Genomic DNA, 63,919 nt, shown 5'->3' on the forward strand with positions numbered 1-63,919 from the left:
AAGCAACAGCAGCAGCAGCAGCAGCAGCAGCAGCAGCAACAACAACAACAATGACAACAACAACAACGACGACAACATCTACACCAAAAACCAACCGAATGAGACCAAATGTTAGATTGGATTGCAGCCAGTTTACTCATTAACTCAAAGCATCCGTGAAACCTAGGCACACCATGGGCTATGGTGTGCTCTACACATCCTGATCTTAAGTTCCTATACTTAAAGTAACACTTCTGTCATTAAAGAGGGATAGGCTGAGCTGGTGCCTAACAAGTTGATAGGGGGTAGGATCTGGAGGAATAAAGAGTACCTTCTAATGGCCACAGAGTTTTCTCAAACTTAAAATATTTTTAAAACCAATAGTATAAGGGATGCATAATTTTAATGACATAGTAAGAATGCACTCCTAGATTATATACTTGAAAAAGATGAATTTGCTGCATAAGTGTATTACATACCTGTAAACATGTTATTATTGAAAGATTATGCTTCTTTCACATGTATGAATGTTTTGCCTACGTGTCTGTGTGTGCACTATATGTATGTCTGGGCCTGTGAAGATATGAGGGTTCTAGATCGCCTATAATTAGATTTGAAGATGCCTTTGAGCTTCTTTGTAGGTGTTACTGTAGGTTTCAGGGTTTGAAGCTGACTGATGTTGAGGATTACCTTTGCCCTCCAGTAGCAGACAGGTTACCTTCCAGTATTATGAACTCTGGTTAGTAGTGTGAAGAGTCTAGTTAGACCCCGGCTCAACCTATCCCCCCCCCCCCCCTGTGATGACAGAAATGTTATCTTCAGAAGTCAGTCCTGAACATCAGATTGTGTAGAGCAACCAATAGTCTTGGCACTGGCTTGTGATGGTCAAGGTTTTCTATAGGACCCTTTGGATAATGACTCAACAGGTTGTCACCCATTCCTGTTGCTGGATTTGTAACTTGGTGGCACAAGATGTCTAAGTGGAGCCTCGTGTCATGTTAGTTTTTGGCTCCATATGTATTCCATACATATAGGAAGCTAATAGAGTAGCAGATTTCCATTTAATTTTTTCAAAGGGACTTTAGTGTTTGTTGTCCCTCCCCTTATTTCCTACTTTACCTAGGCTTGCATGCCAGGGCTGTGGGTGCCTGGTTAAGAAAAAGAAACTGACCCTCTTCCTTATCAAGTATGAATCTGTGTGCCCATTCCAACATGCAGCCAGCAGGTGACCAGGATACACTGGAGAGAGTGATCAACTCCAGTCAACATCATGTTGATGAATATGAAAGGAGGGTAATGGGGCTTGAAAAATGCGAGGGAGGTAGAAGTGTGTACCCTTTGCCTCTACCCATTTCTCCTGGTTCCCTCTCATTAACCCCTCCTATTCTAGCTTTTATCTCTTCCCAACACTATACACTCCTTCCTCTTCCTGGGGCGATATTCTTCTGCCCCCTAGTTCCCTAGTAGATAGTCAGGAATCCTGTGTGGTTATCCAGATTGTAGTTCTCATATCAGATACTTAAAACCTAACATCCTTAACAGCAGACACATGAAATGTTTGTTGTTTTGGGTCTGGGTTTGCTAAATCAGGATGATTTTTTTAGGTCCCTCAGGCCAGTCTTAGGGTTACAGATTGCAATGGCTTCCCTTACTGCCCTCAGTATTCCCTTTGAAGGCCATGCAAATAGATCTACTTCAGCGTCAACATTGACAGAGCTTTGAACAAGCACTGAGGGGGCTGGGCTCCTAACAGTGGAGTCTGAGGGGGGCACACATGGAGCATAAGCATAGGGTACAGTCCGTAAGCCAGCTCCATTGTGAGCTCAGAGCATGTCACTATGGTGGTGCCAGTGCAGCTGTGTTACTAGGTGATGAAGTATAGTTCAGTTAACCCTGAACGAGCAGGTCTTGCCTACACTTCTTTGGCAAGAATTGGTGATTTTAGCAAACTCTTATCGTATAATTTGGGAGGTGGAGAGTAGCTAAATGGGAGGGAAGAGAGGGTAAGAAGGTCCTGGGTGGCCCTAGAGCTCCATAATGGAGGAAGATTTTGAATATGATGCTCTGGCATTGAAGTTCCCCAGAAGGGGACGCTGGTACACCCGTCTGTGGCGCTCCTGTCCTGGTTTTGGATGCCTGCGTCAAAAGAAAACGACGAAATTTCCCCTCTATCTGATCGGGTATGATCCCGTGGGTCGATTACAAAGAGCGGCCTGTGTTGGGGACGTGGAGAAAATTGAAAGTATGATCCATGAGTGTCATCATCATGTGGATGAATCTGATTGGAGGGGCAGGTAATGGGGCTTCTAATTGATGAGGGGAGTGAAAGGAGGAGGGTAGGAACTGTTAGGGACACTCAGGGCTAAGGAGGAAGACAAATCAACTTCCAGGGCTACAATCTGAGGGTAGAGAGTGGTCATACATAGGCTCATTTTCACTGGGGACCCCTGGGTTTTATACCTGCTAAATGCTCTTAGTCGTATGAGACCTCCACACTGTGGAACAGCAGCTCCTAGGCCTTAATGAAACTACATAATTTTATTCTTATGTTAACCCTTACATTTTGTAAACATACAAAAAGACACACACATTCACACACATAAATACCGTTGATTTGCCTCTGTGTATTTTCTGTGTACCATTGTGATAGAACCTGGTGCAGGATCCCCTGGAACTGCAGCTATAGACAGTTGTGAGCTGCCCTGTGTGTCTTAGCAATCAAACTGAGTTCTCTACTAAACAAAACTAGAGCTGTTATTGCCAAGACCCCTATCTAGATTTTCTTTCTTCTTTGTTGTTGTTGTTGTTTTCTGTTTTTTCATTTTTATTAGATAGTTCATACATTTACATTTCAATGTTATGTCCTGTCCTGCCTCTTCCATCCCACTTCCCACTCCCCCTGTTTCTATGACGACTTTCTTAATACATAATATGATGCAATATAATAATGTATAATATAATATAATGTATATGATACAATATAATAATATAGTATAAAATAATAATGGATCAAAGACATTTAGAACTGGAACTGTGACCATGCTCCCATGTAATCACCTTCTGTACTGTTGTTTTTACATCGATACACATGTGAAGGACAGAGATTGTCCTCATCTCACTTCCTGTGCCCCACACGTGTGGAGCTTAGGGTGTGGTGGTCAGAGACAATGTCGACTGCTAGTTATGTTGTACCACCATGGGGTTCTAAGGCCTGAGCTCAGGCAAGCAGGCCTCCCTGTGGGTTCCAGCCCATCGTCCCTCTGTTCTGGAGACTCCACTCAAGCAAGTCCATGGTGTGCTTTATTTACTGTCTTGGAGCACACTGATCCTCACACTTGTAGGCAAGTGAGCTTTGCGGATCCCCTTATCCCAAGATCAGCAGTCAGGTTTTCAGGACAAATGCTTTACCAATTGAGTTTTAACAACTACCCCAGCCCCTCATTCCTTTTTCTCTGTGTGTGTGTGGGTTCTTACCATGAACCCCCTTGCTCATCGTCCCTCCTCCTCTTATATGAGGGTTCACCCCCACCCGTTTGCCCACTCCTTCCGGATTCCCCGCCTTAGCATTCCGTTCCACTGGGGCTAGAGCCTTGGCAGGACCACGGGCTTCTCCTCTTATTGGTGCCCAACAAGGCCATCCTCTGCTACATATGCAGTTGAAGCCAGGGGTCTTTCCATGTGAACTCTTTAGATGAACGGACATCTGGGTTCTCTCCAGCTCCTGGCTATTGTAAATAAGGCTGTTGTGAATGTAATGGAATATTTTTCTTTGTTTTATGTTGGAGCCCTTTTTGTGTATATGCACAGGAGTGTGTAAAGCTGGGTCCTCCAAACAGATTTCCAGAGTTGTCCCAGCTTGCTCTCCCACCTACAAAGGAGGAGTGTTCCTCCTTCTCCAAATCCTCGCCTACCTCTGTTGCCTGAGTTTTGATCTTAGCCACTCTGACTGGTGTGGCGTTGAATCACAGGGTGGTACTGATTTGCATTTTCTCTGATGACTAAAGATGTTGACCAGTCATTTAGGTTCTTTTTGGCCATTTGATATTCCTCAATTGAGAATTCTTTGTTTAGCTCTGCTCCCCATTTTGTAATAGAGTAATTTGATTCTCCGGAGTCTTAACTACTTGAATTCTATGTGTATATTGGATGTAAGCCTTCTATCAGATGTAGGAATCATAAAAATCTTTTCCAATCTGTTAGTAGCCATTTTCTTCTAATGACAGTACTCTTTGCCTTACAGAAGCTTTGCAATTTGATGAGGTCCCATTTGTTGATTCTTGATCTTGGAGAATAAACTATTGCTGTTCTGTTCAGGAAATTTTCCCAAGTATTCCAGGCTCATGTATTCTAGGCTCTTCCCCATGTTTTCTTCTTTTAAGTTGAGTATATCTGGTTTTATGTGGAGATCCTTGATTTGCTTGGATTTTAACTGTGTACAGGGTGATAAGAAAGGTTTGATTTGCAGTCTACATGCTGAGTGCCAGTTGATTCAGCACCAGTTGTTGAAAAAGCTATCTTTTTCCCACTAGATGGTTTTAGTTCTTTTGTTAAAAATCAAGTGACCATAGGTAGGTGTATGGGTTCATTTCTGGGTCTCCCATTCTATTCCATTGATCTACTTGCCTATCGCTGTACCAGTATCATAACATTTTTATCACTATTGCTCTGTAATACAGCTTAAGGTTAGGGAGGGTGATTCCCCCAGAATTTTTTTTCTTGTTGAGTATAGTTCTCAGGATCCTGTTTTTTTGTTAATGCAAGTGAATTTCCAAATCGCTCTTTCTACCTCCATGGGGAATGGAGTTAGAATTTTGATGGAGATTGCGTCGAATCAGTAGATTGCTTTTGGACAGATGGCCAATTTTATAATGTTAATCCTGCCAATCTGTGAGAATGGGAGATCTTTCCATCTTATGAGATCTTCTATTCTTTCTTCAGAGACTTGAAGTTCTTACCGAACAGGAATTTCACTTGCTTGGTTAGAGTCACACTGGGTTATTTTATTTTATTTGTGATTATTCTGAAGGTGTTGTTTCCCTAATTCCTTTCTTAGCCTATTCATCCTTTGAATAGAGAAAGGCTACTGATTTGTTTGAGTTAATTTTGTATCCAGCCACTTTGCTGAATTTGTTTAAGGGGGCATCCTTGACTACTCCCTGATTTTAGTGGTATTCCTTCAACTTTCTCTCGATTTAGTTGGATGTAGGCTATTGGTTTGCTGTATATTGCTTTTCCTATGTTTATAGTAAGCTTTGAATTCCTGATTTTTCCAAGACTTTTAAAGGTTAGCACCTCATTCTTATATCCTGTCTTTATGGTTGAAGGGGAATCGATGACACACCAGCATATTTTCCCTAGTTCACATGCTTCTTGATCATTTTGTTATTCTAAGATGTTAATTAGTCTTTAAGGTGGAGCTTCATATAAAGAATACAAGAATGAAGTTTAGTTTTAAAATATTCTTCTGTTCATTGAATATTTTCTTTAAAAACACTGAATTGTCCAATGGTAATTTTTCATTCTGTCAGTCCATTTATTCCCCACATGTAACTTAGATATCCCCTGTGTAGAATACACATTCTAATATCTCTCAAGATCTTCCCATTTGTAAAACTTTATTTCTCTGCCCAGTCAAGCTTCCTTACATTTTATAAATTTAAATATAACATGAAATGAACATTACTCTTTGGAACCCTCCTTTCATTTTACTGAAACTCTATGAATCTCAAGCAAGGCAGCTATGCCACCATAGGTTATTACCTTGTAACAATATTTACCTGATTTTGGTGTGAGTCCATGGGCACATTGATCAATATACGGCAAAGCATGAGGTCCTGGTTTCTATACCGAGTATAGAAGTGTTACATATGGGCATAAAAAATGAAATGTGAAAATAAAAATAAAAGAAAGTATTGAGGACTGAGGGCTTACATTTTTGTTCACTGTTAAAAATGTACATAGATGCAAGTGACCGGTAAAATTGCCACTTACCTGTCGATTGTGACATATTTTGTTTAATGTAGGCCACAATGGGTTGCATGATAATTACCTTTAATTTTGTAAAGTGCTAAAAGTATTGCTAATTATAGTTGTAAAATAATAAAAAGGATAAATGACCTTCCATTCTTAGAGAGGGTAAAATGTGAATGAAAATGAAGGTAACCACAATGGATAAGATAGGAGGATTAAGAAATGTAAACTTCTTTTATATGAATTTTTTTATGTGTACTGCTGATAAAATCCTGTTTTTCTCTCACAGAATAGTTCTGTTTGTTATCACTAGGAAGAGAAATCATTACCATGATCAGGAAATGCTGAGCTCTCAGGAGCTGGAAATGCTTGTAGTGTTGTAGCAGATTTCTTCCCCATTCGAACTGAAACATCAGAGTAGCCCCTATTAAGATATGTTTAATGTTCATCCCTTGGATGGGGACATGGAGTCATGGAGCTCCTGAAAATACCGAGGAGTAACTAGTAAGTTCCAGATATTAGAGTATGACTTAAAATCAAGCTGAGATCAATTTGGGAACTTTTCTAGGATTCAGACAGGCTGCTTTGAGCAGCGAAGAAGGTCAGGATAGAACACCTGCCTTAAATAGGAAGAGTCATGTACCATATCCCTAGCACAGTAAATGAACATTCGAGTAGACCTCAATAAATAAGAACATTGTAGTTACTTTCTTCCATCAGATAGAAATCACCTTCATATTATGTAGTACTTACAGGTGATGATAGTCTTACTGGGAATTCAGAGATGTTGCTAAATGTGTTTTCAATTTGCAGGACATCGCTGCATTATGCGAGTGCCCACAACCATCCAGATGTAGTGACACTGTTATTAGAAAATAAGTCCAACATTAACATCCAGGATGATGAAGGCTGCACACCGTTGATTAAGGTAGCTATTGGCCATCTGTTTTGGTATGAAATGGATTAGAGGTGTCCTTGTTTGGTTTCTGTTGTTGTGAGAAAACACAGACCAAAACTTACTCAGGAGAGGAAAAAGTTATTTAGCTTACATTTATTCATCCCAGTTGATCCTCATGGGAAACCTGGTCAGGAACTCAAATCAGGAACTGGGGGGAAGAACTAAACTAGAGATCAGGGGAGAATGCAGCTTTCCATGGCTTTTACCCAGGTTTGCTCAGCTTTTTTTTTATACAACTTTGAACTCAGGCATGCCCCTACCACAAGACTTTGGGCTTTCCTACTTCTGTCTAAATAAAAAAAAAATAGTTCCACACAGTGCCCCAGAGGCCAGTCCAATTCCTCAAGTGAGGATCTTTCCAGGAGTATTAAGCATGTATCACATTGGCAAAAAGAACAAAATCTAAGCAAACAAGCAATCTCTGCATTGTGACAGCCAACCACACAGACCTGAGTGCTTAGGACATCTAGGTGGGTTGGTAGAACCCCTTAATTCTACCACTTGGAAAAAGATGTGGTGGGGAGATCATTAAATGAGTCAAGCCTGGAGTATTTAAGAAGACCTTGTGTCAAAATGGAGGGAAAATATGAATAACTAAAACTCTGTCTGATTTCAGAGAAACTATTCAGTGCCATTGTAGAAATGTTTCCCTTGGATTCCTTGAAGTGAAGATGTATTTCTTTGTACAATTTCCACAGACTGCGCAGCGGGACAATACACATTGTGTTTGTGTATTGCTCAGGCACAATGCTAATCCAAATTTGATGGATTACAGTGGGAATACAGCCTTTCACCATGCCATTTCCAGGGGCAGCATAGCAATTGTAAAGATGCTCCTGGAGTACAACGTAGATATTGAAGCCAAAACAGAGGTAAAGGTCATTCAACTTCATTCCCAATGCACTTCTAGCTACTTCTAGCTGGGACACTCAGACCTATTTTCTACATGCAGAACCTCAAGCATTCTCACTGAATGTGTTCAGAGGAACGCTTTTTCTCTTTAAATATATATATATGTGTGTGTGTGTGTGTGTGTGTGTGTGTGTGTATTTATAATTAGTGCCAAAAAACCCACAGAATAGCATATTTTGTCTCAGCGTTGACTTTAAGTTTGAAATTCAAGATTATAGGCTTTAGGATTACACACACACACACACACACACACACAGACACACACAGACACACACACACACATACACACATACACACACACATCACATCACATCACATCTACACCAACAAGGAAAAGAAATACATTTCAAGTTTAATGATTGTAGAATATATAGAACTGGGTTGCTGCTAAGAAGGTATTGATGTGTGTTTGGCTCAGGGATGAGGGCAGACTGGGAAAGGAGAGAGGTGTCAGGCAAATTAGAAAATCTGATCATTGAGAAAATATACAAAACATTTTTATGATTTTCAAAAGTTTTGGTATTCATAGAAGATGCTATTGCCCTTGGGAGATAATTCTTACTTTAGAAAAGAAATATATTTGGAGTGCAGATTGAGAAACTCTGCTCCAGATACCTCTTGAGCACACTCCTTCAACAGGGGCATACCAAACTTTATATTTTGGGGGTGTGTCCATGGAGGTCCTAGTTTTTGGAGCTAAGAAGATTGGAACCATTGAGTGTTTGGGGAAAATTCTGGAAGGGATTGGTGTTCATATGCAGTGTTGTGTAGACAAAAGATGTGTCAAAGGGAAGAAGAGAGCTGTGTGTGGAAAGCACAGCAGGTGTTGTAGGAAAAATGATGCCTTGTGACTCAGTACAGTGTGTGTTTATGTTCACAAAATCTGTGATGAACTTTCAGTTGAGAAACAAGTTGTTTTATAAAATGTAATATTGTTTTCTTTACAGTATGGCTTGACACCACTGCAACTTGCAACATATGAAAATCAGACTGAAATGATAAACTTCTTAGAATCAATGAGTGCAGATGCACAGGCCGTGCAAGTGTCAAACAGGTACAGTTTCTTCTCTTCTACAATCTTAGTGTTGTTCTTGATGGTGAGAATTGCTTAAGTCAGGAATATTAATATGATATTAAATGATTTGAAAAACTCTGAGAGAAATATTTAGAAAGCTTATTACACACGAAATATGAGCTAGAAAAGAGACTGTTCCAACACAACAAAAGAACAGCAGTACCAGGAGTACTACATAGCTCAGTAGTTCAGTTCGTGAGTCATGAACCAATACAAAGAATAAGCTAGATCAGCTGTTGGTCCACTTCAGTATTTTTTATTTTGACACAGTTTGCCACTGAATTAAAGGTCATGTGTGTCATTGGCAAATGTTCTACCATGAATAAACACCCCCAGTCCCTGAGTCTGAAATTTTATAATTTCTGACCTTAAAAATGACAGTATAAGCCATATCTTTAGAATTATATGTTACATAATCACAGGTAATAAATAGTGTTTCCTAATGATCTGTTTGAAATGTCCAATGCAGTAGAAAACTACCTTTTGCTAGGAGGTGTTCGGTAAACTTTCATCCTGTAATTAACTAGCAATGTTGGTGATATTGCAGTCCAAGACATTTTTGTGTCACATTTCAGATGGAGCTTTTAATGTGGATATATAAATAGTTCATTTCCTTCCACATATTCTGGTATTTTAGAATTATAAATCTTCTCCTAGATTTTGTGAATGTTTAGCTCTAAAAAAATTGATCTTACAAAGCTATATTCCCTTCCATATGAAATAAAATTATTATGCTGAAATTCCCTGTTTAGTACACATGTTTACCTAATGTTTATGTTGAGCCATTATTTCCAGACAACAGATCTGTGCTTTAAGGTGAGCCTTTCTAGAGAGAGCTCACTCTCCTTTCAAAACTTAATGCTCTTTGAAATATTTAATTTTATTTTTTCTTATTCATTTTACATCAAACTCACTGACCCTGTCTCAGTCTCCCTATTCCACAGTCCTTTCTGGTTCCCCTTCCCCTTCACCTCTGAGCAGTCATGGATCCCCTATGCATCCCCACACCCTGGCACTTCAAGTCTCTGCAAGGGTAGACACTTCCTCTCTCTCCAAGGTCAGACAAGGCAGCTCAGCTAGAAGGAGGTATCCCATGTATAAGGAACAGCTTTTTGATAGGACCCATCCCAGTTGACTGGGACCTATATGAAAATCCAGCTGCTCTTCTGCTACATGTGAGTGGGAAGGTGTGAGTCCAGCCCGTGTATTTTCTGTGGTTGGTGGTTCAGTCTCTGAGAGCCCCAGGCGTCCAGGTTATTTCACTCTGTTGTTTGTCCTCTGGAGTTCTTATCTCCTTGCAGACCTGGAATCTTTCCTCCTAGTGTTCCCTAAGAGTCTACTGCCATACATCCCTGAGCAAGGCAAATATTCTCTTTAGAGTTTTTAAGAGGGAGGGAGGAGAGAGAGAGAGAGAGAGAGAGAGAGAGAGAGAGAGAGAGAGAGAGAGAGAGAGAGAGAGACAGAGAGAGACAGAGAGAGACAGAGAGAGACAGAGAGAGAGACAGAAAGAGAGAGACACAGAGAGAGAGACAGAGAGAGAGAGAGTCAGAGAGAGAGAGATTGATTGATTGATTGTGTGTATGCATGCTTGAGCTTTTTAGTTTGTGTTCTATTTAAAAGCTAACCATGCCTCATGTTTTCTCTTGAGAAAGTCGCAAGGATACCAGTCAACAGTCATAGTGAATTGCTGAAAAATAAATTCAAAATTGTTTGACTAGACCTGTAGTTCCATGAATTACATCCCAGACTGTGGGAGGTAGGAGACACACAGACCTTTGTGAGTTAAGTACAACATGGTCTATGGCGTGGGTTTCAGACCAGCATGGCTACATAGTGAGATCCGGTTTCAAAAAACATTGTTTGTGAACATCTAAACTAAGATACTGGGGACTGAAATATAAAGGTCTTCAAATGCTCGCTAAATGTTTTTCTTATGAATAGTACAATAACCATAACTTATAAATCTATGCCACAGTGCAAGAACACCAGCACATAAAAAAGAAGTGAAGCATGTAAGATTTTTGGAAGGTAAGATTTTTTATATCATATATAAATTTACTATATTGTAGCTGGTCTTATTCACCCTAGATAAAATAGTGCGGACATTTTAGCTCCTCTCCTACTGTGACCACACAAGGCAGCCCAGCTAGCAGAAAGGAATCCAAATGCAGGCAACAGAATGAGAACCTGCCCTCACTTCAGTAAACCAGGAGTCCACATGAAGAGCACGTGAAGCTGCACGTCTGCTACCTCTGAATATGGGGTCTATGTGCAGCCCTGACGTGCTCTTTGATAGGTGGTTCAGTCCCTGTGAGCCCTCATGGGCCCCTGTTGGTTAATCTGTACGTTTTCTTGTTGTGTTTCTGAACCTTCAATGGCACTGTCCTCCTTTGAATTCAATATCCTTCCCCCAACTCTTTCACAAGACGCCCCAACCCCCACCTGATATTTATTTGGCTGTGGGTGTGTACATCTGTTTCTATCCAGGGCTTGATGAAGACTCTCAGAAGAATTATCCAAAGCTTCTGTCTGCAAGCATAGCAAAATATCATTAATGGAGTCAAAGACTGGCTCTCTCCCACAGGGTGGGTCTCAAGTTGGTCCAGTTATTGGTTTGGTATCTCCTTAATGTCTGTTCCATTTTAACCTGCATATCTTGGTGGTAGGATAAATTTTGGGTTGATGTTTTTCTGAGTGCTTTGGTGTTCTCCTCCTTCTCCTGGAAGTCTCCCCTGTGTACAGAAGATGACCACTGAAAGCTGCATATCACCTGCTGCTAGTAGGCTCTGCAAGTCTCAGCTCCATAGATAGACTGCTAAGAGCCCCCATGGTTCCTGGTCTTTGTTTCACCACAGAGATGCCTCTCCACTGGTATCTTCTGTCCCAGCTCCCACACCACACCTGCTCTGCACCTTAGTTCCCCTCCCCATCCTACAAATTTCCCTCCCTCAATCGAATCCTGATATCTATTTCATTTTCCCTCCTGAGTGAGATTCACGCATCTTCCCTTGGGCCCTCATTACTTAGCTTCTTTAGGTCTGTGCACTGTGGCCTGGTTATTCTGTAATTTATGGCTGCTAAGGTCCTCACCTTTAAGTGAGTACATACCATGCCTGTCCTTCTCGGTTTCAGTTACCTCATCCAATATGATGTTTGCCAATCCCATCCATTTGCCTGCAATTTTCTCAAATTCCATGGTTTTCATAGCCGAGTATTATTTCATTGTGCAAATATACCACATTTCCTTAATCAGTTTTTCAGTTGTCTCCTGTCCATGGCTATTACAAGGAAAGGTTTTATGAACATAGTTAAGCAAGTGTGCTTGGGTGGTATGGTGGAGCAAGTTTGGGGTATATGCCCATGATTGACATAGTTGTGTCTTAAGGTAAAAACTATTTCAAAATTTTTGGAAAAAAAAACCCGCCAAATTGCTTTTCAAAAGGGATTTTAGGGGTTGGAGATTTAGCTCAGCGGTAGAGCACTTGCCTAGCAAGCGCAAGGCCCTGGGTTTGGTCCCCAGCTCTGAAAAAAAGAAAAAGAAAAAAAAAAAAGAAAAGGGATTTTAATGTCTCTCCCACCAACAATGGAGGAATGTTCCCTTTGCTCAATATCCTTGTCAGCATGGCTGTCACTTGAGGTTTTGATTCTGGCTGCTCTGACTGGTGTAGGATGGACTCAGCGTCCTTCTGATCTGCATTCAGTGATGACTGAAGATGAGCATTTGATGTCTCACGGCCTCCTGAGCATCCTCGGCTGGGAATGCTTCGTTTACCACTGTACACCATATTCAGAATGGTTTATTGCTGTCTAACTTTTTGGGCTTTTTATATATTTTAACCATTATTTCTCTGTGAAGTGTAAGACTGATGACGATCTTTTCCCAAAATGTAGGCTTCTCTTTTGTCCTTTTGATGGTGTCCTTTGCTTTACAGAGGTTTTTAAGTTTTGTGAGTCCCCATTTATCAATCATTGATCTCAGAGGCTGGGACAGTGGTGTGCTGTTCAGGAAATTGTCTACTGTACCGATGTCCTCAGTATATTGAAGTTTCTGTTTCAATGTCAAGGTCTTTCATCCACATGAACTTGAGTTTTGTGCAGGTTGAGAAATACAGATCTATTTGCATTCTTCTTCATGCAGACATACAGTTACACCTGCACCATTTGTTGAAGAAACTTTCCTATTTTCCCCATTGTGTGGTTTTGCCTTTGTCAAAATCATGTGTTGGTAGGTATGTGTGTTTTTTCTTTGATTTGATTCCATTGGTCAACTTTTTGTTTCTATACTAATTCTATACAGCTTTTGTTATGATTGCTCTGTGATATGTCTTGATATCAGGGATGATGATACCTCCAAAAATTATTTAATTATTCAAGATATCTATCTATCTATCATCTATCTATCTATCTATGTATCTATCATCTATCTATCTATCATCTATGTATCTATCAGCTATCATGGGTTTTTTGTTTTTTAAAGAATTGCTCTTTCAAGGTCTGTAAATAATGGTCTTGCAATTTTGAAGAGAAATGCATTGACTGTGAAGATGCTTTTTGTAAGATGGCCATTTTCACCTTGTTAATCCTATCCATCTGTAGTATAGGAGACCTTTCCATCTTCAGATGTCCTGTTAATTCCTTTTTCAGAGACATAAAGTTTTTGACAGGCAGGTCTTTAAGTAGCTTGATTAGAGTTGTACTGGGCTATTTAATGTTATCTGTGGTTACTGTAAAGGGTTTTGCTTGACTAAATTTTTCTTATCCCTTTTAACTGTTGCATGAGGAAGGGCTGCTGGTTTTTTGAGTTAATCTTGCATTCAGACACTTTTCTGTAAGGGTTTATCACCTTTGGTGTAGGAGTTCTTTGGTAGATTTTGTGAGGTCTCTTTTGTATGTGGGCAGCTTTGCTTACTCTCTGGTTTTAAGTTTCTCTGCATATAAGTTGTTAGTGTTTATTGGCTGGTTCAGGTATGCAAATTTGATCACTGAGGTCTCTAAGACTTTTAACATGAAGGGGTGCTTGATTTTATCAACGGCTTTATCAGCATCTAATGTGATGACCAAGTGAATTTTTTTGACATCTCCACCCTTGCCAGCTGCAGCTATCCATTCATTTTCATGGCTGTCAAGCCATCTCCCCTGTATCTCCCCAGACCCGATCCTGAAACACTCAGTTGTCTCAAATTTACCCACTCCCACCTAGTTCCTTCCTTCCTCTGCCTCCTCTGAGTATTTTCCGGTATGTTCTAAGTTAGATTCAAAATCCTCTCTTGGTCCTTTCTTCTTCATCTTCTTTTGGTCCTGAGTATAGTATTGATATCCTGTAATTTATTGCTAATATCCACTTAGAAGTGAGTATACGTCATCCATGTCTTTTGGGTCTGGGTTATGTCACTCAGGAAGATATTCTCAAGTTCTATTCATTCACCTGCAAAGGTCATTATGTCTTTGTCTTTAGTAGGTGAATAGTATCCCACATTGTCTTTTTTCATTAAAAAAAAACTTCACCCTTGTCAGTTGCAGATTTCCATTCACTTTCAGGACCATCCATCCATCTCTCCTCTTCCTTAGCCACACCTGATTCCGAACCCATCCCATAGCCCTCCGTATCTCTTCTCTATTCAGTTCACTCCCTCCGTCTTCCTCTTAGGACTGCTTTATGCACTCCTTTAAGTGAGATTCAGGCATCCTCACTTGTGCATTCCTTCTTGTGTAGCTTTTCTGAGTCTGTGGATAATAGCATGGTGTCTGTATTTTTGGCCAATAACCATCTATAAGTGAGTACATAACACACATGTCCTGTTTGGACTCTGGAGGATATTCTCAAGTTCCATTGATTTACCTGCAAAATTCATTCTGCCTTTGTTTGTAATAGTGGGATAATATGCCATTTTGAAAGTATACATCAGGCCTGATCAGGTGGGCACTCCTGAGGCTGCAGAGCGGAGGAGACCACCGACACTGCCCACCCCTGCCCCCATCCCTGGCCCAAGAGGCAACTGTATAAGGCCTCTGGGTTCCCATAGGGGTGGGCCCAGGAGCGGCAGGACCCCTGCGCCTGAGACACCGCCGGAACCTGAAGGAAACAGACCGGATAAACAGTTCTCTGCACCCAAATCCCGTGGGAGGGAGAGCTAAAACTTCAGAGAGGTGGACACGCCTGGGAAACCAGAAGAGACTGCACTCTGTGCACATCCAGATGCCAGAGGAAAACACCAAACGCCATCTGGAACCCTGGTGCACGGAGGCTCCCGGAAAGAGTGGCGCAGATGTTCCCGGTTGCTGCCGCCTCGGAGAGGACTTAGGCAGTACCCCACGAGCAAACTTGAGCCTTGGAACCGCAGGTAGGACCAACTTTTCCCCTGCAAGAAACCTGCCTGGTGAACTCAAGACACAGGCCCACAGGAACAGCTGAAGACCTGTAGAGAGGAAAAACTACACGCCCGAAAGCAGAACACTCTGTCCCCATAACTGGCTGAAAGAAAACAGGAAAACAGGTCTACAGCACTCCTGACACACACGCTTATAGGACAGTCTAGCCACGGTCAGAAATAGCAGAACAAAGTAACACTAGAGATAATCTGATGGCGAGAGGCAAGCGCAGGAACCCAAGCAACAGAAACCAAGACTACATGGCATCATCGGAGCCCAATTCTCCCACCAAAGCAAACACGGAATATCCAAACACACCAGAAAAGCAAGATCTAGTTTCAAAATCATATTTGATCATGATGCTGGAGGACTTCAAGAAAGACATAAAGAACTCCCTTAGAGAACAAGTAGAAGCCTACAGAGAGGAATCGCAAAAATCCCTGAAAGCATTCCAGGAAAACACAATCAAACAGTTGACGGAATTAAAAATGGAAATAGAAGCAATCAAGAAAGAACACATGGAAACAACCCTGGACATAGAAAATGAAAAGAAAAGACAAGGAGCTGTAGATACAAGCTTCACCAACAGAATACAAGAGATGGAAGAGAGAATCTCGGGAGCAGAAGATTCCATAGAAATCATTGACTCAACTGTCAAAGATAATGTAAAGCGGAAAAAGCTACTGGTCCAAAACATACAGGAAATCCAGGACTCAATGAGAAGATCAAACCTAAGGATAATAGGTATAGAAGAGATTGAAGACTCCCAGCTCAAAGGACGAGTAAATATCTTCAACAAAATCATAGAAGAAAACTTCCCTAACCTAAAACAAGAGATACCCATAGGCATACAAGAAGCCTACAGAACTCCAAATAGATTGGACCAGAAAAGAAACACCTCCCGTCACATAATTGTCAAAACACCAAACGCACAAAATAAAGAAAGAATATTAAAAGCAGTAAGGGAAAAAGGTCAAGTAACATATAAAGGCAGACCTATCAGAATCACACCAGACTTTTCGCCAGAAACTATGAAGGCCAGAAGATCCTGGACAGATGTCATACAGACCCTAAGAGAACACCAATGCCAGCCCAGGTTACTGTATCCTCCAAAACTCTCAATTAACATAGATGGAGAAACCAAGATATTCCATGACAAAACCAAATTTACACAATATCTTTCTACAAATCCAGCAATACAAAGGATAATAAAGGGTAAAGCCCAACATAAGGAGGCAAGCTATACCCTAGAAGAAGCAAGAAACTAATCGTCTTGGCAACAAAACAAAGAGAATGAAAGCACACAAACATAACCTCACATCCAAATATGAACATAACAGGAAGCAATAATCACTATTCCTGAATATCTCTCAACATCAATGGCCTCAACTCCCCAATAAAAAGACATAGATTAACAAACTGGATACGCAACGAGGACCCTGCATTCTGCTGCCTACAGGAAACACACCTCAGAGACAAAGACAGACACAACCTCAGAGTGAAAGGCTGGAAAACAACTTTCCAAGCAAATGGTCAGGAGAAGCAAGCTGGAGTAGCCATTCTAATATCAAATAAAATCAATTTTCAATTAAAAGTCATCAAAAAAGATAAGGAAGGACACTTCATATTCATCAAAGGAAAAATCCACCAAGATGAACTCTCAATCCTCATCTTCGATTGGTTTATATACAAGTGTGCCATTTCTAGGCTTGAAAGTAAAATGATGCTATCTGGTGCTGGATAGAGGAGCCTTATTTTTTATTATGGCAGCTTGCTATTTTTGTAACATGGTGATTTGGTTGAACACAATAAATTACAGTAGTAACTGATCTCCCCCTCTTCCTGGATGAGTGAGGAGATGATTAAATGTTGATGTCAGCATCCATGAGCATATTCAGATGAGCTTCTGCTTCTGTTGAAAAGGATGCTGTGATTGATTGTGGTCCGAAGCTTTGAAGCACTACTTGGCATCTCCTTCCTTGGAGGTCTCACTGTTTAAACATAACAGATTTGATAGCTTGTTGGTAAGGTGAGGTCCAGCTTGTCTCCACTAGGTCATCTTCATGTGAATCCGGTGGTTATACGGTTTTGTTCTAGGGATATTTCATTTTTTTAATAACGGTTTTAGCTGACATTCATGGAGAGAATGAATCCTTAGAAGTGTGCCACTAGTGAAAGGAAATCCTGTCTAGAGTATGTTTCTTTACAAAGCTGTGTCACACCATCCTTTGGGCCCTCTGCTGAAAAAGTAGAATCAAGTCTCAAATAATGCCTTTTAAATTGTATCCTCTAGTATTATAGATGTAGGACAGTACTGTATCATACCTCTGTGGATGTAAAATAGCTTGTACCTGCTTTATGATACGTAGTGCTTTATCAGAGCTGTTTTTAATGATGTTGCTCAGAATGTTTTCTTTCCAGATGATGATTGAGAAGCTAATTTAAAAAAAAATGGTGCCAGGTACCACAAGAGTAACAGAACTGTGCTGTTTTCTCGGGTTTTGTTTTTTTACTTTTTTTTTTTAATGGAGTGTGCTGGATGTCTCTACAGTTTTGTTCAGATGACTGCAGAACCTGGAAAAGCTGTTGCTGCTGTTGATGCATAACACACTGCTATTATTGGTCTTTTTATATAAATATAAATATATATATATACAGATATATAATTTGAATTTTTTGAAACTTTACCTGTGCTGTCAACTTTCGAAAAAAGTATCCCCGTTTACTGTGTTGAGTTGGCACTGTACAGAAATTAACAGCCATATTGGTCTAGAAATGTTGAACTTAAGTTTTTTCCATTTGTACAGGGGTAACACACTGTATTAAATATGTAAGGTCTTATATACATGGGTTTGATTAAAAAAACTAATAAAGTATTTTCTAAATTAAACAAAAAAAAGGCATCTGCCACCATGAAAAAAAAATGACCATCGATGCCATTTTATAACATCACCAGAGGTTAAACTATTAAATTTCCCAAAGAATGATGACTTTTTCTATTTAACCTAGAATATAAGTAGCTTGCAATTCCAAAAAAAAAAAAAAAAAAAAAAAAAAAAAAAAAAAAAAAAAAAAAAAAAACTTTGAAAGTGTTTGTCTGCACTTCCTACTTAATCAGGAAATATTTCTACTTAGTTGTCTTTTGGGGTTGAATACAAGATAATCATAGTCTCAATAAAAGCTTAAGTTGGTATTTTTAAGAAGATTTATTAGACCTAAAAAGATGGTGTTAGGTTGTTAATGCAAGTTAGGATAAAATGTGATTTAGATCCAGAACTCTGAACTCACCAGGATAGGATAGATAATAGGACATTTTTTTAAATTACCACATACTATGGACTTGACATTGTAAATATATATCACACCTTATAACTATTATAATTTTTATAATTTTTTTCAATTTATATTTGAAAAAGAGACATTTATTGTACTTCAAAGGGGGATTATTGAGAGATTATCTAATATCGATATGACTATGGCACTTGTTAATAATAAATCTGATGGCTTATTATTTAGGTGGTAAATAAGAAGTGGAAAATCTGGGAGAAATCATAATTCTGAGATAGAATGCGGCAGGAGATTCACCTTGGAAGACGTGAGGAGAGAGACACATAGTACCTGAACATGGTTAAGTGGGCATGTTACAGAATGTAGGTTAAAATAGTCAGTTATTCTAAATTGTGATCTAGTTAGAGAAGAGCCTCACTATATACTCAAGGTATTTGTAAATATATCTTGAGTCTGAGTCTTAGTTCTCGGAGCATGGCGCTGTGTGGAAGAACTGGATCAAACTGCTACATTATATTGTTCATGAGTTTTAAGCCAAGCTAAGTTTACAGGGGATATTGTCTAAGCACATACTCAAATAATAAATTATAGATGCCATAAGTTGTTAAAAGTTATGATTTTTGTAGTAGAATCATCCCTCATATTTGAGTTGAGGTCTTGCAGTTGATTTGGTAAACTAACCTGAAATTGATTAAATGAATGTATTTGAATTTAATTGATAAATTATTGATATTTATGTCCATGGAAATGGTTGAAGGGATAACTTTGTATGGTAAACTGTAGAAAAACACAGAATACATGTCATTACAGTGGATTTAAACTTTTTTTCCCAGATTTCAAGTTTTATTAAAAAGCTTACATTAATAAAAAAAAGCATATTATTGAAATAATGACACATTGGTCAATGTATAGAATTGAAAAAAAAAAAGAAAGTATACATCACTTTCTTTTTTTTTATTAACTTATGTATTTCTTATTTACATTTCAAGTTTTATTCCATTTCCCAGTTTCCAGGCCAAAATCCCCCTAACCCCTCCCACTCCCCTTCTTTATGGGTGTTCCCCTCCCCATCCTCCCCCATTGCCGCCCTCCCCCCAACAATCACTTTCACTGGGGATTCAGTCTTGGCAGGACACAGGACTTCCCCTTCCACTGGTGCTCTTACTAGCCTATTCATTGCTACCTATGAGGTCAGAGTCCAGGGTCAGTCCATGTATAGTCTTTAGGTAGTGGCTTAGTCCCTGGAAGCTCTGGTTGCTTGGCATTGTTGTTCATATGGGGTCTCGAGCCCCTTCAAGCTCTTCCAGTCCTTTCTCTGATTCCTTCAATGGGGGTCCTATTCTCAATTCAGTGCTGGCATTCACCTATGCATTTGCTGGATTCTGGCTGTGTCTCTCAGGAGAGATCTACATCCGGCTCCAGTCTGCCTACACTTCTTTGCTCCTCCATCTTGTCTAATTGGGTGGCTGTATATGTATAGGCCACATGTGGGGCAGGCTCTGAATGGGTGTTCCTTCAGTCTCTGTTTTAATCTTTGCCTCTCCCTTCCCTGCCAAGGGTATTCTTTTTCCCCTTTTAAAGAAGGAGTGAAATATTCACATTTTGATCATCCATCTTGAGTTTCATGTGTTCTATGCATCTAGGGTAATTCAAGCATTTGGGCTAATATCCACTTATCAATGAGTGCATACCATATGTGTTTTTCTGTGATTGGGCTAGCTCACTCAAGATGATATTTTCCAGTTCCAACCATTGCCTATGAATTTCACAAAGGTATTGTTTTTGATAGCTGAGTAATATTCCATTGTGTAGATGTACCACATTTTCTGTATCCATTCCTCTGTTGAAGGGCATCTGGGTTCTTTCCAGCTTCTGGCTATTATAAATAAGGCTGCTATGAACATAGTGGAGCACATGTCTTTTTTATATGTTGGGGCATCGTTTGGGTATATGCGCAAGAGAGGTATAGCTGGATCCTCAGGCAGGTCAATGTCCAATTTTCTGAGGAACCTCCAGACTGATTTCCAGAATGGTTGTACCAGTCTGCTTTCCCACCAACAATGGAAGAGTGTTCCTCTCTCTCCACATCCTCGCCAGCATTTGCTGTCACCTGAGTTTTTGATCTTAGCCGTTCTTACTGGTATGAGGTGAAATCTGAGGGTTGTTTTGATTTGCATTTCCCTTATGATTAAAGATGTTGAACATTTCTTTAGGTGTTTCTCAGCCGTTCGACATTCCTCAGCTGTGAATTCTTTGTTTAGATCTGAACCCCATTTTTTAATAGGGTTATTGGTCTCCCTGCAGTCTACCTTCTTGCGTTCTTTGTATATTTTGAATATAAGACCTCTATCTGTTGTAGGATTGGTAAAGATCTTTTCCCACTCTGTTGGTTGCCGTTTTGTCCTAACCACAGTGTCCTTTGCCTTACAGAAGGTTTGCAGTTTTATGAGATCCCATTTGTCGATTCTTGATCTTAGAGCATAAGCCATTGGTGTTTTGTTCAGGAAATTTTTTCCAGTGCCCACGTGTTCCAGATGCTGCCCTAGTTTTTCTTCTATTAGTTTGAGTGTATCTGGTTTGATGTGTAGGTCCTTGATCCACTTGGACTGAAGCTTGTACAGGGTGATAAGCATGGATTGATCTGCATTCCTCTACATGTTGACCTCCAGTTGAACCAGCACCATTTGCTGAAAATGCTATCTTTTTTCCATTGGATGGTTTTGGCTCCTTTGTCAAAAATCAAGTGCCCATAGGTGTGTGGGTTCATTTCTGGGTCTTCAGTTCTGTTCCATTGGTCTATCTGTCTGTCTCTGTACCAATACCATGCAGTTTTTATCACTATTGCTCTGTAATACTGCTTGAGTTCAGGGATAGTGATTCCCCCTGAAGTCCTTTTATTGTTGAGGATAGTTTTAGCTATCCTGGGTTTTTGGTTATTCCAGATGAATTTTCAAATTGTTCTGTCTAACTCTTTGAAGAATTGGATTGGTATTTTGATGGGGATTGCATTGAATCTGTAGATCGCTTTTGGTAAGATGACCATTTTTACTATATTAATCCTGCCAATCCTTGGGCATGGGAGATCTTTCCATCTTCTGAGGTCTTCTTCAATTTCTTTCTTCAGAGTCTTGAAGTTCTTCTTGTACAGATCTTTTACTTGCTTGGTTAAAGTCATGCCGAGGTACTTTATATTATTTGGGTCTATTATGAAGGGTGTCGTTTCCCTAATTTCTTTCTCGGCTTGTTTCTCTTTTGTGTAGAGGAAGGCTACTGATTTATTTGAGTTAATTTTATACCCAGGCACTTTACTGAAGTTGTTTATCAGCTTTAGTAGTTCTCTGGTGGAACTTTTGGGATCACTTAAATGTACTATCATATCATCTGCAAATAGTGATATTTTGACTTCTTCTATTCCAATCTGTATCCCCTTGACCTCCTTTTGTTGTCTGATTGCTCTGGCTAGAACTTCAAGAACTGTATTGAATAAGTAGGGAGAGAGTGGGCAGCCTTGTCTAGTCCCTGATTTTAGTGAGATTGCTTCAAGTTTCTCTCCACTTAGTTTAATGTTAGCAATTGGTTTGCTGTATATGGCTTTTACTATGTTTAGGTATATGGGCCTTGAATTCCTATTCTTTCCCGGACTTTTATCATGAAGGGGTGTTGAATTTTGTCAAATGCTTTCTCAGCGTCTAATGAAATGATCTTGTGGTTTTGTTCTTTCAGTTGGTTTATATAATGGATCACGTTGATGGTTTTCCGTATATTAAACCATCCCTGCATGCCTGGGATGAAGTCTACTTGATCATGGTGGATGATTGTTTTGATGTGCTCTTGGATTCGGTTTGCCAGAATTTTATTGAGTATTTTTGCGTGTATATTCATAAGGGAAATTGGTCTAAGTTCTCTTTCTGTGTTGGGTCTGTGTGTGGTTTGAGTAATTGTGGCTTCATAGAAGGAATTTGGTAGTGCTCCATCTGTTTTAATTTTGTGGAATAGTTTGGATAGTATTGGTATGAGGTCTTCTATGAAGGTCTGATAGAATTCTGCACTGAACCCGTCTGGACCTGGGCTCTTTTTGGTTGGGAGACCTTTAATGACTGCTACTATTTCCTTAGGAGTTATGGGGTTGTTTAACTGGTTTATCTGTTCCTGATTTAACTTCGGTACCTGGTATCTATCTATGAAATTGTCCATTTCCTGCAGATTTTCAAGTTTTGTTGAACATAGGCTTTTATAGTAAGATCTGATGATTTTTTTAATTTTGTCTGAATCTGTAGTTATGTCTCCCTTTTCATTTCCGATTTTGGTAATTTGGAAACACTCTCTGTGTCCTCTAGTTAGTCTGGCTAAGGGTTTATCTATCTTATTGATTGTCTCAAAGAACCATCTTTTGGTTCTGTTGATTCTTTCTAGTGTCCATTTGTTTCTACTTGGCTGATTTCAGCTCTGAGTTTGATTATTTCCTGCCGTCTACTCCTCCTGGGTGTATTTACTTCTTTTTGTTCTAGAGCTTTTAGGTGTGCTGTCAAGCTGGTGACATATGCTGTTTCCTGTTTCTTTCTGCAGGCACTCAGAGCTATGGGTTTTCCTCTTAGCACAGCTTTCATTGTGTCCCATAAGTTTGGGTATGTTGTACCTTCGATTTCATTAAATCTAAGAAGTCTTTAATTTCTTTCTTTATTTCTTCCTTGACCAGGTTATCATTGAGTAGAGCATTGTTCAACTTCCACGTATAAGTAGGCATTCTTCCATTATTGTTATTGAAGACCAGATTTAGGCCGTGGTGGTCTGATAGCACACATGGGATTATTTCTATCTTTCTGTACCTATTGAGGCCTGTTTTTTGACCAATTATATGGTCAATTTTGGGGAAAGTACCATGAGGACCTGAGAAGAAGGTATATCCTTTTGCTTTAGGATAGAATGTTCTATAAATATCTGTTAAGTCTATTTGGTTCATGATTTCTCTTAGTCTGTCTACGTCTCTGTTTAATTAGTGTTTCCATGATCTGTCCATTGATGAGTGTGGGGTGTTGAAATCTCCTACTATTATTGTGTGAGGTGCAATGTGTGTTTTGAGCTTTAGTAAGGTTTCTTTTATGTATGTAGATGCCCTTGTATTTGGGGCATAGATATTTAGGATTGAGAGTTCATCTTGGTGGATTTTTCCTTTGATGAATATGAAGTGTCCTTCCTTATCTTTTTTGATGACGTTTAGTTGGAAATTGATTTTATTTGATATTAGAATGGCTACTCCAGCTTGCTTCTTCAGACCATTTGCTTGGAAAGTTGATTTCCAGCCTTTCACTCTGAGGTAGAGTCTGTCTTTGTCTCTGAGGTGTGTTTCCTGTAGGGAATGCAGGGTCCTCATTGCATATCCAGTGTGTTAATCTATGTCTTTTTATTGGGGAGTTGAGGCCATTGATGTTGAGAGATAGTCAGGAATAGTGATTATTGCTTCCTGTTATGTTCATATTTGGATGTGAGGTTATGTTTGTGTGCTTTTCTTCTCTTTGTTTTGTTGCCAAGACGATTTGTTTCTTGCTTTTTCTAGGGTGTAGCTTGCCTCCTTATGTTGGGCTTTACCATTTATTATCCTTTGTATTGCTGGATTTGTAGAAAGATATTGTGTAAATTTGGTTTTGTCCTGGAATATCTTGGTTTCTCCATCTATGTCAATTGAGAGTTTTGCAGGATAAAGTAACCTGGGCTGGCATTTGTGTTCTCTTAAGGTCTGTAGGCCATCTGTCCAGGATCTTTTGGCTTTCACAGTTTCTGGTGTGATTCTGATAGGTCTGCCTTTATGTTACTTGATCTTTTTCCCTTACTGCTTTTAATATTCTTTATTTTGTGCGTTTGGTGTTTTGACTATTATGTGACGGGAGCTGTTTCTTTTCTGGTCCAATCTATTTGGAGTTCTGTAGGCTTCGTGTATGCTTATGGGTATCTCTTCCTTTAGGTTAGGGACGTTTTCTTCTATGATTTTGTTGAAAATATTTACTGGTCCTTTGATCTAGGAGTCTTCACTCTCTTCTATAGCTATATCCTTAGGTTTGATCTTCTCATTGAGTCCTGGATTTCCTGTATGTTTTGGACCAGTAGCTTTTTCTGCTTTACATTATCTTTCACAGTTGAGTCGATAGTTTTCTATAGAATCTTCTGCTCCTGAGATTCTCTCTTCTATCTCTTGTATTCTGTTGGTGAAGCTCGTATCTACAGCTCCTTGTCTCTTCTTTTGGTTTTCTATATTCAGGGTTGTTTCCATGTGTTCTTTCTTGATTGCTTCTATTTCCATTTTTAATTCCTTCAAGTGTTTGTGTTTTCCTGGAATCCTTTCAGGGATTTTTGTGATTCCTCTCTGTAGGCTTCTACTTGTTTATTTATGTTTTCCTGCATTTCTCTAAGGGAGTTCTTCATGTCTTTCTTGAAGTCCTCCAGCATCGATCAAATATGATTTTGAAACTAGATCTTGCTTTTCTGGTGTGTTTGGATATTCCGTGTTTGCTTTGGTTGGAGAATTGGGATCCGATGATGTCATGTAGTCTTGGTTTCTGTTGCTAGGGTTCCTGTGCTTGCCTCTCGCCATCAGATTATCTCTAGTGTTTCTTTGTTCTGCTATTTCTGACAGTGGCTAGACTGTCCTATAAGCCTGTGTGTCAGGAGTGCTGTAGACCTGTTTTCCTGTTTTCTTTCAGCCAGTTATGGGAACAGAGTGTTCTGCTTTGGGGCGTGTAGTTTTTCCTATCTACAGGTCTTCAGCTGTTCCTGTGGGCCTGTGCCCTGAATTCACCAGGCAGGTCACTTGGAGCAGAAAAGTTGGTCTTACCTGTGGTCCCAAGGCTCAAGATTGCTCGTGGGGTGTTGCTCAAGATCTCTCCTCAGGGGCAGCAACCAGGCGGACCTGCGCTGCCCTTTCCGGGAGCCCCTCGTGCACCAGAGTCCCAGATGGCGTTTGGTGTTTTCCTCTGGAGTCAGAGATGTGGGTAGAGTGCAGTCTCTTCTGGTTTACCAGGCGTGTCTGCCTCTCTGACGGTTTAGCTCTCCCTCTCCCAGGATTTGGGTGCAGAGAACCGTTTATCTGGCTGGTCCCTTCAGGTTCCTGCGGTGTCTCAGACGCAGTGGACCTGCTGCTCCTGTGCCCTTATCTACGGGAACCCAGAGACCGTTTCCTCTTGGGCCAGGGATATGGGCAGGGGTGGGCAGTGTTGGTGGTCTCTTCTGCTCTGCAGTCTCAGGAGTGCTCACCTGTCCGGGCTGTGAGCTCTCTCTCCCACGGGGTTTGGGAGCAGTGAGCTGGAGGCAGGGAGCACGAGATTCGGACTCCCGCTAAAAACTGGAAGTGTCCGGTCCTCCCACGGGGTTTGGGAGCCATACATCACTTTCTTTATTCATTGTTCAGTAGAGGGACATCCAGGTTGTTTCCAGATTCTGGTTAGTATGAACAAAGCTACTATGAACATACTTTGACAAGTGGTTCTTTGGGACAGTGTGACATCTTTATGACTACACACCCAGGAGCGTTATAGCTGGCCCTTGAGGTAGAACAGTTTTTTCTCTCAGTTTTGTGAGAAACCACCCAATTGATTTCCAAAGTTGTTGTTCAAAGTTTCACTTCCATCAGTGATGGATTAGTGTTCCCTTTGCTCCACAACCTGCCAGCATTCACTCTCACTTGAGTTTTTCATCTTTGCTTTTGTGATGGGTGTCAAATGACATGTCAGAGTGGTTTTGAGTAAGCAGCTCTTGGTTTTGTTCATTCTTTGTATTGTTTCCCATGTTTCTATGTTTAATTTTCATACCATCTTCTCTTGAGCGTGTAAGCTTCTGTTTTTATTTTTAATATTGCATATGTGCTGATTAGCTGCTATTATGAAATCTCTCCATTTCTTTTGAAGGGACATAGTGTTATGAACTTTCCTTTTGCACTGCTTTTATTGTGTCCCCTAAGTTTGTATGATTTGTGCCTTCACTTTCATTGAATTCTAGAAAGACTTTGATTTCTTCTTTCAACAGTGGTCACTTAGCATAGAGTTGTTCAGTTTCCATGAGATTGTAGGCTTTCCATTGTTTTTGTTGTTGACATAGTCCAACTTTAGTCCATGGTGACCTTATCAGACACAAAAGCATTTTGGTGTTCTTTTGTTGTTGTTGTTTTTGTATTTTCTTGTATCTGTTGTAGATCTGTATCTGTACATGTTCAATTTTGGAGAAGGTTCCATGAGGTGCTGAGAAGATACATATTTTTTTATTTGAGTGACAGCTTCTATAGATATCTGTTGTTGTAAAAATATTAAAATAAAAAAGTAAAAGTTGTCTTTTACCCCGCTAGGTCCGCACCTCGGTGCCCCAAGATATCTGCTAGATATCTTGGCGGAAACACAGCCCAGCCGCACATTTTCCTACACTCAAACCCTCACATAAAAGAACACACAACACAATAATCTTTGATCCAATTGGTAAGGTATAGTTGCCACTTAAACATACAAAGCCTGGTACCATCCATCCCTTAGGAAGATTGATAACAACCTGTAAATACACAGAGCAGAATCTTAACATCACCTGCCATGGCTCCTCCCCCCTCTCTCTCCTCTTCTCTGTGTTAATCCCCTTCTCTTCCTGCAAGCTTCTCTCCTGCCCATCCTTGCTTCTCCTCCAATGTCAGGTCTCCTACTATCCTGTACCTGCCCCTCACCTGTATTTTACAAATTCAATGGGGAGGTGGTTCTGGTGAAGTCATCTGAGTTCTGAGTATGTGACTAGGCAGCTGTCCTTGGGGCAGTGGAATTAGCATCAAAATACAGAAACTTCAGGGCAAACCACCACAGATATCTGCTAGGTCCATTTGATTCATGCCATCTACTAGTTGCATTACATTTCAGTTTAGTTTCTCTTTTGGTGACATGCCTGTTGGTCATTAACGTGATAATATGTAGGTGATGTCCCCTACTATTAATGTGTGGAATTGGAGGTGTGGTTTAAGCTTTAACAAAATTAGTAAATGTTTCTTTTGTAAAGGAGGATGCACTTGTATCGCAAGCATTGATGTTTAGAATTGAAGCATCATCTTGTTGGATTTTCCTTTGATTTATATGCAGTGTCCTTTCCCATCTCTTTTAATTATTTCTCATTGAAAGTCTATTTTACCAGATATTAGATTGGCTGCTGCAGCTTGACTCTTGGGTCCATTTGCTTTACAGACCTTTTGTCCAGTCCTTTATTCTGTGGCAGTGATTATCTTTGTGGCTGAGTTGCATTTCTATATGCAACAGAAGTATAGATTCTGTTTATGCATCTACTCTCTTAGACTATGTCTTTTTATTTGGTAAGTGAATCTGTTCCTGTTCAGAGATATTAATAATTAATGATTGCTTTTACTTGGTATTTTGATTTTGGTTTGCATGTGTTTCTCTTGGTTGGTTTTACTATGCGATTATTAGTTTCTCGTGTTTCATTGAGTTCAGTTACTCTCCTTGTCTTGGAGTTTTGCTTGTAGCATCCTGATTAGTGATGGGTTAGTAGAAAGATATAGTTTGCGTTTGGTTTTGTCACAGAATAGCTTTTTACTCCATCTTGAGTAAAATTGATTGAAAATTTTGCTAAGCATTGTAGTCTGGGCTGACAGCTATAGTCTCTTAGGGTCTGTAAGACATCTCTCTGGCTCTTCTGGCTTTTAATTCTCTGTTGAGAAGTTTGGTATAATTCTGATTGTTCTGTCTTTATATGTAATATGTTACTTGCCTCTTTCTCCTTGTGGCTTTTTAATTTTCTCTCTTTGCTTTGGGGATTTAATGTTTTGGTTATTATGTAGCTGGAGGATTTATTTTCTGACACAGTAAACTCTTATTTGTACTGTAAGCTTCTTGTGTGTATGTAGGCATCTTTTTCTTGAGGTTTGGGATGTTTTCTTCTATGATGTTGTTGAAGATATTTTCTGGGCCTTTCATCTGGGAATCTTCTTCTCCTGTTCCTATTTTTCTTAAGTTTGGCCCTGATTCCACATCCAGCCTATCAGGCTGTGCCTTTTTAATGGGGAAGATGAGTTCACTGATATTGAGAGATATTAACAACAAATGAGTGTTAATTCCTGCCATTCTCATTTTGTGAATGAGTGATTATTATTTATTTTTGTTAACACCAATCAATTTGGTATTCTGTAAGGTTCCTCTAAGTTTATAGGCATTCTTCCTTTATGTTGTATAAATTTCCTTCTATGATTTTGTTGAACATATGTTCTCATCTTTGGAGCTGGTACTCTCTTCACTTTTGAACAATTCCTATTATCCTTAGTACAAAATTTCACAGTGTCTCAGACTACCTGAATATTTTGAGTCAGCAACTTTTTAGGTGATATTTTCTTTGGTTGACGTATTAATTTCTTTGAGTATATCATGTATGCCTGAGATCATCTCTTCCAATTCTTTTATTGTGTTGGCTGTGCTTCTGTTCTTGTTCTCTTTTGGAGTATTTCTATCTCCAAGGTTCCATCATTTTGGGTTTCCTTTATTGCTTCTTTAATCATTTGCAGGTGTTGACATATTTTATTCATTTTGCTCACCTGTTTGATTGTATTTTCCTGTATATTTTAAGGGGTTTGATAATTTCTCCTTTAAATTCCTCTATCATATTCATAAGATTGGATTCAATGTCATTTTATTGTGTTTTGATTTTGTTAGCATATCCAGGTCTTGATGTAGTAGGATAGCAGGGCTCTAGGTGTGTTATATTGTTTTGTTCTTGTTGAGTGTATTCTCATGCTGGCCTTTAGCCAACTCTTTATCCATGGGTGTTTACTGGTGCAAGAGTCATGAAGTGGGCTCTGGGTTTTTCTCTTTTTAGGGGTTAGGTTAAGATATGGTCTCACTAAATTGTAACTCTCTTTGTCTAAGGAATCACAGTGATCCATATGCTTTTGCTTCCTCAGTGTTGGGATTCATGTTGTGCGCCACCAGACCCAATCTGTTATTCTTTCAAGAATCATTAGCCCAGAGTAGAAGGAATCACAGTTGATTGTTTTTATACTGGTAAGGATTGGGTTTTCTGTCATTCTGAGAGAGTTCAGTTAGGATCATCACAATTGTTCACGGGTATTTATTTCTAGACATTAATGTTTGATAAATTACTGCCATCTTTGATTTGAAATATACAGGGAATGGATTGGTTCTAAGTGACGTAATTGGCTACAAATGAATATTTACTCTAGAGTACTCAATAGATTGTTCTCATAGACATTGATACTAAAAATGAGTTTCATAATTTTATTTGTAATATTCTTCTATACTTGTAATAATACACATTTTGTTTTTATTTTCAGAAGTCTTGTTTTTTAAAGATGAAAGGCCTTTGTCCTGGTAAGGCTTAACAGTACATTAGTACTAGAGGAGTGCAAAGATAAAAAGCAAATTCTTTTTGGGTATACTTTGAGACTTGTGTCTTACAGGTCCCACAGTATTCTGAATATAATTTTAGCCTAAAATTTGTTCAGTGTACTTTATATGAATGTGAAAAGTATGCTCACAAGTATGCCATTTCCAAGAAAAAACTATGCAGTTTTTAAAAAGAGCCTGCTAGGATTAACTCTGCAAGTTAATGTCCACTTAAAATTCTTTAGCTTTTCAAAGCCTTACTAAATTGTATTTGTGGACTAAGACCCACACTCATAGTTATCATTTCAGGCATTCATCTCTCTGACACGGTACATAATGTGGGATGATTCTCAGTTGTCAGTCATTACTACAAGATGGCAACCATTTCTTTCCTCCTTTGACACCAGCTATGAAGGCAAAGGAACTTTTTGTCAGGTGTAGCATATATCATATATCTTAGAAGAAACCCATGAGTTGCAGTCCATCCAATGAAAGGCTGAGATTCCATGAAGGTGGATATTAACATTTCTCACTTTACATTTATAGGTTGTTATGGCTATTCTTAAGGGATGGATATATACTGGTTTGTGTGTGTCTAGATGAACTAACTATATCTTACCTAAGTGGGTGGTTTATGTCCTTATCAATTGGTTGTAAGTTGATTGTGCAAATGTATTGTTCATTAAGTAATTAACATATGACTCTGGGTTACAGTTGCTGGGTTACAGTTTGTTGAGTCATGACTTCACTGGATTGTTGGGAGTGTGAGAAGAGTCTGTGACAGGAAGCGGTGCTAGGCTATGGAATGCTTGGGGCTAGCTTGGCATGTGGCCACACTAGCATGGCCCACAGAACAACCCACTATGGAGACAGTGTGTGAAAATGGATGACAGAGAAACATCTAGAGCATGTGATTGCACCTGGCATGGGAACTCATGGGAACCAGTCATTCACCTTTTAATTATTCCACAAGACCCATGTCTTCCTGAAAGCTCCACCCATCAAATATCCATTCATATGATCAGTTTTCCACAGTAATGGATCCTTTGAATCTCAATAGATTAGCTGAATGTATAGAACTAAGTGACCATGTGACTATTACTTATCTCTCTATAAAGGAGGTTTTTGCCTTCCATATCAGTTGGACATGAACATACAGGTGAAGGCCCATCCATTCCTGTCCAGGATGCTAGGTTAGACACTGGTTTGGTAGAAAATTAAAAGGTGTATTTCAAGCTCATTCTGTGCTCATTAGGATTACTTACCTCCACAAGAGAGGACAATTATGTTGTTCTCTTTATTTGGGCTCTGCATCAGGAAATCATTTTATAAATACTATCACATGACTTATTCCCTCCATGTTTAAGATTCCCTAAATCATACAAGCTAATGTCAAAATCAAGATTCAAACTTTTCCATACTAAAACTGTTCAAAGACTCCTTGCAAAATACGCATGTTAACTTATACTTGGAAGTGCAAACAGTTTCACAGTCTCAATGCAATTAGTCTTATTGTTCTTTGTTTCTGTTATTACCTTATTATGTTCATAAAAATGGATAAATGGCACAGAAACAGGCAGATTGTGACTTCGGGATTCATTCATGCGTGTGTTAAGAAGGAGCAGCTTGAACATTACAAATGCAGTGGTGGGTTTTGAAGAGCTCTAGCAGCAACAGAAATCTATTTGATGTTCGACAAGCAAACCACTTGGGTGGTACCATCATAGATAGTGAAATATTCACAAAGTATCATGGGAATTGGTGCCTTACTGCATCAGGGGCAAAGACTGTTATGATTAATGTAGTCAGGGGACTAATTCCATTGCATCTATAGATTAAAAATATCACTCGGTATAGCTATGAGAGCAAAAGCTAGAGAGGTGGTTGTGTGTATATATGTATCTGTATAATGGTTTCATTGGGCTAATTTTTGGGCCTAATTTCCTTCCCTTTCTTCTACATGGGGAAAAGTTGGAAGTAAAGTATTCCCAGACATACTCAACTGGTTAAAGAACAAATGAATAGCTTTTTAAAACAATTTATAATGTAATATAAGTTAGAAAATCAAGCAAGAAGTAATCCAATGCATTGGATTAATGTTTAGTATGAATATTAACATAACATTCTTAAAATACACCACAGTGGAGTAAGACCACCAGGACAGCTAAAATCCATTTTGAAAAACTCTAACCGGCATAATTCAGGTAAGATTAAGTGTAAGTCCTCTACTGATTCTACCCTAACTATAGAAAGAACTTTGTTTGTGCTAGGAAAGTAAGGAAATCAAATATGAATATATTTATATCCATTCTTCACTTCCTGGCAACCATTTTTAGAATTCAGATTTACTTAAGATATTGTTTCTAAGAAATTTCTTTTTTTCTTTTAAAGTTGTTTTATGCATTTGCATTCTTTTTATTGAATTACATTTTATTTCTTTACACAACTTTTCCATAGGCATTCTAGACATCAATCCAGTGGTTGGCTGTCTCTGCGTCTGTCTTAGTCAGCTTCTGGTAGAGCCTCTTAGCGGACAGCCATGCTAGACTCCTGTTTGCCAGCACAACATGGCATCAGTAATAGTGTCAGGGTTTGGTGCCTATGCATGGGATAGATCCCAAGTTGGGCCGGTCACTGGACAGCCTTTCCTTTCTTCTCTGCTCCATTTTTTACCCTGTATTTCTTTTTTTTTCTTTTTTTTCCTTTTTTCTTTTATGGGATTTTTAAAAATTTATACAACCACCAAACTAGATAAGATGGATGAAGCAAAGAAGTGCAGGCCGACAGGAACCGGATGTAGATCTCTCCTGAGAGGCAAAGCCAGACTACAGCAAATACATAGGCAAATGCCATCATTAAACCACTGAACTGAGGACGGGACCCCCGTTGAAGGAATCAGAGAAAGGACTGAAGGAGCTTGAAGGGGCTTGAGACCCCATATGAACAACAATGCCAACCAACCAGAGCTTCTAAGAAATTTCAAATTCAAATTATATCATCTGCAATGCTACTATATTCAAATCGAACTACTGATGCATGTAGTGACCTTTGATAAAAAAAAAAAAACTATTCCATGATTTGTGTCCTCTCTAGACACATAGGAGCAAGTTGACTTTGATATAAAATACATTTTTATTTCAGGTTTTAGCATATATACTATATATATGATTATTGCTACATGTCATAGGTGTCAGTGTGTGAAAATATGATCATATTAAAAAGCAAACCAAAAACAGTATTCAATTAATTTCATTATGTTTTGGAGACTAAATATCATTAGCATAATCTGGAATTTTTCCCTCCATAATATTTCAATCATACTTATTTTATAATTCACAGATTATCTTAGTTATTTTTAGTTGTCTTCCATTTAATGTGAATATCTTGATATTATAAATATCTGGCTCACTCAGGAACCTTTGGAGAAGTGAATGGTGTGTGAGATTTGTAGGTAGTGCTGGGGAATGAAAACTGATATTCTTAGCATTCAATGAAAGCAGCCTCCATATGGGCTACTCTGACAGCACCTTTTCCCTGTAGTTCTATTAATTAGCAAAAGATATAGTGATACTTGATTTATATGCTGCAAGACATAATTTCCAGTAAAAAAAAACATTGGCACAGTAGATGGAAGGTTGAAAAACCACATCATTCTCCAGTACACAGCACTGAATGATCCATTGAGTGAGTCTGAATAAGATTAGATTCCAACAGTGGGAGAAGCACCACAGAATTTATCCTTTCAGCAACCTACACCACAGCATCTCTCATACCTACTTTGGAGAGAGCCAGCCAGAGAATAGTGTAGAGGAACCTAAATGACCCTCTTCACATAACCCTGAGGGAAACAGAATTATCATAATGTGGGTGTCTTTTTTTAAAATGTATTTCAGCACTGGAGTTTTGTTTGTGTTGTCGAGGACTGAAAGAGGCCCCACACATGCTGAGCATACGGTCCACCATAGAGACATTTTCTCAGCCCATTTGTTGATAGGACAAAAACTTGCTATGGTCATGGGCAATGCCAAGGGGTGTGCAGTGGAGTTTTACATACTGTAAAGGAAATGAACTAGGGTTGTTCATTCTCTGAAGCATGTTTCGAGGACAGGCTTTATCCAGAGAGTGAAACTTGAGACACTCTACGGTTTATATATGGAAATATATTTTTAAAATGTTTTATGTGAGATTGCTGCTCTATCTGCAAGTTTCTTTCATGCTTCTCTCTGGAGTAATAATTCATGTTGCATAACTACTAAGGAAGTCTTTCCAGTTGCTCTTGCCATGGCCGGCAATGGAAGTTGATGTTGAACTTCTTTTTGCTGGAAATGAGCTAGGGGTCAATGCTAGATCTGAGGGCCCTTAACATCTTCTTCAGAAGATCTCGACTACAGTAACACACTGATCTCCAAGAGCTTTGTCACACTTGCAGCTGGAAATACTTTGTAAAGGTCTTTGGGTCTCCTATATTTGACTATGCTGCAACGACAGTCACCAGAGACTGTGCTTCCCGGTGGTAGCAATGAATGTTCCCCTACAGTGAAGGAAGTTCAAGTCGACCTTTGTAGCAGCCCCTTTCACTACTGTAGGAGATGAGCATGCTCACCTAGAGTGCTGCCAACATCCCTAGTCCAGAGGCAAAAAGCAGCAGTGGCAACATGACGCTGTCCTTTTAACCCTTCACTATGGGACAACAGTTCAGGCTAAGATGATAATTTCTGTGTCTGATAGTGATCAGGATCATAGGTAATTTGCACAACACTTTTTATAAGTAGTAGCTTTTGATGAAATTTTCTCTTTGTCTTTAAAATATACTAGGAAATGGGAAGAAAGGTTTTTGCATATATTTATTATTTACCAATAATTATTCACTTTAAAGGCTTTTCATAAATGGTGCCAAAGGATATAGGGTCACAAATATTAGCCTTTGCACTTATTGTCATGTTTCCTATAGTTGTTTTGTGACAAATTTTGCTTCCCTCTTTAGAAGCTGGTAAGAGACTTACAGGAACATCACCATGGTAAGAATGTGTGCATTTTACAATAAATTAATCTGTAAAAAGTATAATGTTCAGAACCTGACATTCTCTTTGCCTCTGTGTACTACGATTTCAGCTTCTTTATTTCTTCTATAATCACAAGCTGAACAATTATCTCCCACACAGCATGAGTTATGGACAAACATCCTTAGGAAGGGAGATGATTCAGTGGATAAAGTGCTTGCCATGAGTCTCTGAGAATGGAAGTTTGGATTCTCAGAATCCACATGAGGTCTTGAGGATCTCATGTGCATCTGAATCCTGGGGCACTTATGGTGAGGCAGGAGGTGGTGAGAGAGAATCCCCTGAAGTTTACTGGCTAGTTTGCCTGGGTTTCTTATTCATGAAGAAGGGATTGAGCCACAAAACCAAGGTTGGAAGAATGTTGCATGCTGTTATTCTAAAGGCTCCCTGACAAGCCCTCCTTTCTTGTTCCTAGGTGTGTGAATGTGGATAATGTCAGCTCTACCTCCTCTGTGAAGGTAAAATTCTTCTTTGTGAATTTAATTTTCTTATGAATTTTGTTACAATTCAGCAATAGTGTAACTATCCCAGTTTTATATGGAAAGATTGCTCAAGGGAGTCCACATTGTAGATGTGGAGATTTCTACAAACTGCAAGTGAGCAGTAAGTCCTTGTGGGTAGTGGTGGCCAATAAGAGAATGGACTCAAAAGACATAGTGAGTGGAAGACTGAGCACAGTCCTCGTACAATAGAAGATGTCTGATGTTTGACAAGTATTGTTTGCAGAAATGAGTACATGTTCGACTGATTTTAAAATGTGACTGTTACTAGACCATAATATTTCTTTTTTAAAAAATTTTTATTAGATATATTTCTTTACTTACTTTTCCAATGTTTTTCCCCTTCCTGGTTTCCGGTCCATGAGCCCCCATCCCTTCCCCCTCACCCTCTCCCATATCGGTTTTCCTGGGCTGGAGAGATGGCTCAGTGGTTAAGAGCACCTACTGAAAGAACCAAAAAAAAAAAAAAAAAAAAAACCAAAAAAAAAAGAAAAAGAGCACTGATTGCTCTTCCAGAGGTCTTGATGAATCCAATTCCCAGCAACCACATGTTGACTGATGACCATCTATAATGAGATATGATGATCTCTCCTGGTGTGTCTGATGATAGCTACTGTATACTTATATATAATAAGTACTTCTTAGTAAGTCCAGACATTTCTATAATCCATGAATCTCCTAAGTGACTTTACCCTCAGGAAAATGCATGCAATTTTTATCTACCTTTGGACACTGCTATTTTAGGATCCTGTATGAGAGCATCTCCTTGGTTTCTCTATTTCATGTGTATTTACCCTAAGGAGAAATTGTGGCTATGTAGCAGTTTGTAATATGTTCATCAAGTTTGTCTTCTGAGAATAGAGCATTTTCTATTTGATTCTATGAGGGTATGTTGAAAGCTCTTCATCTAGAAAAACAAGTGTTTTTCCCAATTATCCAGCATTTTTAGATGCAGGGAGTCAATTACTGTATATTTCCATTTAAGTTCTTCTTTATGGATTTTAAAATAATATAAACTTATATTCTTTGTGCCACATTCAAACAGTTAAAATATTGTAGTGCTTTACTTAGATATATCCATATCCAGTCTGAGGCTGCTTTATCACTGTGAGCTGCTCAAGGTTAAGAAACCTGTTTCTATATAACCTATAGCCCTATAGTGAGGGGCTGTGTGAATGAAGAGTGGCAATTTAATGATTTTTGAATGTGACTCAGTGGACCAATCTGTTTCTATAAAGCAGTTTCACCGGTTCTATGGTATGGACAGTGCTAGCAATTAAATTGCCATTTATTTGTAAATGAAAAATGTGCATTCCCCACAATGGAAGAAGGGGCCTCATTAATATTAATAATCATCTTAAACTAGAAGCAGAATAATTGACTGATAATGAATTAAGCTTAGTCTCAACAAGAACAAGGTCAAGTTTGTCAGTTAATGATTTTCTCTTAATCTAGGCTAGCATAAATATTTTAACTTCTTGATGGTATCCTATTAAGTTGTAAATAGGCATATAAGAAGATATTTTATATTTAATAATTTTGATTTTCATGTGTCAATATCCTGTAATTCCTAAAGAACATTGTTGATTTGAAAGCATGCATCCTAAAAGAATAGAGTTAATTTCAAGACCAAATAAAAAGTAAACTCTCTTCTCTGCATTGCAGGGAGAATCGGGAAGAAAATTCCATATAATACCTAAGAAGATCCAAAACATTTTTAGAAAATCTGGAGTTTATGTGTGTTCTCGAGGAGAGCCAGTACCTGATGTATGGAAAGCAAAAAAATCCATAATGGTAATTCCCCTAATTTGAGAAGTAACCTATTTCCTTTTGTGAAGGGGAGTGATGGGTGTTTGTGCCTATGCCTTCCTAGTGCAAGTAGTGAACGAGTAGAGAAAGATCAGCCTTGAGCATTCCCTTCACACTCTCCATATCCTCACTCCTTGCCAGTCACTGCATTAGGCAGTGCTTCTCAACCTTCCTAATGCTGTGACCTTTAATACAGTTCCTCATGCTGTGGTGATTCCCAACCATACAACTGTTTTGTTGCTACTGCATCAGTGTCAGATTGATAATATCATCAACTGTAATGTCGTATTGGTATTTTCAGAAGGTCTTTGCCAACCTGTGTGAGACTGTTCTATGCCCTCCTCCAATAGGGTATGACAGACAGGTGGAGATTCACTGTCATAAAATGTAATAATAGTAAATTAGACTATGGAAACAGAAGAAAAAACAGAAAATGAGCATGTTTTTAACTCACTGAGGAGAACTCATAAAAATACAGAAACCAAATAGTACATGCTCCTGGAAATAGGTACAGTCAACATGAAAGCGACCACCATAGTTGTGTTTCATTTACTTTGGATTGACTGACTTTATGTGTGTGAATGTTTTGCGTGTATTCTGTCTGTATACCATGTGCGTGTGCTTCCCACAAAAATCAGAAGAGGTCATTTCATCCTTTGTTCTTGTTGTTCCAGAATTTTGTCAGCCAATATTATGTGTTTTACAAAGCAAAGCCAGGTGTCCTGGAGGAGCAATGAATGTTTTAAACTCCTCAGCCCCTTTTCCAGCACACGGATTTAATATGTTTGATAGGCAAAAAAGATTAAAATTATCATCAGGGGAAATAAGAAGTCAGTCTTCTGATATTTCTTAACTTCCTGGACAGGATCTCAGCATTCTGGTTTTACCCATTGAAGTCCAAAGTACTTATAGGCGGGGTGCCCACAACAGGAGGCTGGGTATGTTTGTGTGCACAGTTAATTCATGAACTCATAAATCAGGCAGGATGGTCTCTGTCAGTTCAAGGACATTCTGTACTTAATTTATTTGGGGAGTAGGAGAATGTAAGTTGAATTGTAGGTATCAAAAGATAACTTGTATGAATCAATCTTTCCCTTCCTCTGTTTCCAGTCTCAGGTATCAAATTCAAGTTGTCAGTCAGGCTGCCAAGAAGGTTTATCACATTGGTAGTATGATTTACACTTTGTTTAGCATTAACAGACAAACAGTAGATAAACTCTGCATGTGTGTGTGTGTGTTGGGGGGGGGGTTATTTAACATTAACACAAATGCTAAGCAGTGCATGGGAGGATCAGACAAAGAGATGGGAGTTCATGTGATTGAACACTTGGCCACTGATAGGAGATTGTTTAACTTTCGGGGTCTGGCCTTGCTAGCAGAAGGTTTTCAGTGGTAGATTTTAATGGCTATGACTACTTGTGGTACCAGTACTGTGTTATCTGCTTCCCGGTCTATCAGCATGTGAGAACCAACAATGTACTGCCAAAAGTCAGGCCTCCCTGTTCCTTCCTTGAAATAAGTGACTGGTTTTCCCCATCAGATATTTTGTCACAGAAAGTACAGAAACAAATTCAAAAGTAACAGCCATCTTTCCTGTTTAAATCCCCTTTCAGAAGTTACAAAGCAAGCAGACGGGTGTGTCTGCTGATCTTACACACACTACTTACTCCTTCCTCCACTGCATACTGTCAACACGTAGCTAACTACCTTCCTCTAGACCTCTAATTTCATCATTAGGAAAGAGGAAGTTCAGATATAATTATTACACATAATGGAATCATTAGAAACTGTAATTTACAGAAACCAAACTCAAATGCTCTTCGTTTATGCCTAGATCAATTTGGTTTTCAATTAACTACTATATGTGATGAACCTGAGTAATTTTTATTCTAGGAAGACCTTAGCAAAGACATAGAACTCAGGTACTTTAATAAACAGAAATTCACTCGGCAATCACCTTCTATTGTAGTGAAAAGTCATTAGAATTTTCTAAAGTAAAATTTCTAATGCAAACACATTTTATCCTAACTAGAATTTTATGATGCTATGGAATGTACAAATAATGGTGATGAATATAGTAACTAAATTTTATATGCCCATGATTAGAATACAATCCACAATATCATTACAGCAGTGGGATCTTACAGAGACAACTAAGACAAAGGTAGTTTCCATTTTTCCAAGGAACAAATGTCACTGAAGTAAAACTAAACATCATTTCTGATGTTAAATTTGAATAAAACCAAACGAACACAAGACTTCCCACAAGACTACATGGCAAATGCGGTGTAATGAGTATAAAATAAAAAAATGAAAGACCTTAGCTAGTTAATACCAGTTCTCTACCCCATGCTAGCGGAATACCAGGTATAAGTCATTATAAACAAGTACAGCCAGCAGGATTTACAATGACACAGGCACATTTCAAAGGTGATGCCTAGTTTGGCTGAAAGAAAAAGATCACATGAATGAGAAATTCACACTTACTACATTTCATTTTTATTCTAAACGGCTATACACCAATCTCTCTCCTTTTATTTTAAAAGCAGTAAATATATATACATATATATACATATATACATATACTTGCATATATATGCATGTATACACATCTTCTCACGTACATATATGTAGTTACAAATACATACATGCGTATATGTGCACACATATGTGTATATGCATATTTGCCAGCCAGATGGTTCAATGGGGTAATGATAAGTAGTCTGGTAACACATTGCATATGAAAACATGACTATGTGTGTAACATACCCCATGGTTTGCTATATTCAAGTCTGTCTTTCTCAGGAAATCCAAGGAACGTAAATTCTCTCATGATCCATTTTAATAGTGTGAACACTAAGAGGAAATGCATGCTTCTTCAACATTATTCTTTGATCAACAGTCCTCCTTCACCTGTTCTGTTGAATCTTCTCTGTGATATATTGCTTGTTGATGCAGAGAATGTTTGACGTGTCAGTTTTGCAAGTAAGAAACGTAAATCATCCTCAAACCTGGCACTGAAAGTCAAAAGTAGACTGCCATTTTATGGGTTTCCCTGAGGTGTAAGGAAGAACAAACATGTGAAGATCTTATTTCTTATGCAGTATGAGTCAATGAGGCTTCCCATTTACAATGCAGCATCAAACCCATTCACAAGCCCAACTTCCTGAATTCATCTATTTAAATCAACGAGTGTTCCGGGCATCCTATCTAAGCTAGCTTTATGGAATTTGATAACACATTTTGTGACCAAATCCCCTGGGTAACACCACTTCACAGCTTTGAATGAATCCTTCAGACTCTGTTAAATACACTCTTATTGTAACTAGCTGATGCTTATGTTAGTCACTTTCTATAGTTGTAAAAAATATCATGGGAAAGAAAATGTTTAGAAGAAAGAGATGGTGTGAAGTGGGTCTCTTGGTTAAATTGGATACAGAAATCACCATCATGATTCAGGCAGACAAGCATGACGATGAAGCAGCAGCTGAGAGATCACATCTTGACCTACACAGGAAAGAGAGAACTTAGTGGAAATGACACCAGTCTATTGAAATCTTTTTTTTTATTAACTTGAGTATTTCTTATTTACATTTCGAGTGTTATTCCCTTTCCTGGTTTCTAGGCCAACATCCCCCTAATCCCTCCCCCTCCCCTTCTTTATGGGTGTTCCCCTCCCCATCCTCCCCCCATTGCTGCCCTCCCCCCAACAATCACGTTCACTGGGGGTTCAGTCTTAGCAGGACCAAGGGCTTCCCCTTCCACTGGTGATCTTACTAGAATATTTATTGCTACCTATGAGGTCAGAGTCCAGAGTCCAGGGTCAGTCCATGTATAGTCTTTAGGTAGTGGCTTAGTCCCTGGAAGCTCTGGTTGCTTGGCATTGTTGTTCATAAGGGGTCTCGAGCTCCTTCGAGCTCTTCGAGTTCTTTCTCTGATTCCTTCAACGGGGGTCCCGTTCTCAGTTCAGTGGTTCGCTGCTGGCATTCGGCTATAAATTTGCTGTATTCTGGCTGTGTCTCTCAGGAGAGATCTACATCCGTATCCTGACGGCATGCACTTCATCGCTTTATCCATATTGTCTAATTGGGTGGCTGTATATGTATGGGCCACATGTGGGGCAGGCTCTGAATGGGTGTTCCTTCTGTGTCTGTTTTAATCTTTGCCTCTCTATTCCCTGTCAAGGGTATTCTTGTTCCCCTTTTAAAGAAGGAGTGAAGCATTCACATTTTGATCATCCGTCTTGAGTTTCATTTGTTCTATGCATCTAGGGTAATTCAAGCATTTGGGCTAATAGCCACTTATCAATGAGTGCATACCATGTGTGTTTTTCTGTGATTGGGTTGCCTCACTCAGGATGATATTTTCCAGTTGCAGCCATTTGCCTACGAATTTCATAAAGTCATTGTTTTTGATAGCTGAGTAATATTCCATTGTGTAGATGTACCACATTTTCTGTATCCATTTCTCTGTTGAAGGGCATCTGGGTTCTTTCCAGCTTCTGGCTATTATAAATAAGGCTGCTATGAACATAGTGGAGCACGTGTCTTTTTTATATGTCGGGGCAACTTTTGGGTATGTGCCCAAGAGAGGTATAGCTGGGTCCTAAGGCAGTTCAATGTCCAATTTTCTGAGGAACCTCCAGACTGATTTCCAGAATGGTTGCACCAGTCTGCTTTCCCACCAACAATGGAGGAGTGTTCCTCTTTCTCTACATCCTTGCCAGCATTTGCTGTCACCTGAGTTTTTGATCTTACCCATTCTCACTGGTGTGAGGTGAAATCTCAGGGTTGTTTTGATTTGCATTTCCATTATGACTAAAGATGTTGAACATTACTTTAGGTGTTTCTCAGCCATTTCGCCTTCCTCAGCTGAGAATTCTTTGTTTAGCTCTGAACCCCATTTTTAATAGGGTTATTTGTCTCGCTGCGGTCTAACTTCTTGAGTTCTTTGTATATTTTTGGTGTAAGGCCTCTATCTGTTGTAGGATTGGTAAAGATCTTTTCTTAATCTGTTGATGGCCGTTTTGTCCTACCCACAGTGTCCTTTGCCTTACAGAAGCTTTGCAGTTTTATGAGATCCCATTTGTCGATTCTTGATCTTAGAGCATAAGCCATTGGTGTTTTGTTCAGGAAATTTTTTCCAGTGCCCATGTGTTCCAGATGCTTCCCTAGTTTTTCTTCTATTAGTTTGAGTGTATCTGGTTTGATGTGGAGGTCCTTTATACACTTGGACTTAAGCTTTGTACAGGGTGATAAGCATGGATAGATCTGCATTCTTCTACATGTTGACCTCCAGTTGAACCAGCACCATTTGCTGAAAATCTTATCTTTTTTCCATTGGATGGTTTTGGCTCCTTTGTCAAAATTCAAGTGCCCATAGGTGTGTGGGTTCATTTCTGGGTCTTCAATTCTGTTTCATTGGTCTATCTGTCTGTCTCTGTTCCAATATCATGCAATTTTTATCATTATTGCTCTGTAATTGTGCTTGAGTTCAGGGATAGTGATTCCTCCTGAAGTCCTTTTATTGTTGAGGATAGTTTTTAGCTATCTTGGGCTTTTTGTTGATGAATTTGCAAATTGTTCTAACTCTTTGAAGAACTGGATTGGTATTTTGATGGGGATTGCATTGAATCTGTAGATCGCTTTTGGTAAGATGGCCATTTTTACTATATTAATCCTGCCAATCCATGAGCATGGAAGATCTTTCCATCTTCTGAGGTCTTCTTCAATTTCTTTCTTCAGAGTCTTGAAGTTCTTATTGTACAGATCTTTTACTTGCTTGGATAAAGTCACACCGAGGTACTTTATATTATTTGGATCTATTATGAAGGGTGTTATTTCCCTAATTTCTTTCTCAGCTTTTTCTTTTTTGTGTAGACGAAGGCTACTGATTTATTTGAGTTAATTTTATACCCAGCCACTTTGCTGAAGTTGTTTATCAGCTTTTGTAGTTCTCTGGTGGAACTTTTGGGATCACTTAAATGTACTATCATATCATCTGCAAATAGTGATATTATGACTTCTTCTTTTCCCATCTGTATCCCCTTGACCTCCATTTGTTGTCTGATTGCTCTGGCTAGAATTTCAAGAACTATATTGAATAAGTAGGGAGAGAGTGGGCAGCCTTGTCTAATCCCTGATTTTAGTGGGATTGCTTCAAGTTTCTCTCCATATAGTTTAATTTTAGCAACTGTTTTGCTGTATATGGCTTTTACTATGTTTAGGTATGGGCCTTGAATTCCTATTCTTTCCAGGACTTTTATCATGTTGTGGTGTTGAATTTTGTCAAATGCTTTCTCAGCATCTAATGAAATGATCATGTGGTTCTGTTCTTTCAGTTTGTTTATATAATGGATCACGTTGATGGTTTTCCGTATATTAAACCATCCCTGCATGCCTGGGGTGAAGCCTACTTGATCATGGTGGCTGATTGTTTTGATGTGCTCTTGGATTTGGTTTGCCAGATATTTATTGAGTATTCTTGCATCGATATTCATAAGGGAAATTGTTCTGAAGTTCTCTTTCTTTGTTGGGTCTTTGTGTGGTTTAGGTATAAGAGTAATTGTGGCTTCATAGAAGGAATTCGGTAGTGCTCCATTTGTTTCATTTTTGTGGAATTGTTTGGAGAATATTGGTATGAGGTCTTCTATGAAGGTCTGATAGAATTCTGCACTGAATCCGTCTGGACCTGGGCCCTTTTTGGTTGGGAGACCTTTAATGACTGCTTCTATTTCCTTAGGAGTTATGGGGTTGTTTAACTGGTTCATCTGTTCCTGATTTAACTTTGGTACCTGGTATCTGTCTAGGAAATTGTCCATTTCCTGCAGATTTTCAAGTTTTGTTGAATACAGGCTTTTATACTAAGATCTGATGATTTTTTGAATTTCGCCTGAATCTGTAGTTATGTCTCCCTTTTCATTTCTGATTTTGTTAATTTGGACACACTCTCTGTGTCCTCTAGTTAGTCTGGCTAACGGTTTATCTATCTTTTTGATTTTCTCAAAGAACCAACTTTTGGTTCTGTTGATTCTTTCTATGTTCCTTTTTGTTTGTACTTGGTTGATTTCAGCTCTGAGTTTGATTATTTCCTGCATTCTACTCCTCCTGGGTGTGTTTGCTTCTTTTTGTTCTAGAGCGTTCAGGGGTGTTGTCAAGCTGCTGACATATGCTCTTTCCTGTTTCTTTCTGCAGGCACTCAGCGTTATGAGTTTCCTCATAGCACAGCTTTCATTGTGTCCCATAAGTTTGGGTATGTTGTACCTTCGTTTTCATTAAATTCTAAGCAGTCTTCAATTTCTTTCTTTATTTCTTCCTTGACCTGGTTATCATTGAATAGAGCATTGTTTTATTTCCACGTATATGTGGACATTCTTCCATTATTGTTATTGAAGACCAACTTTAGGCCATGGTGGTCTGATAAGATGCATGGGATTATTTCTATCTTTCTGTACCTGTTGAGGCCCGTTTTTTGACCAATTATATGGTCAGTTTTGGAGAAAGTACCATGAGGAGCTGAGAAGAAGGTATATCCTTTTGCTTTAGGATAGAATGTTCTATAAATATCCGTTAGTCCATTTGGCTCATGACTTCTCTTAATCTGTCTAGGTCTCTGTTTAATTTCTTTTTCCATGATCTGTCCATTGATGAGAGTGGGGTGTTGAAATCTCCTACTATTATTGTGTGAGGTGCAATGTGTGTTTTGAGCTTTAGTAAGGTTTCTTTTATGTATGTAGGTGCCCTTGTATTTGGGGCATAGATATTTAGGATTGAGAGTTCATCTTGGTGGATTTTTCCTTTGATGAATATAAAGTGTCCTTCCTTATCTTTTTTGATGACTTTTGGTTGAAAATTGATTTTATTTGACATTAGAATGGCTACTCCAGCTTGCTTCTTCTGACCATTTGCTTGGAAAGTTGTTTTCCAGCCTTTCACTCTGAGGTAGTGTCTGTCTTTGTCTCTGAGGTGTGTTTCCTGTAGGCAGCAGAATGCAGGGTCCTCGTTGCGTATCCAGTTTGTTAATCTATGTCTTTTCATTGGGGAGTTGAGGCCATTGATGTTGAGAGATATTAAGGAATAGTGATTATTGCTTCCTGTTATATTCATATTTGGATATGAGGTTATGTTTGTGTGCTTTTCTTCTCCTTGTTTTGTTGCCAAGACGATTAGTTTCTTGCTTCTTCTAGGGTATAGCTTGCCTCCTTATGTTGGGCTTTACCATTTATTATCCTTTGTAGTGCTGGATTTGTAGAAAGATATTGTGTAAATTTGGTTTTGTCCTGGAATATCTTGGTTTCTTCATCTATGTTAATTGAGAGTTTTGCAGGATGCAGTAACCTGGGCTGGCATTTGTGTTCTCTTAGGTTCTGTATGACATCTGTCCAGGATCTTCTGGATTTTATAGTTTCTGGCGAAAAGTCTGTGTGATTCTGATAGGTCTGCCTTTATGTTACTTGATCTTTTTCCCTTACTGCTTTTAATATTCTTTCTTTATTTTGTGCGTTTGGTGTTTTGACTATTATGTGACGGGAGCTGTTTCTTTTCTGGTCCAATCTATTTGGAGTTCTGTAGGCTTCTTGTATGCTTACGGGTATCTCTTTCTTTAGGTTAGGGAAGATTTCTTCTATGATTTTGTTGAAGCTATTTACTGGTCTTTTGAGCTGGGAGTCTTCACTCTCTTCTATACCTATTATCCTTAGGTTTGATCTTCTCATTGAGTCCTGGATTTCCTGTATGTTTTGGACCAGTAGCTTTTTCCGCTTTACATTATCTTTGACTGTTGAGTCGATGATTTCTATGGAATCTTCTCCTCCTGAGATTCTCTCTTCCATATCTTGTATTCTGTTGGTGAAGCTCGTATCTACAGCTCCTTGTCTCTTCTTTCGGTTTTCTATATCCAGGGTTGTTTCCATGTGTTCTTTCTTGATTGCTTCTATTTCCATTTTTAATTCCTTCAACTGTTTGATTGTGTTTTCCTGGAATTCTTTCGGGGATTTTTGTGACTCCTCTCTTTGGGCTTCTACTTGTTTATTTATGTTTTCCTGGAATTCTTTTAGGGATTTTTGCGATTCCTCTCTGTCGGCTTCTACTTGTTCTCTAAGGGAGTTATTCACGTCTTTCTGGAAGTTCTCCAGTATCATGATCAAATAAGATTTTGAAACTAGATCTTGCTTTTCTGGTGTGTTTGGATATTCCCTGTTTGCTTTGGTGGGAGAATTGGGCTCCGATGATGCCATGTAGTCTTGGTTTCTGTTGCTTGGGTTCCTGCGCTTGCCTCTCGCCATCAGATTATCTCTAGTGTTACTTTGTTCTGCTATTTCTGACAGTGGCTAGACTGTCCTATATGCCTGTTTTTCAGGAGTGCTGTAGACCTGTTTTCCTGTTTTCTTTCAGCCAGTTATGGGAACAGAGTGTTCTGCTTTGGGGCGTGTTGTTTTTCCTATCTACAGGTCTTCAGCTGTTCCTGTGGGCCTGTGCCCTGAATTCACCAGGCAGGTCACTTGGAGCAGAAAAGTTGGTCTTACCTGTGATCCGGAGGCTCAAGGTTGCTCATGGGGTGTTGCTTATTAGCTCTCCGAGGCGGCAGCCACCAGGAAGTTCTGAGCCGCCCTTTCCGGGAGCTTCTGTGCACCAGGTTTCCAGATGGCGTTTGGTGTTTTCCTCTGGAGTCAGTAATGTGTGCAGAGTGCAGTCTCTTCTGGTTTCCCAGGCATGTCTGCCTCTCTGAAGGTTTAGCTCTCCCTCCCACGGGATTTGGGTGCAGAGAACTGTTTATATGGTCGGTCCCTTCAGGTTCCAGCGTTGTCTCAGATGCCAAAAGAAAGCACTGTTGTTCTACTCTCTTTCCAGCTCTGTCTCTCTATTGAAATCTTAAACCTCATCCTGGCAACAGTTTTACTACAAAACAGCCCCACCACCTACTCCTTTTGAAAATAATTCAGCGCTCTGCACAGCAAGCATAATGTGAGCCTATGGGGCTGTTGACATTCAAGCCACCACAGAGGTGCTGGATGAGGTCTTAATATACATCCTGTAAGTGTAGCAATAGTCATGATGTTACAGAATAGTTGACGATTCTGTGCCCTCCTCCCAGATTGCGTTGTTTACTTATAAACAAATTTCTACTAATTGCTGTGGTTCAGCCTTTGCACAGACTTTAATCTCTCAAACTGAAATGGAGACATTTCCTTAGTACCCACCCTTAATGCTAAGTAATCAATGTAACCTTAGTTTATAGAATGAAGCACCTCGTTTAAAAGTGATGCTTAATTGCATGAAAGAGAAGGTGATTATCCAGAGAAAGATTTGGTATAAAGAATATTCCCAACTCTCTCACGAAGGAATAAGAAAAGTGGCTACTTGAGGGGTAGTGCAGCAGAAAGTACAAAAAGACGGAGAGAGAGAGAGAGAGAGAGAGAGAGAGAGAGAGAGAGAGAGAGAGAGAGGAGGGAGGGGCAGAGGGAGGGAGGTGGCCTTTTTACTTGGAGAGTTTTAGAGAGAAATAGTGCAGAATGAACCATAGAATATGAAGGAAAGAGAATATTACAAAATCACTATTTAGAGGAAGAGCAGAGCAAAACATCAGAGGCCAAGAGTCACATTTTGTCCTTTCTATTTATATATTTCCATCTTACAGGGAAAAATGACTTTAGGTAGCAAAGAGCAGAAGAAATCTAAGTATAAACCTAAAGAGATCCACAGTAAAGACTTTGAAAAACTCTGGGCCAATTACTCAAGCAGACAGGAAGCAGACTTCACTGAATGTCACTGAATGTAGTGCTAACTTTCGACAGCATACACAAATAGTTTGGGGACTATGAATCCAGGTTCTGACATTATCAGAAGGGTGATAGAATGAATAAAATCAGTAAATTTTCAATCAAAAGTATCACTGCTAATTTTCGTTTTAGGATGAAAAATATAAAACAGGTAATTTCTATGCTGTGTCTTCTGAGCATAGAAATTCTATTCCTAAGGCTACTGCTGATCGTGAAGCTTCCACCTCTACTGCTGACAGCCTGGATGCTGCCGAGCCTGACCCGACAAATTCTACAAATGCTACTGACTGTCTGGCTGCTCTTGAGCATGAGCTGACTAATTCCAACAACACTGCTGACTGTCTGGCTGACCTTGAGCCTGATCCGACTATTTCTACCAATGCCGCTGACTTTCAGGCTGCTGTTGCACCAGAGCCAACTATGTCCACCCACCCTGCTGACTGTCTGCCTGATGTGGAAACAGAGCCAACTATGTCCACCCACCCTGCTGACACTCTGGCTGCTCTTGAGCCTGAGCTGACTAATTTCAACAACACTGCTGACTGTCTGGCTGACCTTGAGCCTGAGCCAAACATGTCCACCCACCCTGCTGACTGTCTGCCTGATGTGGAACCAGAGCCAACTATGTCCAATCAACCTGCTGACACTCTGGCTGCTCTTGAGCCTGAACTGACTAATTCCAACAACACTGCTGACTGTCTGGCTGACCTTGAGCCTGATCCGACGATTTCTACCAATGCCGCTGACTTTCAGGCTGCTGTTGCACCAGAGCCTGCTATGTCCACCAACCCTGCTGACAGTATGGCAGCTGTTGAGCCTGAGCCGACTATGTCCACCCACCCTGCTGACATTCTGACTGCTGATGAGCCTGAACATAATAATTCTACCAAAGCTGCTGACTGTCTGGCTGACCTTGAGCCTGAGCCAAACATGTCCACCCACCCTGCTGACAGTCTGCCTGATGTGGAACCAGAGCCAAATATGTCCACCCACCCTGCTGACACTCTGGCTGCTCTTGAGCCTGAGCTGACCAATTTCAACAACACTGCTGACTGTCTGGCTGACCTTGAGCCTGATCCGACTATTTCTACCAATGCCGCTGACTTTCAGGCTGCTGTTGCACCAGAGCCAACTATGTCCACCCACCCTGCTGACTGTCTGCCTGATATGGAACCAGAGCCAACTATGTCCACCCACCCTGCTGACACTCTGGCTGCTCTTGAGTCTGAGCTGACTAATTCCAACAACACTGCTGACTGTCTGGCTGACCTTGAGCCTGATCCGACTATTTCTACCAATGCCGCTGACTGTCGGGCTGCTGTTGCACCAGAGCCCGCTCTGTCCAACAACCCTGCTGACAGTATGGCAGCTGTTGAGCCTGAGCCGACTATGTCCACCCACCCTGCTGACATTCTGACTGCTGACGAGCCTGCACATAATACTTCTACCAAAGCTGCTGACTGTCTGGCTGACCTTGAGCCTGAGCCAAACATGTCCACCCACCCTGCTGACAGTCTGCCTGATGTGGAACCAGAGCCAACTATGTCTAATCACCCTGCTGACACACTGGCTGCTCTTAAGCCTGAGTCGACTAAATCCTCCAAAGCTGCTGACTGTCTGGCCTATGTTGAGCCAGAGCCAGCTATGTCCACCCACCATGCCAACAGTCTGGCTGCTCTTGAGCATGAGCTGTCTCATGCCAACAAAGATGCTGACTGTCTGGCTTCTCTCAAGGCTGAGCTGATTAATTCCACCAATGCTACTGATTGTCTGGCTTCTGTTGGGACTGAGACAACCATGTCCACCCAGCCTACTGACAATTTGGCAGCTGTTGAGCCTGAACATAATAATTCCACCAATACTGCTGACGGTAAGGACTCTGTTGAACAAGAGCCAGCTAAGCCCACCCACCATGCCGACAGTCTGGCTGCTCTTGAGCATGAGCTGACTAATTCCAACAACACTGCTGACTGTCTGGCTTCTCAGAAGGCTCAGTCAATTGATTCTACCAATGCTACTGATTGTTTGGCTTCTGTTGGGACTGAGACAACTATGTCCACCCACCCTGCTGACAATATGGCTACTGATGAGCTTGAGCCTACACATTCCACCAATGCTGCTTACTTTCTGGCCGCTCTTGAGCCCCAGTCGACTAATTCCTCCAATGCTGCTGATATTCTGGCTTCTGTTGGGTCTGAGACAACCATGTCTACCCACCTTGCTGATATTCCTATTGCTCATGAGCCTGACTATAATGATTCTACCAATGCTGCTGACAGTCTGGACTCCGTTGAGCCAGAGCCAGCTATGTCCACCCACCGTGCCGACAGTCTGGCTGCTCTTGAGCATGAGCTGTCTCATGCCAACAAAGCTGCTGACTGTCTGGCTTCTCTCAAGGCTGAGCCAACCATGTCCACCCAGCCTGCTGACAGTTCGGCAGCTGTTGAGCCTGAGCCTACAATTTCCATCAGAGCTGCTGATTGTCTGGCTAATGTTATGCCTGAGCTAACTATGTCAACCCACCCTGTTGGCTGTCTGGACTCTGTTCAGCTTGAGTCATCTATGTCCACACACCCAGCTGATAATATGGCTACTGATGAGCTTGAGACTACAAATTCGACGAACGCTGCTTACTGTCTGGCTGCTCTTGAGCCTGAGTCGACTAAATCCTCCAATGCTGCTGACTGTCTGGCCTATGTTGAGCCAGAGCCAGGTATGTCCACCCACCGTGCCGACAGTCTGGCTGCTCTTGAGCATGAGCTGTCTCATGCCAACAAAGATGCTGACTGTCTGGCTTCTCTGAAGACTGAGCTGATTAATTCCACCAATGCTACTGATTGTCTGGCTTCTGTTGGGACTGAGACAACCATGTCCACCCAGCCTACTGACAATTTGGCAGCTGTTGAGCCTGAATATAATTCCACCAATACTGCTGACGGTAAGGACTCTGTTGAACAAGAGCCAGCTAAGCCCACCTACCGTGCCGACAGTCTGGCTGCTCTTGAGCATGAGCTGACTAATTCCAACAACACTGCTGACTGTCTGGCTTCTCAGAAGGCTGAGTCAATTGATTCTACCAATGCTACTGATTGTTTGGCTTCTGTTGGGACTGAAACAACTATGTCCACCCACCCTGCTGACAATATGGCTACTGATGAGCTTGAGCCTACACATTCCACCAATGCTGCTTACTTTCTGGCCGCTCTTGAGCCCCAGTCGACTAATTCCTCCAATGCTGCTGATATTCTGGCTTCTGTTGGGTCTGAGACAACCATGTCTACCCACCTTGCTGATATTCCTATTGCTCATGAGCCTGACTATAATGATTCTACCAATGCTGCTGACAGTCTGGACTCCGTTGAGCCAGAGCCAGCTATGTCCACCCACCGTGCCGACAGTCTGGCTGCTCTTGAGCATGAGCTGTCTCATGCCAACAAAGCTGCTGACTGTCTGGCTTCTCTCAAGGCTGAGCCAACCATGTCCACCCAGCCTGCTGACAGTTCGGCAGCTGTTGAGTCTGAGCCTACAATTTCCACCAGAGCTGCTGATTGTCTGGCTACTGTTCTGCCAGAGCTAACTAGGACAAACCACCCTGCTGACTGTCTGGACTCTGTTCAGCCTGAGTCATCTATGTCCACACACCCTGCTGATAATATGGCTACTGATGAGCTTGAGACTACAAATTCGACGAACGCTGCTTACTGTCTGGCTGCTCTTGAGCCTGAGTCGACTAAATCCTCCAATTCTGCTGACTGTCTGGCCTATGTTGAGCCAGAGCCAGCTATGTCCACCCACCGTGCCGACAGTCTGGCTGCTCTTGAGCATGAGCTGTCTCATGTCAACAAAGATGCTGACTGTCTGGCTTCTCTCAAGGCTGAGCTGATTAATTCCATCAATGCTACTGATTCTCTGGCTTCTGTTGGGACTGAGACAACTATGTCCACCCACCCTGCTGACAATATGGCTACTGATGAGCTTGAGCCTACACATTCCACCAATGCTGCTTACTGTCTGGCTGCTCTTGAGCCTGAGTCGACTAAATCCTCCAGTGCTGCTGACTGCCTGGCCTATGTTGAGCCAGAGCCAGCTATGTCCACCCACCGTGCCGACAGTCTGGCTGCTCTTGAGCATGAGCTGTCTCATGCCAATAAAGATGCTGGCTGTCTGGCTTCTCTCAAGGCTGAGCTGATTAATTCCACCAATGCTACTGATTGTCTGGCTTCTGTTGGGACTGAGACAACCATGTCCACCCAGCCTGCTGACAGTTTGGCAGCTGTTGAGCCTGAACATAATAATTCTACCAATGCTGCTGACGGTCTGGACTCTATTGAACAAGAGCCAGCTATGCCCACCCACCGTTCCGACAGTCTGGCTGCTCTTGAGCATGAGCTGTCTCATGCCAATAAAGCTGCTGACTGTCTGGCTTCTCTCAAGGCTGAGCCAACCATGTCCACCCAGCCTGCTGACACTTTGGCATCTGTTGAGCCTGAGCCTACTTTTTCCACCAAAGCTGCTGATTGTCTGGCTACTGTTCAGCCTGAGCTAACTAGGTCAAAGCACCCTGCTGACTGTCTGGATTCTGTTCAGCCTGAGTCATCTATGTCCCCACACCCTGCTGACAGTTTGGTAGCTATTGAGCCTGAACTGACTAATTCCACCAAAGCTGCTGACTTTCTGGGTGCTGTTGATCCCAAGTCAACCAAATCCACCCACCCTGCTGACAGTATGGCAGTTGATGAGCCTGAGCTGCCTAATTCCAACATTGCTTCTGACTGGCTGGACGACCTTGAGCCTGATACGACTATTTCTACCAATGCCGCTGACTGTCAGGCTGCTGTTGGGTCTGAGACAACCCTGTCCACCCAGCCTGCTGACAGTTTGGCAGCTGTTGAGCCTGAGCCGACTAATTCCACCAAAGCTGCTGACTGTCTGGACTCTGCTGAGCCAGAGCCAACTATGTCCACCCACCATGCTGACATTCTGACTGCTGTTGAGCCTGAACATACTAATTGCTCCAGTACTGCTGACTGTCTGCCTGCTGTTCAGCCTGAGTCCAGTATGTCCACCCACCCTGCTGACAGTATGGCTGCTATTGATGCTGAGCCTACAGATCCTGCCATTGTTGCTGACTGTCTGGCTTCTCTTGAACCTCGGCTGTCTGTTACATGTGCTGCTGACAGTAGTGTGTTAGTTGAGAGTCATGACTCAGGACCAGCTAGTCACATTGGATTGGATTATGTAGTTGATTTACCTCTTTACAAGGAGAGTACAAGGTACAAACCCCATGCTGACCCAGAGCCCACTCCTGGTTCCTGCACTTGTTATTCCCTTGACTCCATTCAAATGACTAACCTGACTCTTTTGATATCCCTTAGTGAAGAAGAAATATTTGATTCTGCTACTTCAGATGAGGAATCTTCTTTTACTCCTGACGTAGAAGAAGGTCTGCCTGCTACTCAGGGTGCTGAGGATATTTTTCATGCTTCCGCACGAGCTGAACCAATAAACCACAGCTTGAACCTTCTCAGGGAGAGTGGATATCTTCGGGCAACAGAGATACCACGCATACCTTTTTTGCTCTTCATATGGCTTATATCCTCACTCTTATCCATCATAACATGGATGAAAATCCAAATTCAACAAGCATGGCATGAAGAAAATGGCCAAGGAGCTCCCACTAAGAAGAGAGTCGGACCAGGTAAGTTAAACTAAAATAGTAGCTTAAAATAGATTAAGATTGTTTTACTAGAAACCTAGGTCTCTTTTGTTAATAAATTTCATACTTCTATAGGGCTATTTACACATAACCTAGAACCTGAAAAATTTATTTTTTCTCAATTTATAGAAAATAATTTTCATAATGTAACAAATCAAGTTTAGAGAAATACAACTGACCAGGTAATATTTTTTCCTACTTGGATGTTTCCTATTCTAGAATGAGGAGATTATTGTCACTTCCAGTGAAAACATGTGTTTCCTGAATGACTAAGCCGGGAAAACTTCCTGTTAAATGTTATTGTCTATTTATCGCTGTCATTCTGAACTCTGACTTCCGAAGTTAGCATAGCCTTTGACCGCAACATTCCAAAAGAAGCAACTTCTGAGATTAAAAATAACAAGAGAAGCATCCACCTTCTCACTGTTTCTCTCTACATTGATCCAGATGATAATGACACTGATGTTGTTGATGCTGGGCATGACAATATCACCAGTGATGTGCCTGATGATACTGTTAATAATTCTTTTTCTTCTAGTGGCTGCGGCTCCTGATCCCTAGACCCTTGATGCTCCTCCAGGATCGATTGGAATATCAAAACACAGTCTGTGTGGGAGAATTGATCATATATATAAATTTTAAAATAAAATGTTCAGTCTGATTGTAGACTGAAGTAAAAATTGATTGTTTCATTGGAGTCTCAGTTGTGCCATGTGATGCTTCCTGGAAACTTTTTTCAATTATTTTCAATTTTAATATTTACTTATTTACTTTACATCCTGCTCACTGCCCCCTCCCTGTCAGCCTCTCCCATAATTGTTCCCTTGTGCCCCACTCTCCTTCTCCTCTCAGTGGGTAGGGGCCATTTGGTTATCTTCCCACCCTGGAACATGAAGTCTCTGTGAGACTAATTCCTTCCTCTCCCACTGAGTCCAGAGGACACAATCTAGCTAGAAGAACCTATTCTGCATAAAGGCAACATCCTTTAGGATAACCCATGCTGTAATTGTTTGGGACTCACACAAAGATCAAGCTGCACATCTCCTACCTATGTGTGTGGAGGCTTAGGACCAGCCTCTGTATGTTCTTTGGTTGGTGGTTCAGTCTCTAAGAGCCCTAAGAGTCCAGGTCAGTTGATTTGGTTAGTCTTCCTGTGGCGTTCTTATCGTCTGAGGGACTGCAATCCTTCCACTTATTTTTCCATGACAGTCTTCAAGATCCATCCAATTTTAGCTGGGAGTGTTCATCTAAGTCAGCTTCTGGGTGAACCCTCTCATGGGACAGCCTATGCTAGACTCTGTCTGCAAGCATAACAGGGTATCATTAATAGTGTCAGGGACTGTTGCTTGACAATGCAATGGGTTTCAAGTTGGGTAGGCTGGTGGTTGGCTTTTCCCTCAGTCTCTCCTCCAGCCCTGTTCCTTCATTGACTGTAGACAGGAAAAAATTGGATTTAAAGTTTTGTGGTTGGGTTGATGTTCGAATTGCTCCAGTGGGCTTCCTGCGTAGCTAGAAGAGCCAGTCACCCCAGGCTCTGTATCCCCAAGGCTATGATTCACAACCTCCACTGATTCTTGTGTGCCTCCCCTATCCCATTCTCTGTCTCTCTCTCTGAGGTTGTACCCTCAACACCCTTACAAGTTACAGATCTCCATTCATTATCATGGTTCCCTCCTCCTTCCCACACTGAACCCTGCCTGACCCTATCCCTTTCTATCTCCTTTCTTAATCAGCTCCTTTCATCCATCCATATGCCTTCCATGACCATTCTATATTCTCAAATATCCTTTCTTGTGCCCTTCTTTTTCTACCTTCTTGGGTCTGTAGAGTCTATCATGGGCATCCTGTATTTTATGGGCTGCCTCCTGAGAGGGAGGGGTCATGCTTACCTTCCTTTTCACTGAGCCCCACTGGATTGCATTCCTATTTAGGGCTCCTAGGCATAAGAGGCCTGTATAACTAAAGAGAGCCAATCCTAGGCCTTCTATAAGAAAACAAAATCATTGAATTAAGTCATAAATACTTTTCCAATGTTTCTTTTAGAGCCCATCTATTGAGCACTTTAACATGTTTAAGTTAAAGAAATTACATTTTGTTTTCTTTTTATATCATTAAATTGATTAGATTTATATGTAGGAGATTTTGCTGCTGTGCATTTTCTATGCAGTATGTGTGATAGAATTCAGTACTGGTTCCCCTGGAATTGGAGTTACAGATAGTTGTGAGTGACCAGCAATGTGCTAGCAATTAAAACTGAGAGCTCTACAATCAAAACTAGAACTCTTAACAGCCCATCCATCTCTAAAGGTATATATATATATATATATATATATATATATATATATATATATATATATATATATATATATATATCAACATGGTAAATTTTATCATAAAATCTTATGAAATTTCAATACATTGTCTAGTTTACGTAAAAAAAAATTCACTAAGAACATTTTACTCCAATATGACCTGTGTTTGCAGATGGGTCAAAGACATTTTGAATTGGATCTATGACCCTGAACCCCAGTACTCACATTGTGTACATGTGTACATCTTGTTTGTGCATTGATCCACATATGAAAGATAGAGACTGATGTTGTCTTTCTCTCACTTTACCCCCCACACGTGGATTACTGTGTTTGGGCCAAAGGACAATGCCACTTGACAGTTCTGTTCTGCTATACTGTGGGTTCTAGGGACTGAATACAGACCATCAACCCTCATTTTCGTTCCACCCCTGGTCCCTCCATTTTGGAGACTGTTCACTCACTCAAATCCCTAGTGTGTTTGATTTTCTGTCTTGGAGCAAAATTATCTTCATACTTGCAGGAAAGTAAGCTTTGGGGATCCCATTATACCCACATCTGCAATGAGGTTTTCAGGACAAGTGTTTTGCCAATTGAGTTTTACCAAGCACCCCAGTCTCTATCCCTTATTTCCTATTTTTAGGCTGTACTAGCTTAGGAAGGAGAACCAGTAGCACAGTAGTAGACATTCCATTGTCCACATGCTTCTTGATCATCTTGTAGTTCTAAAGGCTTAATTAATTAGTCTTTAAGCTGCAGTTTCATATAAATAATAAATTATGCATTCTAATTCCAAAATATTCCTCTGTTTATTGAACATATTCTTTAAATACTCCGACTTGATGAACTGGAGTTTTTCTTTCTGTCAGTCCATTTACTCCCCACATGTAACTTCCCACATGTATTGTGTAGAATCCCCATTCTACTATTTCTCAAGATTGTCCCATTCTTACACCTTTTTGTTTCTTTAGCCAGTCAAGATCCTTACAGTTCATAAATTTAAATATTATGAAATGAACCCTGGTCTTTGGGACCCTCATTTCATTTTGCTTAAACCATTTTGAATCTAAAATCCAGGAGCTGGGGTGCCATTGTTTCTCACCTCATAGTGATATTTACCAATTTTGGTGTAAGTCCAGGCACACACTGACCATTTTACCATAAAGCGTGAAGTCCTGCTTTGCTACCTTTTAGTCCCTGTGTTACCATTGATACTGTATCTATTACCTAAGAAGCATGTTGTGATCCTGATGGAAGCAAATACAGAAACATTACTCCTGGGCATAAAAAATGAAATTTGGAAATGAAAAAAAAATCAAAGTACTAGTGACTGGGGGTTTCCTTGTTCATTTGTTGGTAAGAATTTACATAGATACACGTGGTCTGAAAACTTCATCCATAGGTCATGTCTACATTGTGTCAATCATCCAGCCTAAGACCCACAGCCTGTCACTCATCCACAAGACACACAGCTTATCAAAAAATCTGTCCGCAAACCCTCCATAGTCTGTCAATTATCCATAGGGAAATCCCACAGCCTGGCAATCATCCATAAGAATTGCCTAAGTCCTGTCAATCATCCACTGGAAACCTCCTTGTCCTGTCAGTCATCTACAAGCAACTCTCAACTCTCTGTCATCCAGAAGAAATTTTCACAGCCTGTCAATCACGCATAAAAAATGGCCATAGTCTGTTAATCATCCACAGGTCATGTCCACAAGCTTACATACAAACCTTACATGGAGATCTGTAACTTGTAAGGGTGTTGAGTGAGGGTATAACCTCAGAGAGAGAGACAGAGAATGGGATAGGGGAGGCACACAAGAATCAGTGGAGGTTGTGAATCATAGCCTTGGGGATACAGAGCCTGGGGTGACTGGCTCTTCTAGCTACACAGCAAGCCCACTAGAGCAATTCGAACATCGACCCAACCACAAAACTTTACATCCAATTTTTTTCCTGTCTACAGTCAATGAAGGAACAGGGCTGGAGTGTAGAGGGCCGCAATAACATTCGCCACCACAAGATGGCGCTGGCCTCCGCCGCGCCAGCCGTCTTCCTTTCAGGAAGTTAACTGTGTGTGCATGTGCAAGAGTGCCTTCGTGCCAGGTCTTTGCCCACTCCGGGGCGTGCCTAATGAGATCTTGGGTAAGCGACCAATCAGGTGTGGATGTGCCGCGCTAGGGTGTATATAAGCCGCGCCCTGCCGGCGTCCCGGGCCTCTCCTTAAGATTCAAAAAATGTTTAGCTGCAGTAAGGATTCGTGTGTTCCCATGTATTCTTGCTGGCGAGGTCACGCGGGACACTGGAGGAGAGACTGAGGGAAAAGCCAACCACTAGCCTACCCAACTTGAAACCCATCACATTGTCAAGCAACAGTCCCTGACACTATTAATGATATCCTGTTATGCTTGCAGACAGAGTCTAGCATAGGCTGTCCCATGAGAGGGTTCACCCAGAAGCTGACTTAGATGAACACTCCCAGCTAAAATTGGATGGATCTTGAAGACTGTCATGGAAAAATAAGTGGAAGGATTGCAGTCCCTCAGACGATAAGAACGCCACAGGAAGACTAACCAAATCAACTGACCTGGACTCTTAGGGCTCTTAGAGACTGAACCACCAACCAAAGAACATACAGAGGCTGGTCCTAAGCCTCCACACACATAGGTAGGAGATGTGCAGCTTGATCTTTGTGTGAGTCCCAAACAATTACAGCATGGGTTATCCTAAAGGATGTTGCCTGTATGCAGAATAGGTTTTTTTTTTTTTTTTTTATTAACTTGAGTATTTCTTATATACGTTTCGAGTGTTATTCCCTTTCCTGGTATCCGGGCAAACATCCCCCTCCCCCCTCCCCTTCCTTATGGGTGTTCCCCTCCCAACCTTCCCCCCATTGCCGCCCTCCCCCCACCAGTCTAGTTCACTGGGGGTTCAGTCTTAGCAGGACCCAGGGCTTCCCCTTCCACTGGTGCTCTTACTAGGATATTCATTGCTACCTCTCCCTTCCCTACAATCTTAGTGTTGTTCTTGATGGTGACAATTACTTAAGTATGAATATTAAAATGATATTAAATGATTTGAAAAACTCAGAGACAAATATTTAGAAAGCTTATGACACAGGAAATACGGAGACTGTTCCAACACAACAAAAGAACAGCAGTACCAGGATTACTACATAGTTCAGTAGTTCAGTTCGTGAGTCCTGAACCAAGACAAAGAATAAGCTAGATCAGCTGTTGGTCCACTTCAGTATTTTTTATTTTGACACAGTTTGCCACTGAATTAAAGGTCATGTGTGTCATTGGCAAATGTTCTACCATGAATAAACACCCCCAGTCCCTGAGTCTGAAATTTTATAATTTCTAACTCTAAAAATGACAGCATAAGCCACATGTTTAGAATTATACATACATAATCACAGGTAATAAATAGTGTTTCCTAATGATCTGTTTGAGTTTTGAAATGTCCAAAGCTGCAGAAAACTACCTTTTGCTAGGAGGTTTTCTGTCAACTTTCATCCTGTAATGAACCAGCAATGTTCTTGATACTGCAGTCCAAGACATTTTTGTGTCATATTTCAGATGGAGCTTTCAATGTGGATATATAAATAGTTCATTTCCTTCCACATATTCTGGTATTGTAGAATTATAAATCTTGTCCTAGACTTTGTTAATGTTTAGCTCTACAAAATGATCTTACAAAGCTATATTCCTTTCCATATGAAATAAAATTGTTTATGCTGAAATTCCCTGTTTAGTACACATGTTTACCTATTGTTTATGTTGAGCCATTATTTCCAGACAACAGATCTGTGCTTTAAGGTGAGCCTTTCTAGAGAGAGCTCACTCTCATTTCAAAACTTTAATGCTCTTTGAAATATTTAATTTTATTTTTTCTTATTCACTTTACATCAAACTCACTGACCCTGTCTCAGTCTCCCTATTATACAGTCCTTTCCGGTTCCCTTTCCCCTTCACCTCTGAGCAGTCATGGATCCCCTATATATCCCCACACCCAGGCACTTCAAGTCTCTGCAAGGGTAGACACTTCCTCTCTCTCCAAGGTCAGACAAGGCAGCTCAGCTAGAAGGAGGTATCCCATGTATAAGGAACAGCTTTTTGATAGGCCCCATCCCAGTTGACTGGGACCCATATGAAAACCTAGCTGCTCTTCTGCTACATATGAGTGGGAAGGTGTGAGTCCAGCCCGTGTATTTTCTGTGGTTGGTGGTTCAGTCTCTGAGAGCCCCAGGTGTCCAGGTTATTTCACTCTGTTGTTTGTCCTCTGGAGTTCTTATCTCCTTGCAGACCTGGAATCTTTCCTCCTAGTGTTCCCTAAGAGTCTACTGCCATACATCCCTGAGCAAGGCAAATCTTGTCATTAGAGTTTTTAAGTGGGAGGAAGGGAGGGAGGGAGGAAGGGAGGGAGGAAGGGAAGGAAAGAGGGAAAGATTTTGTGTATGCTTTCTCGAGCCTTTTAGTTTGTGCTCTATTTAAAACTTAACCATGCCTCATGTTTTCTCTTGTGAAATTCGGGAGGATACCAGTCAATAATCATAATCATTTGCTGAAAAATGAATTAAAGATTATTTGCCTAGACCTGTAGTTCCATGAATTACATCCCAGACTGTGGGAGGTAGGAGACACATAGACCTTTGTGAGTTAAGTCCAACATGGTCTATGGGGTGGGTTTCAGACCAGCATGGCTACATAGTGAGATCCGGTTTCAAAAAAGAATATTTGTAAACATCTAAACTAAGACACAGGGGACTCAAATATAAAGGGCTTCAAATGCTCGCTAAATGTTTTTCTTATGAATAGTATGATAACCATACTTTAAAATCTATGCCACAGTGCAAGAAAACCAGCACATAAAAAAGAAGTGAAGCATGTAAGATTTTTGGAAGGTAAGATTTTTTTATATCATATATAAATTTACTATATTGTAGCTGGTCTTATTCACCCTAGATAAAATAGTGCAGACATTTTAGCTCCTCTCCTACTGTGACCACACAAGGCAGCCCAGCTAGCAGAAAGGAAACCAAATGCAGGCAACAAAATGTGAACCTGCCCTCACTTCAGTAAACCAGGAGTCCACATGAAGAGCACGTGAAGCTGCATGTCTGCTACCTGTGAATATGGGGTCTATGTGCAGCCCTGACGTGCTCTTTGATCGGTGGTTCAGTCCCTGTAAGCCCTGATGGGCCCCCGTTGGTTAATCTGTAGGTTTTCTTGTTGTGTTTCTGAACCTTCAATGGCACTGTCCTCCTTTGAATTCAATATCCTTCACCCAACTCTTTCACAAGACGCCCCAATCTCCACCTGATATTTATTTGGCTGTGGGTGTGCACATCTGTTTCTATCCAGGGCTTGATGAAGACTCTCAGAAGAATTATCCAAGGTTTCTGTCTGCAAGCATAGCAAAATATCATTAATGGAGTCAAAGATTGGCTCTCTTCCACAGGGTGGGTCTCAAGTTGGTCCAGTTATTGGTTTGGTATCTCCTTAATGTCCGTTCCATTTTAACCTGCCTATCTTGCTGGTAGGATAAATTTTGGGTTGATGTTTTTCTGAGTTCTTTGGTGTTCTCCTTCTTCTCCTGGAAGTCTCCCCTGTGTACAGAAGATGACCACTGAAAGCTGCATATCACCTGCTGCTAGTAGGCTCAGCGAGTCTCAGCTCCATAGATAGACTGCTAAGAGCCCCCATGGTTCCTGGTCTTTGTTTCATGACAGAGATGCCTCTCCACTGGTATCTTCTGTCCCAGCTCCCACACCACACCTGCTCTGCACCTTAGTTCCCCTTCCCATCTCCCACAAATTTCCCTCCCTCAATTGAATCCTGATATCTATTTCATTTTCTCTCCTGAGTGAGATTCACGCATCTTCACTTGGGCCCTCATTACTTAGCTTCTTTAGGTCTGTGCACTGTGGCCTGGTTATTCTGTAATTTATGGCTGCTAAGGTCCTCACCTTTAAGTGAGTACATACTATGCCTGTCCTTCTCGGTTTCAGTTACCTCATCCATTATGATGTTTGCCAATCCCATCCATTCTTAATTTTTAGAAAAAAAACTGTCAAGTTCCTTTTCAAAGGGGGTTGTAAATGTGTCCTCCCACCAACAATGGAGGAGTGTTTCCTTTGCTCAATATCCTTGCCAGCATGTGCTGTCACTTGTGTTTTCTATTTTAGCCATTCTGACTGGGGTAGGATGGAATCTAAGAGTTCTTTTTATTTGCATTCAGTGATGACTGAAGACTGAACATTTACTATTTCTCTGCCTCCTGAGATTCCTCTGTTGAGAATTCTCCATCTACCACTTTACCTCATTTTCCAATTGGTTTATTGGTGTCTAACTCCTTGGTTTTTATATATAATTTGACCATTATTTCTCTTTCAAGTGCAGGACTGGTGAAGATCTTTTCCCAATGCGTAGGCTTCTGTTTTGTCCTTTAATGGTTTCCTTTGCTTTACAGAAGGTTTTCAGTTTCATGAGTCCCCATTCATCAGTTGTTGGTCTTAGAGGCTGGGACATTGGTGTTCTGTTTAGGAAATTGTCTACTGTACTAATGTTCCAAGGATATTAATGTTTCTGCTTCAATGCTGAGGTCTTTCATCCATGTGAACTTGAGTTTTGTGCAGGGTGATAAATACTCATCTATTTGCATTCTTCTTCATGCAGACATCCAGTTACACCTGCATCATTTGTTGAAGATACTTTCATTTTTTTCCCCCATTGTATGGTTTTGCCTTCTTTGTCATAATCATGTGTTGGTAGATATGTGTGTCTTTTCTTTGATTTGATTCCGCCGATCAACTTTTTGTTTCTGTACTAATACTATACAACTTTTGTTATGATTGCTTTGTGATATGTCTTGAGATCAGGGATGGTGATACCTCCAAGAATTATTTTATTATTCAAGATCTATATCTATATCGATATCTAACTCTATCTATCTATCTATCTATCTATCTATCTATCTATCTATCTATCTATGTCTTAGCGATCTTGGGTTTTTTTTTTTTTTGAAAGAATTGCTCTTTCAAGGTCTGTAAATAACTGTCTTGCAATTTTGATGGGAAGTGCAGTGAATGTGATGATGCTTTTTATAAGATGGCCATTTTCACCTTGTTAATCCTATCCATCTGTAGCATAGGAGACCTTTCCATCTTCAGATGTCCTGTTAATTCCTTTTTCAGAGACATAATGTTTTTGACAGACAGGACTTTAAGTAGCTTGATTAGAGTTGTATTGGGCTATTTAATATTCCCTGTGGTTACTGTGAAGGGTTTTGCTTGACTAAATTTTTTCTTATCCCTTTTAACTATTGTATGAGGGAGGGCTGCTGGTTTTCGGAGTTAATCTTGTATCCAGACACTTTTCTGTAAGGGTTTATCACCTTTGGTGTAGGTGTACTTTGGTAGATTTTGCGAGGTCTCCTTTGTATGTGGGCAGCTTTGCTTACTCTCTGGTTTTAAGTTTCTCTGCATTTAAGTTGTTATTGTCTATTGGCTGGTTCAGGTATGCAAATTTGATCACTGAGGTCTCTAAGACTTTTAACATGAAGGGGTGTTTGTTTTTATATGGCTTTATCAGCATCTAATGTGATGATCAAGTAAAATTTTTCCATAACCCCACCCCTACCAGCTGCAGCTATCCATTCATTTTCATGGCTGTCAAGCCATCTCCTCTGTATCTCCCCAGACCCGATCCTGAAACACTCAATTGTCCCAAATTTACCCACTCCCACCTAGGTTCTTCCTTCCTCTGCCTCCTCTGACTATTTTACAGTATGTTCTAAGTTAGATTCAAAATCCTCTCTTGGTTCTTTC

At 40.4% G+C, this 63,919-nt stretch overlaps 1 protein-coding gene across 3 annotated transcripts; it reads left to right on the forward strand.

Annotated features, from left to right (window-relative positions):
• Positions 1–1,837: 1,837 nt before the first annotated feature.
• On the forward strand, positions 1,838–54,460 carry LOC148000441 (uncharacterized). Of its 3 annotated transcripts, XM_087589335.1 has the most exons (13): positions 1,872–2,273; positions 6,763–6,877; positions 7,606–7,779; positions 8,767–8,873; positions 10,870–10,922; positions 29,863–29,899; positions 32,057–32,118; positions 34,899–34,932; positions 35,390–35,432; positions 37,140–37,268; positions 48,193–53,333; positions 53,436–53,758; positions 54,315–54,460. In XM_087589335.1, the coding sequence occupies exons 1-13, from the start codon at positions 2,017–2,019 to the stop codon at positions 54,335–54,337; spliced, it is 6,498 nt and encodes a 2,165-aa protein (XP_087445461.1). In that variant the 5' UTR covers positions 1,872–2,016; the 3' UTR covers positions 54,338–54,460. The 3 variants fall into 3 exon arrangements, with proteins under 3 accessions (XP_087445464.1, XP_087445463.1, XP_087445461.1); XM_087589338.1 differs by lacking the exons at positions 29,863–29,899; positions 32,057–32,118 and having other exon boundaries at positions 1,838–2,159; XM_087589337.1 differs by lacking the exons at positions 29,863–29,899; positions 32,057–32,118 and having other exon boundaries at positions 1,849–2,273.
• Positions 54,461–63,919: the final 9,459 nt, after the last annotated feature.

Source organism: Rattus norvegicus, chromosome 16, assembly GCF_021556685.1.
Source record: "Rattus norvegicus strain SHRSP/BbbUtx chromosome 16, alternate assembly SHRSP_T2T, whole genome shotgun sequence".
NCBI classification, from domain to species: domain Eukaryota; kingdom Metazoa; phylum Chordata; class Mammalia; order Rodentia; family Muridae; genus Rattus; species Rattus norvegicus.

Excerpts from the sequence above, each read along its gene's own strand:
- LOC148000441 (XM_087589335.1), top strand. The coding sequence starts at position 2,017 with ATGGAGGAAGATTTTGAATATGATGCTCTGGCATTGAAGTTCCCCAGA. Across the intron at positions 2,274-6,762 it reads GAATCTGATTGGAGGGGCAG|GACATCGCTGCATTATGCGA; the intron begins GTAATGGGGCTT and ends TTCAATTTGCAG. Across the intron at positions 53,334-53,435 it reads CTTTACAAGGAGAGTACAAG|TGAAGAAGAAATATTTGATT; the intron begins GTACAAACCCCA and ends GATATCCCTTAG.